General features: G+C 38.7%; 4 protein-coding genes and 2 long non-coding RNA genes across 6 annotated transcripts; 3 read left to right on the plus strand and 3 right to left on the minus strand.

Annotated features, from left to right (window-relative positions):
- Nucleotides 1-22,892: 22,892 nt before the first annotated feature.
- Nucleotides 22,893-26,527, plus strand: LOC147557278 (uncharacterized). The gene is made up of 2 exons (XM_086658794.1): nucleotides 22,893-24,243; nucleotides 24,996-26,527. The coding sequence occupies exons 1-2, from the start codon at nucleotides 22,893-22,895 to the stop codon at nucleotides 26,525-26,527; spliced, it is 2,883 nt and encodes a 960-aa protein (XP_086514920.1).
- Nucleotides 26,528-29,215: 2,688 nt separating this feature from the next.
- On the plus strand, nucleotides 29,216-30,858 carry RLP29 (receptor like protein 29). Its single transcript, XM_086658225.1, has one exon. The coding sequence runs from the start codon at nucleotides 29,348-29,350 to the stop codon at nucleotides 30,740-30,742; it is 1,395 nt and encodes a 464-aa protein (XP_086514351.1). The 5' UTR covers nucleotides 29,216-29,347; the 3' UTR covers nucleotides 30,743-30,858.
- Nucleotides 30,859-31,428: 570 nt separating this feature from the next.
- LOC147557280 (uncharacterized) lies at nucleotides 31,429-32,134 on the plus strand. Its single transcript, XR_015233572.1, has 5 exons — nucleotides 31,429-31,512; nucleotides 31,612-31,673; nucleotides 31,769-31,817; nucleotides 31,902-31,957; nucleotides 32,063-32,134. It is a non-coding gene; the product is annotated as an uncharacterized LOC147557280 (long non-coding RNA).
- A 959-nt stretch (nucleotides 32,135-33,093) lies between these two features.
- LOC147557281 (uncharacterized) lies at nucleotides 33,094-33,561 on the minus strand. The gene has a single exon (XM_086658795.1). The coding sequence runs from the start codon at nucleotides 33,559-33,561 to the stop codon at nucleotides 33,094-33,096; it is 468 nt and encodes a 155-aa protein (XP_086514921.1).
- Nucleotides 33,562-36,504: 2,943 nt separating this feature from the next.
- LOC147557282 (uncharacterized) lies at nucleotides 36,505-37,065 on the minus strand. The gene has a single exon (XM_086658796.1). The coding sequence runs from the start codon at nucleotides 37,063-37,065 to the stop codon at nucleotides 36,505-36,507; it is 561 nt and encodes a 186-aa protein (XP_086514922.1).
- Nucleotides 37,066-62,342: 25,277 nt separating this feature from the next.
- On the minus strand, nucleotides 62,343-66,681 carry LOC147557283 (uncharacterized). Its single transcript, XR_015233908.1, has 2 exons — nucleotides 63,761-66,681; nucleotides 62,343-63,107 (listed from the first exon to the last, which is right to left on the minus strand). It is a non-coding gene; the product is annotated as an uncharacterized LOC147557283 (long non-coding RNA).
- Nucleotides 66,682-72,089: the final 5,408 nt, after the last annotated feature.

The raw sequence follows: 72,089 nt of genomic DNA on the forward strand, positions 1-72,089 counted from the left end.
ATCCGATCATTTGACATTCTTTGGTGTAACCCGATGTAGGATCCGATCGAAGTTAGCTGCGAATCACCTTGTGATTCGACGATCGTAGTTGGTTTCTAGCTAAACACTACGTTTTCTAAATCGTCCGGACTTGATGATCTTCTTCATCAATTGTCCTATCCGATAAATTGCTCGTATTGCATATTTGGTCGAAGGACATCTTCTTCAATGATCGTAAACAACAAAGTAAGGACATACTTGATTTCGAACACCAAGTTGGTGTTGGACATACTCTAGACCTACAACATGAAGCTCAATCCCGGGAAGTGCGCGTTTGGAGCCACGTTAGGCCAATATTTGAGATTCATGGTCACTCATAATGGGGTGGAAGCCAACCCCGCTAAATCACAACATTGATGGATATACCAAGTCCTAGCAAACCAAAAAAGGTACAAAGGCTAACCGAAAGGTTGGCCTCCCTATCGCGCTTCTTGAGTAAGATGGGAGACAAAGCTCTAACTTTGAGAAAATTACACGGTTTGAGTGGACACCAGAAACAGAGTGGGCCTTTCAAGATTTGAAAGCGCACTTCATGACTCTACTTCTGTTGGTTAGTCCTAGCGTTGGGGACGGACTAACCGTATAATTGTCCACATAGAAAGACGAAGTGTCTTTGTTAATGATAAAAATGATAAACAAAGTCATGCATCATGTTTATACTTAGTCAGGATTGTACTCTCAGGAGCCGGATTAAACCATCCAACGGTGGAAAAGCAGGTTTACACACTAGTACTCATGGCTAGGAAATTACGGCCCTATTTCCAGACAGGCACAATAATGGTGCAGACCAATCAACCTCTCAAAAGTGTATTGCAAAAATTCGACGCAGCAAGGAAGCTACTCAAGTGGGCCATAGAGCTTAGCAAATTCGACAAAAAATTTATGCCGCGGAGCGCAATAAAATGGTAGGCTCCGACCAACTTCATGTCAGAATGTTCTCTTAACACAACAAATCTTACACTCGACGTGGTTTGGGCACTCTTCGTAGATGGAGCATCAAACGAGGCTTAAAAGTGGGTCGGGGAAATGCTGATCTATCCAGAAGGAGAGAAAACATATCAAGTGCTGAAATTTAAATTTTCAGTGACCATTAATGAAGCAGAGTACGAAGACTGGCCTTGAAGGCAAAAGTGACAAACATCTAAGTCTACAACGATTCATAACTCGTGGTTAACCAGATGTTGGAAGAATACGAAGTCGAAGGACTTGAGCTCACCATGTATAAAGAAAAGGTAAAATGATTAATCACGTGAAATTCAAAAATACCATAATCTCCCGAGAAGAAAATTCAGTGTCAAATGCGCTATCAAAGATGATAACGGGACAAACGACACTATCAAGGGTATTGTTTGAGACATTAAAAAAGAAGAGCATCGACAGGACAACAGAAGTGTTGGGCATCCCATGAGCTAAAGAGGAGACCTCGATGATCCTTCAAATAAAATATCTAAAACAGAGGAGTTACCCAAAAACCCAAACGAATCGAGAAAGATAAAGAGGAACGCACCAATGTATGTAATGATATGAGAGCTTCTATACTTTAGGTCTTTCTAGTAACCCTGCGAAGGTGCCAAGCAAAAGAACAAACATATATACTGAAGAAAGTGCACAAAGGCTTTGCAAAAAGCTACGTTGGACCAACGTTATTGTAAAGGCAGCTGAAGCTGGCTGGATACTACTAGTTAGGTATGCGCAAAGACTGCATCGAACACACCAAGTATTGTATCCTTTTCCAAAAGTACGCAAAGGAGTATAAGATGGCCAACAACCCTTGGTTTAAGTGGTAAGAGGTTTAGTCTTCCACCTTAGAGGTCAAGGGTTCGAGGCACGCTGACAACTAAAAAAAATAAAAAAGGACTACAAGATGCATCCCCTAGCCTTAACTCCTATCATCAATCCTTGCCCTTTTGCCAAATGACGAGATGACGAAAGAACAACAAACGCTTAAGACGTTCATTCTCCAGAACGCCTCAGGCACGCTTTGTCACGACCATGGAGTGTCGAGCATCTCACAAGGGCATTCGCCAGATGAGATGACCAAAGAACACAAGGTACTCTAAACATGTTTGATATCTTTTAGAAATAAAAATGGGGGCTAGTAGCATATGCATATGTCTGTATATTTTAGAGATTAAGTTTTATCTTAAAAAGCTATTTTACTGTATTCTATATTATGAATAAAATTGGTTACTCTTGGAAATAATCCCGGCCAAAAAACAATTATAAAATTGCCTTAAGGCATCAAATAAAATTCAACCAAGTAAGCGTTGTTTAGTTTGGGTAATGTCATAAGCCTAGCTGGTGAGGCACAATTCTACAAAATAAGCCCTGCGAAAGTGGAACCCCAATGCAAAAAGTCATGGTAGTTTAGCAAGAAAATGTTCTCAATTATTCACGCAGCCCAAAATTTTTAAGCCTAGATAGCCCAAGCGATAACCTGACAGTCAATCAAACAAATCCCTGGTCACCCAAGCTGTAAACGGACACTAAAATAATATAACGCAATCAGTCCTCAAAATAGGTAGCGGTCTTAAGCCTTGTTGGCCAGGTACCTATAAGCCTTGATACCTCAAGTTGTGACTAGGGAATCAAAATTGTAAGCTCGGATAACCCAAGAGACAACCTGACAGTCAATCAAATGAAGCCCAAGTAGCCCAGGCTATGACCATGCACTAAAATAATTTAATGCAATCAGTCCTAAAAATAGGTAGCGTCTTAAGCCCTAATGGACAAACACCTATAATCCTTGATAGCTCAAGTTGTTACTAGGCAATCAGAGTCAATCTTAGGCGAAAGTACTTTAAAAAATAGTAAGTCTCGTTAACTGAGCGTTTTAAAGATCCATAAGCACTGCTTATCAGGCTTCCTGAAGCAAATAGCAAATCCTGGTAGCCTAAGCGATGACCAGGACTTAAAATCAAAAGTAAGCCCTGCTTTCAAGCCATCCAACAAATATCTAGCCAGCTGAAGTGACGACCAAGGCAAACCAAGAATAAAATTTAACAGAACCATAGAGGTCAAGAAAAAAATGTCTTTGTTCAATGAGTAGAGAGTAAACTCGCAAAGCCTGACAACTAAAGCTACGACTAGGCACATAATGATTACATCAAATCAAGCTCTATCTTACATGCACCGTTACAAAACTATACAGGAAATTTCAAGATCGTTATGAATAGACTTACTTATATTTTTGTTTGTGGAAGAACAAGGAATGAGAATTTTTCGTAGTTAGCTTAGGTCATGCCTTATTATACTAACTCGCTAACGTCTTTATTAAATTTTGAGTGTCATGTAGGAAATAAGGTTCAAAATTAGAAATAACATATTGATCATCGGAAAAACGAGTTAGAAGATCACGATTTTCATTCATTCGAAGGAGACTTTACATGTGAGAAGAAGAAGAAGATGGATTATGGAGAGAATATGCCAAAGGGGGCTTCACTACATTTACCGAAGCAGGGGCCACGAGCAATACTTGGTTACCTCCCAGAGGTCGTCTTCCAAAAAGTAGCAAATATCCTTGGACTTTGAACAGGTCATACCTTGAATCGCTAAGAGTCTCTCCAAACCGACTGACGAATAGGACATACAGAGCGAGCATGAAGGATAAATTTCAGATATAAAACTGGATCAAATTCTAAGTCAGAATATCCTGACGAACCTTCCAACACTCTCCAGATTTGGTTGATGACCTTGGACGAAGAGCTCAGGGCTAATAGTCGTATACAAAACTATCCTAGAATTAATCTGAAGAAGAATAACATGAACCGCGAGAGAACAATGGCAGGAGGATGGTATACTTCTCATCGTTCAGAATAATTTATAAAAGGAACAAGGTGGAAAACATGAAAAGATCAAAGGGCTTTTCCTTAAGAATAAAAGCTCATTAAAAGTTGAACGAGCACCAAGCAACGTTGTGTGGAAAAACGAAGAGAGAAACGAAGTGTCATCGATAATCAAAGCTATTAAAGGAAAATTCAACTACTGACCACCAAAGGGGTTTAAAGCGACGAGAATAAAATATTCCATTTTATTCATTTTTAAATATCTATTACTGAAGAAATTATAACTCAATACTGATGATAGATAAAAAGGGCAATCATTTACTGATGTCAAGAAGTCAAGACAAAACCGGAAGCCCAATGCAACAGTATCACTGAGTTCGAAGAGGTCTCCCACCTAAGCCCAGAATCGGGAGGTCCGCTTGATCATATAAGGAGTTCCAGCCTTGCCCTACTTCAAACACAACCCTGTCTACCCTAAGATTCGCAAGAAGTGTAGGGGAGTCCGCGTAAGATAGGCCGATACCTTAAAACCTAAATATAGGGAGGCAGAGAAGCACGTCGTACGCTTACCGACTTAATCCCAGATCTTCCTAAAGATCACAGTCAACTATAATTCTAAGTGTTCGACTAACTTTGGCTTTAAGAGTCTCAAAGGAGGAAACATCTCCTGGAAGACCTATAAACTCGGCGGGAAATCGACGAAGGATCCTTGAACAAAGGAACTTCTAAATATCCGAGATCAGAGATAAACTCAAAAGAAAACCCTAACTATCGCAGACTAGTCCTAATTGCGAACAGTGGATCAAAACTGCTTCATCCACACCGTGTATCACGGTCGGTCCAAAGCAGCCTATAAAAGAGCCTCGCATCACCTTCCACAAGGTATGTTCCCCAAGGATCAATCAATACTTAATCTTTAACTACAAAGGGCAATTTGTCTGTCTTGAGCTTTGGAGAGGTTTCCGAACTCTTTGTAGATTTTCCCCCCAAAATTTTAAGAGTGGGAGCTAAAAGAGTAGTATCACTCAGATTCATCCACTCAGACGCGATTCAGCATCGAGTCTCTTATTCCAAATAATAATCGGGACTGACATTTTTTAACATCAGCAGTTGGCGCTAGAAGGAATGTGGGCTCTAACAATATTATCAATTCGGTAACCCGTAACCCAGCTCAATTCTTTACAGAATTACTTTCCACTGTCATGCACAAAGATATCTTTACAAAAAATGTAAAGGAGAAAGAGCCTGCTGACGACGAAAAAGTTAACAAACTGACAGACACAATAGTATCTCTTCAAACAGGGAAGTCCCCCACGGAGGTCACCTACATCGGCAACACATTGGCCGATGCAGAAAAGGAAGAACTAAGCGTGTTCCAAAGGGCGCGCGTCACATGTTCGCATTTGTTACTGACGAGGTCCAAGGAATCGACCCATCCGTTATCACCCATAGGCTGAACATCAAGGAGGGCAGTAGACTGATCACATAGAAGAAAAGGAATTTCACGCCAGAAAAGCAGGCCAAAATCGCCAAACAAGTTGACAAGCTACTAGACTCAATCGTGATACGAGAAGCACATTATCCCGATTGGCTCGCCAATGTGGTGCTCGTACCCAAGAAAAACACATGGAGGATGTGTGTGGATCAAACTAGCCTAAACAAGGCATGCCCAAAAGTTAGTTTCCCTTTTGTAGTGTTATGGCGTCTTCTAGTGTTCTAAGCGGAATCTCAGACATCTCATGTCTAACACTAGTATTCCCTGGATCTCATGCATAAGCTAATAATGATGAACTAAAAAAATTAGATGTATAAATACTTTTATCGTTAGTTTTCCCTCGAACCTTTCTAATCGCTATTAGGAAGACCAAAAGCTCTAATTGTAGCTCCTCTACTTGGGACACCGAGCGATCACCTTGATCTCGCACCTTGTTGCTAGCTAGAACACCAATGGTGGTTAGATGAAGAACACTTTCTTCTTTGACTAGATAGATGGTTGGGAATTATCTCAATTTCTCTTCTCTACCTAATGTTGTAGAGTAAGAAAGCTTCTTGAGAAAGTCCAAACCTTATTCAAGTCCCTAAGAGACATTATATAGTACCTTAAGTTAGAATCCAACCCTAATTAGATGTCTAAAAGGTCCTTTTGAATAAGATTAAGCAAATAGTCAAAAATAGAAACTACTTTCTATTTTCTCTCTTTCTCTCATTGTGTTGTCCCTTACAAGGGATCCCACACATATCTGGACAGCCCCTTATGGGAAGCCTATTATGTATGGTCGGCCCTCCTCTTGGGCCCAAAATATCTCTTTGGTGCCCCGGCCGAAAATCCCTCTTTTCGGGCCTTTCGTACTATCTTTGCCTAAACTTCTTTTAGGCCTTTGGACATATCTTTATGGGTATCATCCATGTATATATGTCTCATCCATCTAGTCATATCTTTCGATCAAGTTTACACTCTTTGTGTAACCCGTTGTAAGATCCGGGCGAAGTTAGTCGCGAATCGTTTCGCGATTCGACGATCGTAGTTGGTTTCTAGCTAAACATTACGATCCCTAAATCATCCGGACTTGATGATCTTCTCATCAATTGTCCTATACGAAAAATTGCTCGCATTGCATCCTTGGTCGAAGGACATCTCCTTCACTTTTACCATCCATCGACCAGCTAGTGGACTCAACGTGCGGACAAGGAACATACCGCCTTCGAGGAACAGCTCGGAAAAAAGGTGGAGTGCTACGTCGATGACATGATCGTAAAAACCAAAGCCCGAACAGACCTAATACCCAACCTCAAACTGACCATCGACAGGCTCCAGGCTTACAATATGAAGCTTAACCCTAAAATGCACGCGTTCAGAGTGACATCGGGAAAGTTCTTCGTTTCATGGTCAGCCATCAGGGGATAGAAACGAATCCAGCCAAAATCACATCTCTGGTTGACATGCCTAGCCCTAACAACCCGAAGGACGTCCAGAGACTGACGGAAAGATTGGCATCCTTTTCCCGCTTCTTGAGTAAAATGGGAGGCAAAGCATTACCCTTCTTCAAGACCCTCAGAGACGTGTGGCAGTTTGAATGGACGGCTGAAGCAGAGCATGCCTTTCAAGATCTTAAGTCACACTTGATGACTTTACCCCTGCTAGCCAGCCCTAATCCGAGAGATGAGCGGACAGTCTATCTATCTGCATCAAAAGAAGTTGTGTCAGCAGCAGTTATAAAGACGATCAACGAAGTAATGCATCGCGTGTACTTCGTTAGCAAAGTACTATCTGGAGCTGAGCTGGACTACCCTATGGTGGAAAAACTTGCGTACACACTTTTCCTTGCAGTCAGGAAGCTACAGATGTATTTCAAAGCGCATACCATGGTAGTGCAAACAGATCTGCCCCTCAGAAACGTGCTACAAAAAATGGATTTATCCGGTTGCTTGGTGAAGTGGCCAATAGAGCTCAGCGAGTTTAATATAAGGTACATACCAAGGAGCGCCATACAGGGACAGACCCTGGCTGACTTTTCATCTGAGTGCTCTGTGGCGACAGTCCAGCTCGTTTAAGAACTGGTCTGGACATTCTTTGTAGGCGGAGCTTCAAACGAAGCTAAAAAGGGACCGAAAGCTAAAGGAAGTAATATCATGCATCCAGACAGAATATCAACTATTCAGGCATGATCCATCATAAGGTTTCTTTTCCTGACTGATAACCGGGACTGATGTTTTTTGACATCAACAAATATGGACACTAAATATGTATGAGAGACCTTATAGTCTAAACATTTCCTAGACCACTAACTTTAGAGCCAACTATATGCTATCATGTATGATGCGAGTCATCATCAAGAGTCTTCATTTAGTTACACCTGTGAGCTTTATTATGAAGAGACTCTTAAAGATATATCCCAAACAGAGTCCAGGAGTCGTCTTATTGAGATGACACAACAATTTGTAGAGACAGAAAATCAAATGAAGCAAGAGTTACATCAGAAGTTTGAGTCCATAACACATCAAATAAAGATGATAGAGTTACAATGATGGTTGAGTCAAGTTATTTGTTGATTAGGCAGACGTTTCACCACCTTAAACTCAAGAGGACCCGAGAGTGTTTTAGTGTTTGTGTCTTATTATGGGAGTAACCTCTAAGTGAGAAGAACATCTCTATCAGACCAATAGTAGTCATTAGTGAAGCTTTAATCCATGTGAGATTTCAGAGCCTAAATTGTCCTTCGACTGTACTCTTCTACGCTAACTCCGAGTAGAATGAAGAGCTAGTCGGCCTCGTAACTATTAACAGAGCTCATTTGATCTCGTGTGCTCAATTATCTTAGCCACTAGGAGTGACATTAGGATAATGTACTAACCTTACCTTACCCTTGTACTCTGTGAAACACAATAAGAGTGTCAACTAAAGGAAGGTGGATACTTAGCTCCATCCGTCACTATACCCCGAGAAGACATGAAAAGAAATAAATAAACAATGTTTAAAGTAAATATGTAGAAGGAAAGTTGATTTCTAAAATATTATGTGTGAATCGTGTTGTGTTGTTATGAATAAAAAAGGAAAAAAATATGAAAAAGATAAGAAATAAACTTGTTTATGTGTATGGTTGAGCATGTGTTAGCTCATTCGTGTGTATTGTGAATGTATATATGTGCTTGCATTTGTGTTCATTAATAGTATATGAAGCCAAAAATGAGTTGTGATTCTTTAATAGGTTCTACCATAATGAAGAGGTCGACATTCTCTGGAATCCACCGTCATCATCCATTTTTTGTGTCCACTAACCTTTAGATGACATCCTTAGAGGGTTGAATGGGTCAGAAGGGCGAGTGAGCTTCCCCACTCCATTTAGTGGCTAGTTCTCTTTAGGAGATCATTCGTTCCAAAATATGGTCCTCACCCCTTTTTATGTGTTGAGTCCATGTTAGTGATGACACTCACACATTTGAGCAAACCATTCATGAGTTATTGCATACTTGGAGTGTATGTTCGTGATGCCAAAGTCGAGGCCAAATGTACTAAATTAAAAATCAAGGCTTTGTGGCTTCGAAACAAAGATATTGCTCAAAATGGTATGCCACTTATATTGTTAGATAAGACCATTAGTGCAGAGGCCTTTAGTTTCCACATGAACTTATTTACTTTGATTCATTATTTGTTCGCATGCTTAAACCCTTTACTATATGAACCATGCTTATCAATTTGAATGTTGGACCCTTGTGTCGCATAAGACCCGATGATTGTACCTATCATCTATGGAAACCCACGAGACAACAGTCATCCACTAGGGGTGACTTGTGGGTTTAACGGCTTGTGGCATAAGCTAAATGTAACCAGGATTTGTCCGAAAGTGAATTAGGCTGGTACTTTTTTACTTGTTTTCTTTGCTCGAGGACTAGCCAAGCCAATCCGGATGAAAGACTATACCTCTTACCACTCCAACCAAGGGTTGTTGACAACCACCAAATATCTTATCATCATCTTTAGCATGGGTTTCTTTTTTTATTGCGTGCGACAGATTTAAGGTTCATCTTTTAGATGTTTTTTAACTATTTTTTCTGCAACTATTTACATCTATGGTTCATAACTAATTAGGTTTTGGGATGATAGTTAGTTGTTAGGGGTTTCATGAGTTGACTTGCATTAGCAAGCTACATTGAATCACTAATTTGGGTTTACGATGTGAATCTTATAGTAAATGGTATCGTATAGTCTTACGTACCTTGAAGCTTTAAAAAATAGTCGTTATGAGTTAGGGATGAGGAAACTATTTTAGGAATTTGTGTTGTCGAATATTTATAGCAACAACTTGAAACGACACATTTAAGACTCCGATTTGAATGTAAAGTATTGGGATGCCTTGTACATGAATAGTGCAGGTTAGGACTAAACCATATATATCTATGTTTTCAACTAATTTGAATGTAGAGACTCTGATTTGAATGTAGAGTATTGGGATGCTTGTACATGAAAAAGACACGTTTGGACTAAATCATATATATACTTTTTCAACTGATTTCAATGTAGAGTATTGGGATTCTTGTACATGAATAGGGTATGTTAGGACTAAATCATACATATACTTTTTCAACTGGTTAAATATTATTTGTGTTAGTACATAATAGCAAATTCATGTGGTCAGGGTTGAGCATAAAATGGTTGTTGTAGCCAGAGATAGATCATGAACTCAGAGAGTAGCAAAGCTCCAACAACTTGAAGCAAAAAAGGCAACAATTAATGCTTGAACCAAGACTGCTCGAGAAGTATTAGCGTTCATGTATTGTTGTTATTGAATGGGATAGATCATCGACGATACTTGACCGTTTATCAATCAACCTCGACTAAACTATTATGGGTGTCTATTCTTTCCTAAATGTTCAGTAACAAGTAAAATTGATGGGTTTCGGATTCTACTAAGTAATTAATTGTGGTGTCAATAGGACTTTCAAGCTCATTGGTTATAAGAGAGTGATCGAGTAAAATGACATGTGAAGGATGTTCGACCTATTTATTTTATGATTGTACAATATATCAGGCACTAACTTTTTGCTACTTCAATAACACTTGTTTTTGTTATCTCGTTAAGTTGTAAGGTATTATTTTGAATACTAATGATTTGTAAATGAATCTTGGGGTCGAACTTTAAAGAATTTATTATTTTTTGTGGAGTGTAGAATGTACTAGAGTGATGTGGAGTGATTTAGAGTGCAATAGGTTCCTACAAGTTGAGTTCAGTTGCTTCTTGTCGACTCTCTTCTTGAGGAATCGACATGAAGCCACCGAATTCACCTCCAGTGGCTTCCTAAGTTGTTAGAGTTGAGTTCGGTGGCTTTGTGTCGATCCCCTTTTTGAGAAAATGACATGAAGCCACCGAATTTACCTCCAGTGGCTGGCCTAGGCTGCTGAGTCTGATTTGGATGCCTTCATATCGATTCCCTTCTTTATAAATTGACATGAAGCCACGAAGTCATTCTAGTGGCATGCCTAAGTTCTTGGAGCTGAGTTCGGTGGCCTCGTGCCTATTCGCTTCTTGAGAAATCGACATGAAGCCACTGAATTCATCCTAGTGGCATGCCTAAGCTGTTGGAGTTGAGTTCGGTGGGCTCGTGACGATTCACTTCTTGAGAAATCGACATGAAGCCACCGGATTCATCCCAAGTGGCATGCCTAAGTTGTTGGAGTTGAGTTCAGCGGCTTCGTGTCGATTCCCTTCAAAGGTGTTCGACATGTCACCGATTAGGACTGAAAGATATCTGACATTTTAAGGTATTCTAATACTCTTTTAAATTTTCTTATCTCCACATTTGTCCAACTTAAGTTTTTCTTCCTCCTATTTTAATTTCAGAAAAACACATACTTGGGGAATCACAGACAAAAACCTGAGAGAACACTTGAATGAAACAACCGAACAGTGTATAATACAAGCTTAGACTTCTTAGAAGGGTCGAATAGTATCAGAACCCATTATTACCTGAAAACATCATAAATAGGTTTAAAACTTCTTATACAAGAGTCCCATAACAACAATAACGGTAAAATGAACATTGAAATTAGCTTCAAATCTGGTATCTGTAATCGAAGCGTGCTAATCCATATGGATGTCTTCATCCTAATGTTGAGATGAGAAACGCCAAGTTGCATTGTTTAGTTTAATATCCTTCATGATTGGAACAACTAAAATGAAGAAACTACCGAAGTACCTTCCATGTGAAATATTGCTTTCTGAAGGAGATGCCCTTCGACCAAGGATCCAATGCAAGCAATTTGATGGATAGGACAATTGATGAGAAGATCATCAAGTCCGGATGATTTAGGGATCGTAATCTTTAGCTAGAAACCAACTACAACCATCGAATCGCAAAATGACTCGCGGCTAACTTCGTCCAGATCCTACAACGGGTTACACAAACAGTGTCAACTGGATCGGAAGATATGACTAGAGGGATTGAACAAATATACATGGATAATGATAGAATTACAGATAAGAGATAATTCTTATTCCATTACAATTGTTGATTACAACCGAAATATATATAGAGTCTCACAGTCACTCTATTAGGTAAGAAGACTAATTTTTTTTTTTTGTTTCTGCAGGTAAGAAGACTAATTAAGATATCCTCTCAATATTACTATATATCTTTTACAAAATACAATAGAAAACAATATATTTGAAAGATATATAAATAATATCATGTTAAGTCTTCATCATGTAACGGTAGATGTGGTTGATGTCTTCACGATCCAATGGTAGATATTAATCTCATTTACATCCCCCCTCAAGCTAAGCTGGTCGTTAGACTTGTTTAGCTTGCCATCTAAATTATACTTCTTGCAATTTGTCAAGTCTTTTTCAAAGTTTGCTTCTTGTCTTTAAACCTTTTTTTTCGTTTTTTTTTTTAAATAGTGGATGTGGATTTCTTTATATACCCATGAAAGAAGAAGTGGAAAAGCATAGCTAGATCAACATTTTTTTTCTAGCATAATTTCTCCCTTCGTTGTTAGAAAGAAAATCGAGTTAGAAGAAAAAAAATAGAAAATATGAGCTAGGCCTTGATTTCAGAAAATCTTAGTCAAACTCTTTTTTTTGTTGAAAAAAATGAGAGAGGAAGAGGATTTCACCGAGAAAGCAATGAGGTCGTTGAGAACCCCACGAGAGAGATAAAGTTATACGGCTTAGGCAAATTATATTTATTAATTTTTTTAAAAAAATGAGAAAGAAAGAAGATTTCATCGAGAAAGCAGTGAGGTCGTTGAAAACCCCACGAAAGAGATATAGTCATATGGAATAATAAAAGAGAGAATATAAAGATCCAAGAAAATCGTAACCATAAAAAAGAAGCCAGTTACTGTAATGAGATTGAAGAGAAAGAAAAACTTGGAAGAATTTGATTCAATTTACCTCTAGAGAGCAGGAAGATAAAGTAAAAAAGAAAGAGATTTGAGAAAGGAAAGATTAAGGGAGTTAGGAGTAATCAAGGTTTTGATGTTCATAAATCTTGATGAATTTAGTTGACCGACGAGATCAAATTGTTGACACTTGCAAGGAAGGAGTAACTTTCTAATGTAAGACATCCAAAACTCGTTCTCTCTTTATCTCCTTTTTATCTTAAACATTCTTCTACTATGGAAAAGTAGGAACAATTCTAGATCAAGAAGTTTATCATTTTTTTAAATCAAAATGATTGAAAAAAAAAACACAAAACACAAATTTAGAAATCAGTAAAAAAAAAAATAAAAAATTAATAGACAATATACTCTGATGGACGGTAGTCATTGATATTGTCTACCGCCGCCGATTTTGCGGAAGCTCACCAGGATCCAATTCAATACTCATTAGAGTTTTTAGGCTCTAGATACCATGATATAATTAGAGAGAAGAGAGAATTCTTATTCCATTACAATTGTTTATTACAACTGAAATATATATAGAGTCTCATAGTCACTCTATTAGGTAAGAAGACTAATTAAGATATCCTCTCAATATTACTATATATCTTTTATAAATACAATAGAAAACAATATATTTGAAAGATATATAAATAATATCATGTTAAGTCTTGATCATCTAACGGTAGATGTGGTTGATGTCTTCAGATTATACCCATAAAGATATGTCCAAAGGCCTAAAAGAAGTTTAGGCAAATATACTACGAAAAGCCTAAAGAAGGGATTTTGGGCCGGGGTGCCAAAGGGATGTTTTGGGCCCAAGAGGATGGCCGACCATGTGACATAGACTGCCCATAAAGGGGCCGGCCAGATCAGGTCACATTCTCTTGTAAGGGACGGCCACAACAAGGGAAAAAGGAAAAAATAGAAACTAGTTTCTATATTTCACTATTTCCTTAATCTTATTCAAAAGGACTTTTTAGGAATCTAATTAGGGTTTGACCGTAACTTAGAACTTTATATTATGTCTCTTTGGGACTTGAATAAGGTGTGGAATTCCTCAAGAAGCTTTCCTCCTCTACAACATCAAGTAAAGAAGAGAAAGTGAGCTAATTCCCATAACTATCTATCTAGTCAAAGAAGGAGTTCTTCGTCTAAGCATATTAGATGTTCTAGCTAGCAACAAGGTGGAAGATCAAGGTGATTGCTCGGTGTCCCAAGTAGAGAAGCTGCAATTGGAGCTCTTGGTCTTCTCAATAGCGATTGGAAAGGGTCGAGGGAAAACTAACAATAATGGTATTTATGCAACTAGTTTTCTTAGTTCATCATTATTAGCTTATGCATGAGATCCTGGGAATACTAGTGTTAGACATTAGATGTCTGAGATTCCGCTTAGAATACTAGAAGAGATCATAACCCAACAGTGGCTTCAGAGCCTCTTGCACATAGCTAATTTTGGCTAAGTTTCATATCAATCTATGCTAGTTTAGATAGATAGTTATGTCTAAAAGTGTTTTGGGCATGTGAATTTGATTAATTTTGAATGGGATTCAAAGATTATTCAAGTTGTTTTTAAAATTGTTCTTTGGAAAAGTTTTAAAAACATAAATTTTGATCCAAATTGGTTTTGATTAAGAGTTGTTTTTCAAGTTTTAGAAGTTTTGAAAACCAAAATTTGATAAGTTTTAGAAGGAGTTCTAAAAGATGGAAATAACAACTAGAACGTTGCAAAAAGAAAAAAAAGGGAAGGAGAAGCCGATTGGAGTTTTTTAGAAACTCCTAAGACCGGCCAGGAAGCTGTTCGAAGCTTCCTAGCCAGGCCGACCTAGAGGCCAAGAACGCCTAGGTCGCGTCCAGTGAGTCCGGATAGGTCTCGGTCTTAGAGACCGAGACTCCAAAAACCCGGACTCTACAAACGCGTCTAGAACAGGTCCGGTCTTGGCCAGACGCATCTGAGCCATTAGACCCACGTCCTAGCCTAGGGCAAGGACGCATCCTAGCCGTGACTAGCACGGACCAGGACTAACTGCCTATGGCCGTGCCATGTCCGACCCATGCTAGGGGCCATATTTGGGCTTTAGCCGAGACTTGTCCCGGGCCTTTTCGAGCTATTAGTAGGACCTTGATTCGAGTGGGAGTTTTATCCGGTTTTCTCCCGATTCCAACCAAATATTTCCAAAATTTACCCGGGCCATTTATGGGCCCAAACGTAATATCTCTTAAAATTGATTTTAGAAATCATAAAAGTCAAAACCAAGACGCACCATTAGTCTAATTCTTCGAATAAAGACTTAAGGTCCGTATGTGACATAGAGATGTCGACAAAAGTATCTCCCGGATTATCATGCATATAAAATTGTTAGCCTAGAATATTATATGAATGCATGTGATGTGAATGCGGGAACTAGTATGACCATAGAATTTGTTTTGTTCCATTCTTTTTTTGAGCACGACAATAATTTTAATTTCAAGTTTATACGATCTACGTATCGATTGTGTAGGATCCATATGAGTCCATTGAAGATGCTCAAGGAAGGAGTCCTCGTTCGAGTGGGAGAAATCATTCCAAAGATGGTGATCTAGACGAACCAAAAGGAGAAACAAGAACAAGCAAAGGAGATTAGATCTTCTAGGTTAGGAGCCATACTAAGATCCATATGTGCTTGATTTACTTTCTTGCGCGCAGTTACTTATTTATTTATGTTTTATGTCGTCAATGGTTAGGCTAAATAGTTCACTATAATGCATGCTAGACAAAACGTAAAAGTCCTTAAAAGTAACTTTGAGTGTAGTGCATATCCATAACAAGACACTCGTTGACCCCTTGTTCGTGATGGTAGGATTGTTTAGTAGGGTGCCATCTCTACCTTGGGGCAATGTGGGTAGGCCTATAGAAGAGGTCTACACGTCTAATGGTTCCACTCAACGAGATCATTAAAAGAGTTTTGGATACTCGAGGCAAAAGGATGGATTTTACATAAAATATGTAACCCATCAACCGAGAATCATAGGGTATAATAAGTAAAGTAGTTCACTCACCTAAATCGAGAGGGTTAAAGGCAGGGCCTTAGTCCAATTAATCCTCGAGAAATGGGATCTCGGAATCGTATTATTCAACTAGGGACGGTTTTGTTGAATAATATGGCAAAAATTAGAGTCTTTTTGCAAAATATCGAATGTAATACTTAGCGAAATCCTTTTTCTGTTTCATGTAGTTTTACAATATCAAAAGATGGTCTTTTTAACCTATGTTCAATCCTCGATGAGGACAACTTGGACATGAAAAACTTCCACGATTGGGAGAAGAGATTGAGAAGTGTTCCCAGATCTACAAACAAAGAAAGCGTACTAAATACCCCAATTCAAAAGATTACTGCAACCTCAACAGTTGAGGAACAAAAGCAGGCCAAATGGATCCGGATGAAATCGGTTTCAGTAACATACCTTATGTTGGCCACCATGGAACCTAATCTTCAAAAGAGATTCAGGAAAATGGATGCGCACACAATCATCCGACGATTGAGGGACATGTCCCGAAACAGATCGTGGTTGAGGAAGTACGGGACTTCCAAGGAAATTCGGAATGGCATTGGAATGTATGAATGAAAGAAGGAAATTTCATTGGTTCAGAGGAACAAAGGGAAGGTGGAAGGAATTCAAAATTCCAACCTAGGTATCTATGTTATTGAAGTTAACTTAACAAATATAGTTGATTTTCCCTCATGGGTATTTAATACGGGATGTGCTGCTCGTATCATCTCTGATGTGCAGGAGCTTAAGGGAATCAGATATTTGACTAAAAGGGAGTTGGTCCTACGGGTAGCGAATAGAGCAACAGTTGTTGCGAAAGTTGTAGGAACCCATAGTCTACCTTTAGAAACTGGTCTAATTTTAGTACTTCATAATTTTTATTATGTACCTACTATCTCTAGAAACATTATCTCTTTCTCAGTGTTAGACAAAGAGGGATATCACCTTGTTATCAAAAGCTGACGTTGTTCTTTATATAAAGGTGAAATGTTTTATACCAGTGCTAAGTTATACAACGGTCTCTATATGACGGGAATAGAGAACGAACTCTTTAACATAGAAACCAAAAGGCTACGATCAGATGATTCGAACCCAAGTTATCTCTGGCATTGTCGTTTGGATCACATTAATCTGATACGCATCGAGAAGCTTTATGCAAATGGACTTCTAGGATCATATGACTTAGAGTCGTACGACACATGCTAATCATGTTTAGGATCGTATGGCATCTGGAACACCTCAGATGAACGGTGTGTCCGAAATGAGGAATCGAACCTTGTTAGACATGGTCTGATCGATGATGAACTTCGCCGGTCTTCCAACTACTTTCTTTGGATATGCTCTTGAAACGGCTGCTTTCACACTAAACCGAGCTCCGTCTAAAGCTGTGGAAAAGACTCCATATGAGTTATGGTTTGGAAAGCCTCCAAAGTTGTCTTTTCTTAAAGTCTGGGGATGCGATGTTTATGTAAAGCATTTACAAGGAGATAAACTAGCACCCAAATCAGACGAATGGCTCTTTGTGGGGTATCCAAAAGAGACGGGGATATTACTTCTTCAACCCATCAGAAAACAAAGTTCTTGTTGCTCGTGATGGTGTTTTCCTTGAAAAGGAGTTCCTTTCCAAGAAGACAAGTGGGAGAAATATAGAAATCGAAGAAATTCTATATGAGCAACCAACTGACAATGTTGTACCACCAGTGCCAATAGTCGCGATTCCAAACTATTCTGAGCCAATAAAAAGGGAAAAAGAGGGAGCGATGATGGATCTCACAGAGCCTCCCGCGCAAAGCGAATTAGATTTGTAGGAGAACCCTCAAAAAGTTGATAGTGTCCCACCTATTGTTCAAGCCCCGCGTAGGTCACAAAGGCTAATTGAATTATCTCGATGAACAGACATGTTGTTAATTGAAGATAACGAACCTAGCACCTACAAGGAAGCTATGACGAGCCCGGACTCTGAAAAATGGCTAGGAGCCAAGAAATCCGAAATGGAATCCATGTTTGAGAATCAAGTTTGGAACTTGGTTGATTTGCCCTATGGAGTAACACCCATGGGATGCAAATGGATTTTGAAGATGAAAACAGATAAGGATGGAAACGTCAGTGTTTTAAAAGCTAGACTCGTGGCAAAAGGTTACAAGCAGGTTCATGGTATAGACTATGAGGAAACCTTTTCCCCTGTCGTAATGCTTAAATCCATTTGGATTGTTCAAGCAATAGCCGCTCATTACGACTATGAGGTTTGGCAAATGGATGTAAAAACCGCCTTCCTGAATGGGAATCTGGAAGAAGATGTGTATATGACACAACCTTAAGGGTTTGTAGACACCAAACATGCTAGATAGTTTTGCTAGCTTCAGAGATCCATTCATTGATTGAAGCAGGCAAGCAGGAGTTGGAACCTTCGGTTCGACGAGAAGATCAAAGAGTTTGGTTTCCCGAAGAACAAAGAGGAATCTTGTGCATACAAGAAGGTTTGTGGGAGCAACCTAGTTTTCTTGGTTCTGTATGTAGGTGAAATACTGCTCTTTGGAAACAATATTCCGATGCTAGAATCCGTAAAGGAATGACTAAAGAAGTGATTCTCAATGAAAGACCTAGGAGACGCAGAATATACCTTGGGCATCAAGATCTATAGAGATAGATCAAGAAGGAAGAAGGATGATTGGACTCAGTCAAGAAACTTATATAGATAAGATTCTTGGAAGATTCCAGATGAAAGGCTCTAAAAGAGGATTTCTACCCATGACACAATGGTACAGTGCTTAGCAAGACTTAGAGTCCCAAAGACCTAGATGAGCAAGCACACATGACTAAGGTGCCTTATGCCTCGGATATAGGATCTATCATGTACGTCATGGTCTGCACTCGGCCAGACGTCTCATATGCTTTGAGCATGTGCAGTCGTTACCAATCTAATCTAGGTGGAGCACACCAAACCGCAGCCAAGAATATCCTGAAGTACTTGAGAAGAACAAAGGATCACTTCTTGGTGTATGGCGGAAAGGAAGAACTAATTGTGGAAGGCCATGTGGATGCAAGCTTCCAAACGGACAGAGATGACTTCCGATCAAAGTCGGGTTATGTCTATTGTCTAAATTTAGGAGCAGTGAGCTGGAAGAGCTCGAAACAAAGCACTGTAGCAAACTCTACCACAGAAGCAGAATACCTAGCCACTTCGGAAGCAGCCAAGGAAGGAGTTTGGATAAAGAAGTTCATCACGGAACTTGGTGTAATTGCTAGCGTTCAAAACGGAATAGCATTATATTATGACAAAAATGGAGCTATTGCCCAAGCTAAGGAACCAAGATCACACCAGAAATCCAAACATATCTTTCCTGAGGGACTTTTAGGATTCCTTATTTCAGTGAGACTCTACTAAGGTAAGGCATATATAAGGACCATTGAGAAATCAGAAAAGGTGTGAAATTTTCTCAAAGAGAATCATCTCTCTCACACATAAAAGATAGAGAAGATTAAAGAGAAAAAGCTCTCATTCTATCTATCTAGTCAAGATGAAAGGTTCTTCTCAACTTTCCATTAAGTTCTAGCATGCATTAAGGAAGGGAGATCAAGTTAACCTACTCGGTGTCTCAAGTGGAGGAGGGAAAATTGGAGCTTTTGATCTTCACACGCGATTGGAAAGGTTCGAGGGAAAAATTGCGTTTGAGGTTAGTTTTTCCCGATTCTAGTTCTTATTAGTTATTGCATATGATCCTGGATAACTAGTGTTAAGCATTAGATGTTTGAGATTCCGCTTACAACATTAGTTAGTGTGTTAGATACACACAAAACCCTACAGCACACTAGACCGCTACTTAGAATATTCTAAAGTACCTGAGAAGGACTAAGGATCACTTCTTAGTTTACGGCGGGGAATAATCACTCAAGGTTGTAGCCCATGTGGATGCAAGCTTTAAGACGGATAGAGACGATTTTTTATCACAGTCTGGTTACATCTTTTGTCTGAACGGATGAGCAGTAAGCTGGAAGAGTTTCAAACAGAGCACTGTTGCAGACTCTACCACTGAAGCAGAATACCTAGCAGTTTCAAAAGCAGCCAAGGAAGGAGTTTGGATTAAGAATTTCATAATGGAACTTGATGTCATCCCTGGCATTAAGGAAGGAATAACTTTTTATTGTGACGTCAATTGAGCAATCGCCCAAGCCAAGGAAACTATAGCACACTAGAAATCCAAACGTATCCAAAGGAAGTACCACGTGATTAGGGAAATCATAAAAAGAAAAGATGTGGTCATTTGCAAAGTCCATACGGATGACAACATAGCGGATCCGTTTACTAAACCATTACCTCAACCCAAACACAACTCACACATGAGGGGCATTGGTATAAAGCGCATTGGGAAATGGCAACAAATGTAATTGGGATTCATAAAAGAGTTTATGTATCTGATTAGTTACATTCGATATTTAAAATAAAAAGAGTTTTATTTTGTCACTTAAATTTGGTTTAGTATTTAAGAGACAGTCTGTTGATAAAGAAAAATTCGGAATAGGCTTATCAGATACGTGATCTGATGCATGAAACCCTATTAAATGAACTTGGAATTATTTTATTGTCATCTCCCTTGTCCAGGTCATTACATGGACAACAATAACTTATGAAGACTATCACGTGAGGTCGATGAGATAGCGCAGTTTAATGGGCTATAGAATAGTGTATTCGATTCGACTACGTGGGTGTGTAATGGAGATTATACACTGGATAACCCATAAATGAGAGCATATTAAAGTGATGAACATCAAATACCTCTCATTGGCAAGATCGAAGAGATTCCTCAAAACATGAGTGCTCAACTCATCTTATGTAAGGAATGTCTGACTTTGATTTCGTCAAAAGTCGCGCCGTAAAAGAAGGTTATAAAAGCGGATACTGGGAAAGACGGGAGAGACATGAAGTTGAGTGGGAGCACTGGAATGGATTATGTCCTCCTAATTAAATTAAGATAAAGTGTCTCCGGGCAACTTGACGAGTAGCAACTGAAAATGCATGGTCGTGCTGAAATGGATTAAATGTTAACCATTTGTTTTGATAATTGTACTCGGGATCAAGAGAGTCTTAATGACGTGACGTATCAGATGGGATACTAAGTGACATGAGAATCGAGCATTGCACACCCAAGCGGAGGTATCAAGTAGTAATCCGGCAAAGCCGGGATCGATCCAAGGATAGGAAGGTAGTTTGGATACCGAAAGGGTCTCGTACAAAGATTTAAGTATCACAAACTAATTTAGACTAAGGCGGAAAAGAACAAAGATAAATGGGGAGTTTTTATATGAATAAGTAATAAGAGATGAAAACAAGTAAAGCTAATGAGATAATCTAATGCAAATAAGCGAGAGAGATTCGAGAGAAGAGTTGGAGGAACAAGAGTTGGGAGACAACAAGTAAAGAGGTGTCGAAGTCCGAGAATCCGATGTGGTGGACTTACAACTAGGTATAGTCCGATCGAATGGATTGATGTAAATCTAGTCTCGATTCCTAAGGTGGACGTTCATAAGCACTACGTATGTCCAGAGATAATACTTAGTCAAACAAACGTCATAAACGATTAAAATCGAATCATCAAAAATGTCGTCTAGTCGCCTAACTATGTGAAGTGCATGACAAGACACATGAAAATTGAATCTAGACTACGATCGATATCGATCACTTTGCCGAATCGATTAACTATGCGAAGTACTTGATAAGACACATGAAAAACGATTGAAACAAGTAATCAAAATAAGAGAACATCAATTTATTATCAAAACATTAAATCATATTAAACATAATCACGAATTCATCACATTTCATCTCATATAATCGACACACTAAAGTTAGCTAAACATGGTGATTGAATAAGAAATGGAAAGAAAATGATTAGAGAATCCCCCTTTTTCGATGTGGTTCGAGGCTAATCGTCGGAAAATATGAGTAGTTAAGGTGCAGCCGATCTCCCCTTAGCAAATTTATGGGTTCCCCATAGCGACCGTCATCATCTTCTCCCTTTAGAACTCAACCTCCATTAAAGCTAACTGGCCTAGCTTTCTCTCTCTAGAAATCTTAGCCCAAAACAAAAATCAAACACATAGGAAGCAAGCCAATGACATGGGGAACAAAAGCCCTAAGTTTTCCGACCAAGAAGATGGCCCGAAAACCTAGAATAATCCGGCCAAAGAAGCATGTGAAATCCGGGCAAAAGATGAAATCCGGCCAAATAAGCTTATCCCGTGCCCTTGTGAACGGCCCGAGCCACAGCCGCACCATCCACAGCCGTCCGTGCAAGATCGTTGCTGTCCCGTGCTCCCGTATCAAGTTGTTGTGCCGGAACAGCAGCTGTCTAGGTCTCGGTCTAGGTCTAGGTCTCGGTCTAGGTCTTGGTCTAGGTCTAGGTCTAGGTCTAGGTCTCGGTCTCGGTCTTGGTCTTGGTCTACCAGAGAAATGCCCTAATTTTTCTCTGACCTTTTCCTCCCCTACTGGCTAGTGGAAACAGTCCACTACTGGCTAGTTTTCAGACTTTTTCTTCAACTACTGGTTAGTGGAAAGAGTCCACCTCCTTAATTTTCTCAGACCTATTCTTCCTCTACTGGCTACTTTTTCTCCACCGTTGGATCAAAACTACCCAAGGTCTTATAATCTAGTTTCGTACTCTATGAATAGGGATAAACTCCCAGAAGTGAAACACACAGAAAAACTTATTTCGTCTTCTATCTCTCTCTCTCAGTTCTCTGTTTACTTCTCTCTGTTTCGAATTCTGTCAAGATCAGTAGATCAAAATTGAAGTTTGCTTCTTCGATTTTGATAAGGAATAGTTGAATCCTAGGGGACTACGTTCACAGACTGCAAAGCAATACCTAATTCTACGGTAGCAGGGGCGTTTAAAGTCTTCAGGAAAGCGAGTCCAACTTGTGCCTCTGTTCCACCTTTATATTACCACGGTTTATTGCAGGTTCATTCTTTCTGGTTGGTTCGATTAATACTTGATTTCAGCACTGCAAAAAGATAAGTCACTTATTTATTTAATTTACTGTTTATTGCTCATTGAAATTTTCTTTTTACAATTCGACTTTTAATACTATTTTATTAACAATCTGAAGACTTTAAATCATTCCCTTTTCAAAATCGACCAAAACAATTTACTGTTTTACTGAAAATGGAATCTAAGATGAGCAATGAAAAACCAGAGAAATTCGATGGTCAAAATTTCAAAAGATGGCAACAAAAAATGTTATTTTTTCTAACCACTTTGAATATAAACTATGTTTTAACCGAACCAGCTACCACTGTTGTGGGGGAAAATGAACCTGGTAGATCTGGAGCAGTAGAGGCCTGGAATAAGGCTTACTATCTATGCAGAAACTATATTCTGAACTGCTTAGATAACATCTTATATGATATTTACTGCCATACTAAGACTGCCAAAGAATTATGGGATTCTCTACAAGAGAAATATATATCTGAAGATGCAGGTATTAAGAAGTTCGTAGTAAGGCGATTTCTGGATTACAAAATAGAAGATGAAAAATCTGTAGTAAGCCAATTTCAGGAACTAAGGCTCATTCTAAATGAAATCAAAACTGAGGGAATGGTTATAGATGAGGCTTTACAGGTTGCTGCAGTTATCGAAAAGCTACCACCCAGCTGGAATGAGTACAAGAAGAAACTCAGACACAAAAGGAAGGACATTGACATGCAATACTTGATTCTTCAAATCAGGGTTGAAGAAGAACATCTGAAACAGGAGAAAAATGAGGTGGCTGCTTCACTTGTATCTAAAGCTCACATCGTGGAAGAGGTAAAGAAGAAAAAGCTTACCAATTACAAACCTTCTAACCAGCGGAAGAAAGGTAATTCTAAATTCAAAAGGGCGGGTTCTAAGCCTAACCATGGTAATTCTAAACCTTGTTATGTATGTGGTAAGTCTGGTCACCTAGCTAAGGACTGCAGACACAGGAAAGCAAACCCTAACCCTAACCCCCCGACCAAACATCCAAGACCCAATCTTGCTCACGTAGTTGAAACAGAGAACTTTTGTGCAATGGTAACTGAAACCAACTTAGTAACGAACACTAAAGATTGGTGGTTCGATACAGGAGCCACCAAACACATCTGTTCAGAAAGGTCACAATTTTCTTCATATAACCCAGTAAAAACAGGAGAACAACTGTATATGGGTAACAACTCTTCGTCCACAATTGTAGGAAAAGGGAAGATTGTACTAAATATGACTTCTGGAAAAACCATGACTCTGAATGATGTGCTTCACGTTCCTGAAATTAGGAAAAACTTAATCTCTGTTTCGGTACTAAACAAGAAAGGGTTTAAGATTGTGATTGAAAGTGACGAGGTCATTCTGTCCAAAGGGGGGGTCTATGTGGGGAAAGGGTATTGTACTGAGAGCCTATTTAAGTTAAATGTTGTTTCTGATTCTGAATTAAATAAAGTATTTTCTTCTGCTTACTCGATTGTGCATAATCCTAATAATAATTCAGATATTTGGCATGGTAGGCTAGGACACCTTAGTGTCTCCACTTTAGAACGACTTATGAAACAAGGATACATTCCTACAACTAAACAACAAAAAGAAGACAAATGTGAAATTTGTGTAGAGACAAAACTTAAAAAGAAACCATTTAAAACCGTAGATAGAACAACTAATGAACCGCTAAGAATTAATTCACTCTGATCTAGGAGTCCTAAAAGCTACTCCTTCGAGAGGAGGTAAACGCTTCTACATAACATTTATTGACGATCACTCTAGATTTTGTAACATCTACCTTCTAAATAGCAAAGATGAAGCCTTAGAAAGTTTTAAAACCCACAAACTAGAAGTAGAAAATCAACTAAATAAAAAGATAAAAATCCTTAGATCAGATAGAGGGGGAGAATACGTAGGAGATATCTTCACTCAATTCTGTAGGAATCACGGCATAATACATCAAACAACTGCTCCTTACTCACCTCAATCCAATGGGGGTAGCAGAAAGGAAAAACAGAACACTAAAAGAAATGATGAACTCTATGCTAGTAAGCTCAGGGTTACCTTTTAACTTGTAGGGAGAGGCTATTCTGTCTGCCTGTTATGTGCTTAACAGAGTACCCTAAAAAACACAAGATAAAACTCCATATGAACTATGGAAGGGTAGAAAGCCTACCTTTAAACACTTAAAAGTGTGGGGGTGTCTGGCTAAGGTTGCAATACCTTTACCTAAAAGATCTAAGATAGGACCTAAAACTATAGATTGTGTATTCATAGGGTATGCACAGAACAGTAGTGCCTATCGCTTTCTAGTGATAAATTCTTCCGTCGACAGCATAAACTCAAACATGATTCTAGAATCAAGATATGCTGAGTTTTTTGAAAACACTTTCCCTAGAAAGAGTGAGACTCTTAAAAGGAAAGATCCTGAGTCTAGTCGACCTTCCACTAGCTCAGATACTCAACTCTCCGATGATGAACCTAGAAGGAGTAAGAGAGCTAGGACAGAACACAGTTTCGGTCCTGACTTCCTCACTTACCTGACTGAAGATGAACCCCAAACATACAGTCAGGCAATGACTTCTCCAGATGCACCATTCTGGAAAGGAGCGGTAGTAAGTGAGATGGACTCCATAATACAAAACAACACTTGGAAACTCGTTGATTTACCTCCAGGTTCTAAAACCATAGGAAGTAAATGGATCTTTAAGAGGAAACGAAAACCAGATGGCACAGTAGAAAAATACAAAGCTAGGTTAGTAGCCAAAGGGTTCAGACAGAAAGAAGGACGTGACTTTTTTGACACCTATTCTCCTGTCACAAGGATCACTTCGATTAGAATTATAATAGCAATCGCAGCAATTTACAACCTAGAGATACATCAAATGGATGTAAAAACTGCCTTCCTAAATGGTGAATTAGGAGAAGAGATCTACATGGACCAACCAGAGGGGTTTGAGGTCAAGGGGCTAGAGAACAAAGTCTGCAAACTCATTGAATCCCTATATGGTCTTAAACAAGCACCGAAAAAATGGCATGAAAAATTTGATCAAATAGTATTAGAGAATGGGTTCAAGATTAATGAGTCAGATAAATGTGTGTACACTAAATGTGTAAATGGGTGTTATGTGATTATATGTCTATATGTAGATGACATGTTAATCCTAGGCACTTCCTTAGAGATAATAAACCAAACTAAGGAACTTCTGATTAAAAACTTTGAAATGAAAGACCTAGGACAAGCAGATGTAATTCTAGGGATAAAAGTAATAAGAAAACCTGAAGGGATTATCTTGAGTCAAACACACTATATCGAGTCTGTACTAAGGAAGTTTAATCAATTTGACTCCTCACCTGCAAGAGTACCCTTTGACCATTCCTTAGTCTTAAAGAAGAACAAGGGTGAGGCAATATCCCAAATAGAGTACTCTAGGGTGATAGGAAGTCTTATGTACATAATGAACTGCACCAGACCAGACATTGCTTACGCGGTAAGCAGACTGAGCAGGTACACATGTAATCCTGGACAGACCCACTGGGATGCACTAATTAAGGTACTAAGATACCTTAAATACACATTATCACACAGTTTACATTATTCACGGTATCCTGCGGTTCTAGAAGGATACACAGATGCAAACTGGATTTCAGACTCTGAAGAATCCAAATCCACGAGTGGGTTTGTTTTTACATTAGCAGGGGTTGCAGTTGCTTGGAAATCATCCAAGCAAACCTGCATAGCAAGGTCAACTATGGAATCAGAATTCATCGCACTTGATAAAGCCGCTGAAGAAGCTGAATGGATATGAAGCTTCTTGAATGAAATTCCAATTTGGCCTAAACCAATGCCTTCAATTCTGATTCACTGTGACTCTACAGCTGCAATAGCTAAAGCTAAAAACAACATCTACAACGGAAAGTCTAGACATATTCGTCGCAGGCATAACTCGATTAAGCAATTGTTGGCTAATGGAGTAATTTCCATAGATTTTGTGAGATCTAAGGAAAACTTGGCAGATCCTTTGACGAAAGGATTATCAAGAGATGTTGTAAATTTAACGTCGAGGGGGATGGGGCTAAAGCCCATATCAGAGTAAATCATCTATGACGGATACCCAACCTTGGAATTGGAGATCCCATGACCTTGGTTCAATGGGACAACTAAGTTGTAGATGAGAGCTTGTAAACACTCAAGGGAGAAATCTCCTACCCATCCCTATGACAAAGCGAGTGTACCTGTTCAATGTGGGGGATGAGATCTATAGCTTGGGTATACCAAGTGGGGTGGAACAGGACACCCTTGATGGACTCACCTATATGAGTGTGGAAGAGGGGCCGCTTCCTATGAGAATTGGGCTATTCTCTAGAGCGCTCATGAATACTGGGATATGCTCATGGCCGATAACGAGCACAACCGAATGATCTTGACAGAAATCAGAGGAATTGTGTGTGAGGTTTTTTTACCGAGTCTACAAAACAGAAGTTCAGTTCAAGAACATCATGTTCACTGAACGACTGGTAGTCCCAACGAACCATCACAAAGCAAAGGTTCAAGTCATAACGACACCTTCGCTGATACACAAAGCCTCACTCTCTTCTCTTCTAATCAGCTCTTTGAATTTTATTCATGTGGGGGATTGTTAGTAATAGGTTTTGAATAAAATCTATTAAGTACTAAAGAGACTTTCACAACACAATATTACTTTAGTCCCACATCTCTCAAAGAGAAAACCAAGCTTGTGTTTATAAGGATAAAGTTGGGTGTAAAGGGGTGTGGCCCTTGGGGTTACAATAGTGTTCTCCGGAGGAGAGACCCATCACTTTTTAGAGGCACCCTTACCTTAGGCACACTTATATTTATACCTTTCACACCCTCGCGGGTCGGGTCACCGACCCGACCCGGAACCCGGACCCGGACCCGGACTCGGACTCGGTCTAGGTCTAGGTCTAGGTCTCGGTCTCGGTCTTGGTCTACCAGAGAAATGCCCTAATTTTTCTCTGACCTTTTCCTCCCCTACTGGCTAGTGGAAACAGTCCACTACTGGCTAGTTCTCAGACTTTTTCTTCAACTACTGGTTAGTGGAAAAAGTCCACCTCCTTAATTTTCTCAGACCTATTCTTCCTCTACTGGCTACTTTTTCTCCACCGTTGGATCAAAACTACCCAAGGTCTTATGATCTAGTTTCGTACTCTATAAATAGGGATAAACTCCCAGAAGTGAAACACACAGAAAAACTTATTTTGTCTTCTATCTCTCTCTCTCAGTTCTCTGTTTACTTCTCTCTGTTTCGAATTCTGTCAAGATCAGTAGATCAAAATTGAAGTTTGCTTCTTCGATTTTGATAAGGAATAGTTGAATCCTAGGGGACTACGTTCACAGACTGCAAAGCAATACCTAATTCTACGGTAGCAGGGGCGTTTAAAGTCTTCAGGAAAGCGAGTCCAACTTGTGCCTCTGTTCCACCTTTATATTACCACGGTTTATTGCAGGTTCATTCTTTCTGGTTGGTTCGATTAATACTTGATTTCAGCACTGCAAAAAGATAAGTCACTTATTTATTTAATTTACTGTTTATTGCTCATTGAAATTTTCTTTTTACAATTCGACTTTTAATACTATTTTATTAACATCTTGTTTGTGAAGAAATGAACTTGAAGTCACCGAAACCCATGTAATTGTCATGCTTTTGTATCAGCCATTGATGATCTAAAAAGAGAATCTTTTTTTGCTTTATTACTACTAGCTTTTCGGTGTTGCCATTTACATTAGTGATTTTGCTTGGTAGCTTGAAAGAGACAGAGGGAGAGATCGTGGGAGAAGGAAATCAGGAGAGAGAGAAGAAGATGGAAGAGTAAGGCTGGGCTTTGGGTGAAAAAATTGAAAACCTAGAATTTGTTGGACTAGATAGAGTGATTTCGAGCAAGATAAATGAACATTTGGTTGAGGGATTTCCAACTACTATATGGACTCAAAAGAGAGATGAAGAGGAACTCGGTTTACCTCTGATTTGGGAGATTTGGGGGTAAACTTAAGAGGGAAGTTTTATAAGGCCTCCCCAATTTTGTTAAAAGGCCTCCCCATGAACCATTTTACTTGTTAAATTATCACTTAGGGGAGGCCTTTTAACAAAAATGAGGGACCCCTATAAAATCTCCCAACTTAAGATATCTAGAAATTGTAGATATCTCTTTTACACGAAGGATAGAAAACAAAGCAAAATTTTAGAAACCTTAAAAGAGCACATTTTTTAAGAAATTCTTTAGTTGGGGGCAAAATTGCTCAAATGCCCCCAAATCCAGACATTTGAGCAAAAATCCCCCAATGGAATGAACCTTGATTTATGCTAATCAACCATAGTTATACTAGCTTACTCAATTTGTTAAGAAAATACTTTCTTAATATAGTTCCAGCCTTTCTTGAATCTTGACCCTACATAGTACATAGGTTTCAGATTGTCACCCAATATCATGACCCCCCCACCCATCATTTCAATCACATCTTCTCCTATTCCTCTCTCTCTCTCTCTTTCTCTCACACACTTAATTCGCTCACTCCTTAGGTATGAACAACATCCCTAAAACCACCCAAACAATAACCAAAACTAAAACTCACAAAACCTCTCTCCACCATGTGTCAACTCTCTTACTTCTCTCTCAAAATTCTTCTATTTGTTTTTCTGCTATCTTTACCCACCATTAGTAATGCCCATCCAATGAAACCACAAAACCCAAACAACACTTCCCACTCAACAACTACTAACACGGACCCTTTTGAACTAGAAACCTTGTTCAAAATCATGGAGTCTATGTCTTCTGACAGAAATTGGAGAACTTCTTACCCAAATCCATGTAAACCAGGTTCTTCTTGGCTTGGTTTAGAATGCAGAATTAGTGATCAAGGAAGTCGTTTTCATGTTTTTAAGCTTGAATTTGGTTCCCCACCTAATCCAACATGCAAGAAAACTGCAACTTTTCCTTCTGAAATTTTTATTCTTCCTTATCTTCAATCTGCATTCTTCTCTCATTGTTTCACTCACACTAAAACAATAATTACAGTCAACCCAACTTCTACTTCTTCTTCGTCTCAACTTCAACAATTAAGTCTTAGATCAAATCAAGCTCTAATAGGGCCAATTCCACCACAAATTTCTTCACTAAAATCCCTCCAAATCCTCACATTATCACAAAACAGCCTTCATGGAAGAATACCAGTAGAGATTTTCACATTAACATCCCTTAATCATCTTGATTTAAGCTATAATTTCCTCATGGGTACCATCCCAAATAATGTGGGTAATCTGAAAAACCTTGTTGGACTTGATCTAAGCTATAATTCATTATCTGGTTCAATCCCCTCAACAATTGGACAACTAGGTCTACTTCAGAAACTCGATTTAAGCTCAAATTTTCTTTCGGGGAGTGTTCCTAATAGTATACAGAAGCTCAATTTCTTGTTTTTTCTAGCTCTGAGCAAGAACAGAATTAGAGGAGGGTTTCCAAAAGGATTAGAAAAGTTGCAGAATTTACAGTACTTTTATATGGATAATAATCCAATGTTCTTACCATTACCATTTGAGCTTGGAAATTTGGTAAGGTTACAAGAACTTAGCCTTGCAAATTCAGGGTATTCAGGATCAATTCCTGAAAGTTTTTCTCATTTATTCAATCTTAGTACATTATCACTACAAAATAACAGATTAACAGGTGAAATTCCAGTTGGTTTGAGTAATCTTTCCCATATTTATGAGTTGAATTTGAGTAGAAACATGTTGAGAGGTATTGTTCCTTTTAACTCTGGTTTCTTGAAGAGGTTAGGAAGAAACCTTGATTTAAGTGGGAATCCAGATCTTTGTTTAAATAGGTCTAGTGTTCTTGATGGTGTTAAAATTGGTGTCAGTGTTTGTGGAAACAACAGTGGGAGTGTCATTCTGCCGTTGAAGAGATCTGATGCTGCTTCTTCTGTTTCTAATTTCTTCAAGTTTTTCAGTTTTTTGGGTATTTTTTTATGTTTTGGGATTTTATGATGCACTAATTTAGCAGGAGCTTTCTCTTTTTCTATCGAGCATTATTTTTTCTGTACCTCTCTTTCTCTCTCCATGAGATTCTTATTGGATGGTGTGAAAAAAAAAGGAGTTTAATATATGTCTCTCAATGAAGAAGCTTGTTTGCTTCTCCCTAATTTTCACAACTATCAAAGATAGAGAAACTGTTAATAGAGAAACTGTTAATAGAGAAACTATTGAATTTTATTAGAGTTAATTCCTATATGGCCCCCTACTTTGTGACCAGCTTCCTTTATGGTCCCCTTTTTTTCGTAAATTCAAATATGGCCCCCTATTTTCAGATAAATGTCATTACTACCCTTCTTAATTCTAAATTTAAAACAATAAAAAAATTATTTCCACCTCACCCCTCTCTCTCTCTCCACCTCATCTCTCCCTACACCTCACCCCTCTCTCTCTCCAATTCACCCCTCTCTCTCTCCAACTCTCCTCTCTCTCTCTCTTACTCAGCCCTTTCTTCTCCGGCAAGGTGGCCGGCCGGAAAATTTTCTGGCAGGCCACCTTCAAACTTAAAAAAAAAAAAAAATTCTCTCTCCTCTCTCTCTCTAAAATTTTTTTTTTTTAAAAAAATCACTCCACTTTCTCTCTCTTAAACTCCGGCGAAGGGGGTTTCCCTTCGCCGGAGGATCTGTTCACGAACAGCTCTCTGCTTGGAATAACCCTTGGTGTTTCTTTCAGTGTTGTTCTTTCTTACTGGCTTATTACCATTCTCATAATCATTCTCTTCTTGGGTAAATTTCTTCTTCTTCTCATTACTTTACTACTAAATCTACCTATTTTCTCTGTTTCTTTGATTTCTCATAAATACCCATTTTTTGAAATCTAATCAGGAACATCTTCAAGATCTTTCTTCAAAGGAATTGAGATGTGGAAGCAAGAAACCATTTTCAATGTAAGTGTTCATCATGAGATTCAGGTCTGAAACAAAAAACTTAGTAACCATGTTCATGGTCATGGATTAACATCTTTCTTGAAAATATTATGCAGAAAGAAGAAGAAAAGAAACAAAATTCTTTGTTGAATTCTAAAGGCCAAAGTAAGACCCTAATTTTCAATAAATGATCGAATATTTATGTTATATGAGAACAAATTCTATATATATATGGTCTATATTTTGCAGTGTATATTGATTCAGAGTATGTATCTCTGGCTCCCAAAGAAGAAAGAACAACACTTGTAAGCAAAAACAGCAACTTTCTCACTCTCTAATGTCTCTTATTTTATGTATAATATAGTATAAGAAAGTAAACCCATTTGGATTTGAATTCTTCCAATTTTCAGGAAATATTGAGGTTCAATCTTAGATGGAAGAGGACTATGATATTAGTGGCTGTTTGGGTTTCTTTTATATTAGTGGCTGTTTGGGTTTCGTGAACAGATCCTCCGACGAAGGGAAACCCCCTTCGCCGGAGTTTAAGAGAGAGAGAGAGTGGAGAGATTTTCAAAAAAAAAAAAAAAATTTAGAGAGAGAGAGGAGAGAGAAATTTTTTTTTTTTTTTTTAAGTTTGAAGGTGGCCGGCCGGAAAATTTTCCGGCCGGCCACCTTGCCGGAGAAGAAAGGGGTGAGTAGGAGAGAGAGAGAGGAGAGTTGGAGAGAGAGAGAGGTGAATTGGAGAGAGAGAGAGAGGGGTGAGGTGTAGGGAGAGATGAGGTGGAGAGAGAGAGAGGGGTGAGGTGGAAATAAATTTTTTTATTGTTTTAAATTTAGAATTAAGAATGGTAGTAATGACATTTATCTGAAAATAGGGGGCCATATTTGAATTTACGAAAAAAGGGGGCCATAAAGGAAGCTGGTCACAAAGTAGGGGGCCATATAGGAATTAACTCATTTTATTAATTGAATTTAATACCTAAATTTTTCAGAAAAAAAAAAAATTTGAATACCTACACTTGTATAGGAATCTTTTTGTATAAGAGTACTAGGATTTTCTAATCTCAACAATTTCTAATTAAAAGGAATTTTTAAAGAAACGAAATTGTAGAATATTAGAAAAACAAGAAACCAACAAGAAATATAAATTTGGCCTATAAAGTGGTCACACCCAGGCGCAAGCGAGGGCACTAGAGCAGAAAGCCGTTTCACATCCACAGTCTGAATTTAGCGCGATTTTGATATTGGCAAGTGTGATTTTCGCAGTTTTAGCTTTTTTCTCTCATTTTTATTGCATTAATTTCTTCCATAAAGTTATCAGTCAATGCCCCTACATCAGATTTTTTTTTTTTATGAAAGAGCATTGCATTAAAATAACTAGCGTACTACAAACATAGAAGAGAAATAAAACTGCCCCTTACAATCTTAACTACATCTACTACTAAAGTAAAGGCGACACAAAAGACGGTACTGAATTCCACTCTTTCCTTTCTCCAAATCTTCTTCCCCATTTTGCTAACGCATCAGCTGGAGCATTGCCTTCCCTACGAACGTAAGTGAACTTGATTCCTTCGAAATTATTTTTAAAGGATTGAATTTGTTGTATTATCTTCATAGATTGCCAGTGTAGAGCAGTATTATGGCCATTGAGGTGATTGATGATAGCTTGATTGTCGCTTTCTATATGAGCGTGAGAGATATTTAATTGTATCGCCCATTGCATACTAGTAAGTATAGCTAATCCTTCACATTCTTCCGCATGTTGGCTACGAACTGAATTGGCTGCTGCTATAATGAAATTCGAATCTTCATCTCTAATAATGCATCCTATTCCTGCTGGTTCTGCGACTTTCGTGAACGAGGCGTCAACATTAAGCTTTAAATATGTGGTGTCGATGGAGGTCTCCATTTTTGTTTCTTCTTTGTTTTCCTGCATATGTTATTGGTGGCTTTCTCAAACTTGAGAGGCGTTATATTCGCATTATTGATTTGTTCTATGATTTGTGGGGGATTCTTTTTGTTCGTGTTAAAACAATTATCACATCTAGCTTTCCAAATATACCATAGTATTTTGGCATATAGGTTGATAGTATCTTCCTTGAGTGTTTTCCATTGTATGATCCATTGATTAGTCGAGCTAATCTGATCAGTTCTCACGTTATAATTGAACCAAATTGCCTTAGCAAACGTGCAGTGCAGTAGCACATGGTCAAGAGTTTCAATATCATCACAATTAATACAGGAGAATTGATCGCCTATGAATTTGCCAATTTTCTCTTTGACAGGTAGGCTATTCGTACAGCATTTCCAGAGTTTTACTCGTGGTATTGTATTCAAGTTCCATATAAATTTCCATTCAAGATTGTCCTGCATCACATTCATATATTCTGTTCGTAAGTGAAAGTACATAGATTTTATCGTAAAATTACCTGACTTGGTGAGTGTCCATATCGGTTTATCTTCCTGGTTGTCCTGAAGGTTTATGCTGAGGATTGCGCTGCATATATCATCATTAAAGCATTGCTGTATCATCTGCACATTCCAATTATTATTAGTAATAAGTTGGGCCACCCATTTGATATTGGACCCTGTATGGTTGGTTATGGGAGGGGGGTGGTTTGGGATCCAGTAATCACTCCAAACGTTAATGTTGGTCCCTGTATTAATATTCCAGAAAATAAGGCTATTCGTAGTAACATAATGTTTGACTATAGATTTCCAAGGCCAAGAATGTGTGGTTTTGGGGGGAGAGGGCCAATGAGTTTTAGGAAAGTATTTGCTTTTGAGCACTCTGACCCAGATGGCTTTAGGTTTATTAATAATACGCCAAATGATTTTGCTGAGAAGGCCAACTTATCCAGATGAGGTAGGCGTAATCCCAGCCCACCCAGTTTTTTTGGTTTGCAAATAGCCGACCAGTTTATAGTATGGAAAGTTTTGGATTTTCCCCACCAGAAAGTCCTTTGGAGGGACTCAATGCTGTTACATATGCCCTTGGGGATGGCAAAGCACTGCATTTGGTATCGGGGAACGGCCGCTGCGATAGTTGAAATAACTACCGAGCGACCAGCTTGGGAGAGAAGATTGGATTGCCATTTGGCCAGTTTGTTTTTAATTTGATTGAGAAGGGGTTGAAAGATAGATTTTTTGTTTTTACCAATGAATAGATTCGTGCCAAGATATTTGTCACACGTCGAAGATTGATGAACTTTTAGCTCACGGATAATCATCCGCTTGAATTTAGGATGAGAGTTCTTGGAAAAGAAGATGTTGGATTTGGAATAATTAATCATCTGACCAGACGCTTCACTAAAATCACGAAGGATCATCTTGAGGTTATGGATATTATCGAGTGAATTTAGACCGAAAATAATGCAGTCATCGGCAAAGAGGAGATGATTGATAATGAGTTCCGAATTAGCGACCGGGAAGCCGATGAAGCGGTGAGGACCGTTATTTTTGTCGAGAAGTCGGCTTAGCCCTTCCATAGCGATTGCGAAAAGGAAAGGCGACAGCGGATCTCCCTGACGAATCCCCCTGCTAACATTAAAGGTGCTCCCGGGACGCCCATTAATCAGAACTGCCATGGAACTAGAATTGAGACAGGAGCTAACAAGTCTGATCCATCCGGGGGTGAAGCCCATCAGAAGCATAATATGCTCCAGATACTTCCATTCAATCCTATCAAAATCTTTTGACATATCCAGCTTGAGACCAAAATAGCTCTTCGCTCCTTTGATCTTTTTGAAGGAATGGATTAGCTCCTGGCTTATCATGATATTGTCAGTGATTTGCCTTCCCGGGACATAGGCGGCTTGACACGGGGAGATGATATCAGCCAGAGTATGCTTGAGTCTATTAGCAAGGATTTTAGTGATGATTTTGTAAGTTGTGTTCAGTAGACTGATAGGCCTATAATCTGCAGGAGTTTGAGGGGTTTTGGTTTTAGGGATAAGGCAGATGTGAGTGTGATTAGACATCTCAGGGAGGGTAGCTTCTCTAAAGAAAACAGAAACCATCTCATTAAGATCATCCTTAACTGTATCCCAGTTAGCTTGATAGAATAGCGGAGGATATCCGTCTGGCCCAGGAGCCGCTCCAGATTTTAAAGAGAAAGTAGCCTTACGGATTTCATCCAAATTCGGGATCGCAGTGAGGGTTATCATTTTGGTTTTGGGTTATCTGAGGGTTGAAACACTCAATGAGATTATTGGAAATGGAGGAGCCCACCGAAGTCGAAATATTTTGGAGGTGATTCACAAAGACCTTGGCTATATGAGAGTCGTCATACGTCCATGTGTTATCCTCTAGCTTAATGGAGTGAATTTGGTTTTTCCGATTTCTCGTGGTGGCTTTAGCATGAAAGTACTGGGTATTGCGATCGCCAAGGTTGATGTTAGCAACTCTCGATTTTTCTTTCCACATGCTTTCCTATTGAAGAAGAAGTGTCTCAATCTGAGTGAATGTCTCGCTAAATTGATCCGCATTCTGAATGAATTGGAGTTGCTGGGTGAGGTTCTTTATGTTGTTATCAATGTGACCAAAAATCTCTTTGTTCCACTTCGAGAGTTTAATGGCCAGGGAATTAAGTTTGGTTTGAATCTGACTAGGGAGAGAACTCCAGTTGTTTTTGATGAATTGAGCACAATTAGGATGGGACATCTAGGTGCGAATGAATTTGAACGGTTTACGCCCCAGATTGGATTTTGGTTTGGTGGAGAGGAAGATGGGGTTATGATCCGAACCTAAAGTAGGCAGATGAGTGAGTTTAGAGTCAGGATAATGGTTAAGCCAGGAGTAATTCACTAAAGCCCTATCCAGCCTCTCTTGAATAAAGTTGCCATTAAACTGTTTATTGGTCCAGGTAAGGATTTCCCACATAGCCTACATCCTGGAGACCCAAATTATTAATATTCTGCTTATTAAAGTCAATAGAGCTCTGCTGAACTTCTTTCCCACCTAGCTTTTCAGATTGGTCGAAAATACAATTTAAGTCTCCTATAACTAGCCAGGGTTTATGGGTGTCAGGGGCTAACTGGGCTAATGTCTCCCAGGGCTTGGTTTTATCCTTACTGTACGGGCTTCCATAAAAGCCAGTAATGTAAAACATGTTGTCCTTGTCACTCAAAGATCTTTGCACGTGTATCATGTTGTTGTCAGTGTAAAGAACCTGAATATCAAAATGAGGCGACCAATACGTGGCAAGACCACCGGCTTTATTGATCGGGTCAATAACATGCTTGTTATAAATGCTATTTAAATTCAGAAGTTTGTCAAGATTGGTGTTAATACATTTAGTTTCCGACAGGAAAAGAAAATCAGGATTATACTCTTTGATTAGGCCACTAAGATGTTTACGATTGGCAAAGTTCCCGCACCCTCGGACATTCCAAGCAAGAATGGAAGGATCCATTAGGAGGCCAGATCTACCTGCGCCGACCAAGACTGCTCTAACAGGCACACACCTCAAATACGACCTAAGTGTGCTAAGCTGGCCACTCTATACCCGAAACTACACCCTAAACCTACCAAAGAGGTCACCCACAATAAAGCCCAATCTCAGTCAGAACCACAAAAGAGACTACCTCCTAACAGGAAAGGCACCACAAACGGGACTACAAGCACTTAGTCTCGCAGAGGCCCACCCAGCTAAGATAGCGGGAACTATCTAAAGGCACCCTCCGTTAGCTAAGGGACGGGCACCGCACAGGGGACTAACAGCACCTAGTCTCACAGAGGCCCACCCAGCTAAGAAAGAGGGAGCTAACTAGAGGCACCCTCCGCTAGAACTCGCTACAGGAACCTCACAGACCAACCAAAGAGGGCCACTACAAGCCTACCCGAGGCTGAAAAGAACAACAGAAAAGGCGTCCACTTAAACGCGCCTCCACTAAGGAAGGTCTCTCAACTAGCAAATATAACCCTAATCAAAAAACCCAAATCCGCTGCAACTCACAACACCCACAACCCCAGATAAAGTCAAGTAACTAAAGCTTAAATTAAAACACAGAATAAGCCAAATTAAAACCAAAACTAACAGATAAGTTAAACACATATAATATTAAACATCCCACTAAGACCACAAAGATAATACTGCAAAACAAACTGAAAAAAAACCACTACCAACCACCAGCCCAAGCTAACCGAACTCTACTGAGTCTAGAAGTTATCTCTGCTGCAAACACAAGATAGTGTAGGCACAGAAATGCCCAACTCAAAACCAGAGACTCCCAAAACAAAGTCCTAGAAGGACTGCAGCCAAAGAGATACGAGATAGACTCAGAACACACACATCACACCAACTAAACTAACAAGAAACAAATGAAAACAGACCCCAACTAAACTACCAACAACACCACAAGGACAGACTAAGCAGACACAGACCCAACAGAACAAACTAGGAGGATGATCCTGAGAGAGTAGCTTCATCCCTATCTCCTGCATTGGTTAGGATATTTAAGCTGCGACTAAGAACCAACGATTCTTCAAGTAACCTTCTAGCCTCCAGATTGTCGAGCAAAGTCCCCTCCTCTACAGAGTCATCCCTGGACATATTTGAATTACCATAAGATAGAGGCCCTGAGCTGTTTCTGATTCTCTTGCCTGGGACTTGAAAGAGTTGATGTGGTGGAATAATCCCACTAGCAGGAGAGGGAGGAGGGGCAATAATAGGTTGGAGCTCCTGTCTGGATGAGGGTTTGGTAAACCTTAGGGTAAGTTTTCCATGAGAAGAGATGGAGTAATGAGACGCCATGTGCATGCAGGTGGAAGATGGAAGAGATACGTGAAACAGATAGGATGCCAAGAGTACCAACCATGGAGCGTATAAGTACTCCTCTTGAAACTTGAAGAAGACGAACATAACAACCAAAATATCATCATAGTTAAACATGCAGGACCTCGGGAATCCACAACCCCCCAGAATCATCTATTCTTCAGACATGAGATGGACGATAGACAGACTCGAAAGACAGAATGAATGACGGCTACCTAACCGGAAAAAACAAAAGAGACCACAGAGAGACACAAAACCAGCAAAGAGGAGAAGTTAAACCGACGAGCCACCAGACAAGTGTTAAATCTATACCTTTACGTGTTGAATTTGGTAGTCAGCAAATCTTTAGGAGAAGAAATCCGATCCTTGAGCCGCTGAATGAGTATAGGTTCCCCCAATCCCGAAGGTTCCTTGCCTTGGAATTCCCTCTCGCGTGCTTGGAAATGAAGGTGCTGTTGTCTTTAGTTGGATTATCCCCAAGAAGGATTAATTGCTGCTGTTATTGATTGTTCTTCTTGTTGTCAATTTCTTGGATTTAGTTTTAGGGTTAGAAAGGGGATCTGGAGATGGAAAGGAGAAGAACGCGATCGCCTAATGCTGACGTCAGGCCACTCACTCTCTCTCCTCAAAAAATCTCCAGCCATCTATTTGATACCATAGTTGAGCATACAACTCCTCAACCGCCCCTACATCAGTTTCCTCCCTTCAAAAGAATTCGACCTTGAGTTAGCATTAGGACAAAGTGACTCTTCAATCTGAAACTCATATATGTCAGCCACATTAAATGTTTTTGCGATTTTCATGTGTTCCGGAAGATTAACAACATAAGCATGATCATTCATTTTTTTAGGAATCTTGATAGGGAGATTTTATAGGGCCTCCTCATTTTTGTTAAAAGGCCTCCCCTCAGTGATAATTTAGCAAGTAAAATGGTTCATGGGGAGGCCTTTTAACAAAATTGAGGAGGCCTTATAAAACTTCCCATCTTGATATGGGCCATACTTCTTGGGCTTGAGCTTGTAATAAGTATCGACCAAAAGACACTCTTTTCTTAAGAACACAATTACCTGATCACTTTCCTTGTACAAATTTTTTTCGTTGACAGTTATTTGATGTTGCCTTGTTTTAGCATTTGTTTATCTAAGGCGAAGTCGCACTTCTACGTGCACTGTCAAAATTTGCTCTGCTAAATTTTCTGCAACAATACTAACTCATGTCCCTTTAGGTAACCTTTCTAAATAAAGAACGTGCTTAGGAGGCCTCACATAAGAAACATAGAAAGGAGTTGTTTCGATGACACATTGCAGAACATTCTTATTAAAAAATCTTCTTGTGGCAATGCATGACGCCACTACTTTGGTTTGGCTCCACAAATGCCTCAGGGTCATGTTTCCCAAATTTCGATTTGTCACTTTAGTTTGACCATCTGTTTATGGGTGCGGTGTAGTACTAAGATTTATGAAGTGTCAAACATCTTCCACAAGGTTATCCACAAAAGGAGAAGAAACTGTTACACCAGGTGATGATCCAAAAAATGGTCATCCATTGAGTACGGTTAATAAGTCAATAAAGGACCAAAAGACCAAAAGGTCAACCAATATCAAGTCATTAGGGAGGTTGAATCTGGAAGAGGTCTACCACTCAAGTCCAAAACTGGGGGTTGGCACGATCGTCTCAGGCGCTTAAGCCATGCGTCGGCTCAAACACAATCAAGTTTGTCCTTGGATTTAAAAGAAGGCCACGTAAATAGGGCTGCTACCTAAATTCTGAAACATGGAAGGGGGGGGGGGTGTTACCAACTTAATCCAGAAATACTATCAACGATCTAACTTTGGCTTTAAGAGCCCCACAAAGAAAGCTTCACCTTAAGAATCTACAAGATCAGGAACATAATCTATCAAACATCCGTGAACAAGGTAACTTCTATTGACTTGATATAAGCAGAATCCATATCGAGTCAACAGGGAGATTAAATCTGCCAAAGGCCTACCACTCAAGCCCAAAACTAGGGATTGGTATGATCTTCCTCGATGTGTAAGCCTGCCTTGGCTCAAAGACAACCAGGTATGCCCTAGGGTTTAAGAGAATACTAAGGGGATTCAGGTAGGTGGGGCAGAGATCTCAATCCATAGAAGGGGGGGGGGGGGGGGAGGGGGAGAGCGTGTCTGATGCTCTACCGACTTAATTAATCCATAAATCATATCAAAGATCCCAGTCGGTGAGGATTTTAAGTATTTATAAAACTTTGGCTTCAAGAGCCCCACGAGGAGGAAAGTTCTCCAAAGGAATCTACAAGATCGAAAACATAATCTGTCAAACATCCATGAACAAGGTAATTTTTATTGACTTCATATGGTTTGAATCAATATACCTCAATAGGGAGGCTGAATCCGAAAGAGGCCTACCACTCAAGCCTAGCACTAGAGGTTAGTACGATCGTCTTCTGCGCCTTAGCCCTGCCTTGGCTCAAACACAATCAGGTCTGCCCTAGGATTTGACAAAGACAAAGGGGTTTGCGTAAGTCGAGTTGATACCTACATCCCAAGACATGTAAGGGAAGGTAGAAGCGTGCTAATGCTTTACTGACTTAACCAAAAATCCTATCAAAGATCCCAGTCGATGAGGATCTTAAGTATTTAATTATAAAACTTGTGCTTCAAGAGCCTGACAAGAAGGAACTTCTCATTAGGAATCTACAAGATCGGAAACGTAACCTATCAAACATCCATGAACAAGGTAACTTCTATTGACTTGATATGAGTTGAAACCAAATCTAGTCACATGGAAATTGAATCCGAAAGAGGTCTACCACTCAAGCCTAGACTAAGGTTGATGCGATCGTCCTCGGCGCCTAAGCCCTGCCTTGGCTGAAAGACAACCAAGCTTGCCCTGGAACTTTAGAGAATACTAGGGGGTTCACTTAAGTGGGGCCAATACCTCAATCTCGAAACATGGGGGAGGGGTAGAATCGTCTCTGATGCGTTAGAAACTTAATCCCGAAATCTTATCAAAGACCTTGGTCGGTGAGGATCTTAAGTATTTGTTAAAATTGGGCTTCCAGAGTCCCACAAGGAGAAAACTTTTCTTAAGGAATCTACAAGATTGGAAACACATTCTATCAAATCTCCATGAATATGGCAACTTCTATTTATAAAACATACAAGATAATCCCAAAGAGGAATCCTAATATCATCTGATAATGAAATAGTAGCTTCAATCTAATACGATGGATCTCATCTGCCTCATCAACACCTCCTACTCACAGTCGGTCAAAGCAACCAATAAAAAGTAATGAACTAGCCTTGAAAAAGGTACGAAACTAACACCACGATCACAAGCTAAGTCTCAACCTTCACGATAAATTAAAGATCCAATTTCCAAACTCAATATCATTCAATACTCAATTATTTATCTGCAAGGGAAGCTGGTTGTCTTGAGCGTTGGACAAGTATCCAAGTTCTTACAAGTTTCAGCCCCCGGATCGTGAGGAGCAAAGTAGGACTCAATGTAGCCGTGTCAGCATCTTGACTGATTCTGGGAAGATAATTTGGTCATTGGCAAATTGGCGCTAGACAAAAGGCTGACCCAAGCAAAAACCACCATCCTTTGGTAACCCGAACTCACACTTCATTCATAGAGGAATCACATACGACTTTACTTTATTTTTAAATTTTTCTTTGAAATCAATAATGTCTTCTAAAGAAGATCCTACAATAAAAATCAAACAAACAAGAAGGCTAAAACGATATAGAAAACTCACTAGGTAACTACTATAGGGAGAAGCCACCCCAGAATCGCGAGATTAGATGATAAATGAAGCAAATCCAAACCCTGAAAGTGAGCAGACGTAGGGCGACAAAATCATGAACGATGCAGAGTCGATTTTTATTGAGGAGACCGACAGATCTCCCAGTGCATATTGGAAACTCCCTTTCGGAACCCACCTACATCGGCTACACATTATCTAAGGAAGAGAAGAAAGAGCTAAGTCAATTAGTAAGAGATCATCGCCACATCTCTGCCTTAAGTACCAACGAGGTGCCAAGAATCGACCTGTCAGTCATATCTCATATATTGAATCTCACAGAATACCATAAGGCAATCAAGCAAAAGAAAAGAAACTTTATGTCGGGAAAGCAGCCGGAGATAGCGAAACAAGTAGATAAACTACTGGCCTCGGGGGGCTAATACGTGAAATGCACTACCCTCGACTGTCTAGCTAATGTCGTACTTGTCCCTGAAAAGAATAAAACATGGAGGATGTGTGTTGACTACACCGATTGCAATAATCTTTACCAGAAGGACATCTTTCTACTGCCCTCCATCAACCATTGGTGGACTCTACATCCGGCCATGCTCTGCTCAGTTTCATGGATGCGTTCGTCGGGTGTTATCATATAGCAGCGAAGTGGTCAGACCAAGAGCATACCACTTTTGCGAAACCAATCGTGGTATATATTGTTATCAACAGATGCCCTTCAGCTTGAAAAATTCTGGCGCAACCTATCAACGGTTGATTAACAAGATTTTCCAAGAACATATTAGAAAGACAATGAGACTCTATGTGGATGACATAATCGTAAAGAACAAAGGAAGGACAGATCTGATTCCCAACTTTAAACTAGCTTTCGGTAGACTCTAGACTTACAATATAAACTCAACCCACAAAAGTACGCGTTCAGGGTTACATCAAGAAAATTTTTGGGATTCGTGTTACTCACAATGGAATAGAAGTCACCCCCAACAAGATAACTACTTCGACCAACATGCGGAGTCCGAGCAAATAATAAAAGGTACAAAGGCTGACGGGAAGGTTAGCCTCTTTATTGCGGACACGGGTCTTAATTTAGATGGGAGACAAGGCTCTACCATTTTTCAAAACTTCAAGAAAGGTCTAACTGTTGGAATAGACGATAGAAGCAGATCCGGGGTTCCAGGATCTAAAAGCGCATCTGATGACTCTAGCCCTCCTGGTTAATCCTAGTCTCGGGGATAAGTTAACTGTATACTTGTCAACATTAAGAAAGGCAGTCTCGTTGGTAATAACAAAAATCATAAATGACGTCATGCATCCAGTCTACTTTGTTAGCAAGGTAATTTCAGGAGTAGAATTAAACTATCCCAATGTAGAAAAGATAGTCGATGCGCTAGCACTCACAACCAGGAAATTAGACGTCATAGGGAAACTACTGAAAAGGGCTATAGAGCTCAGCGAATTCGACTTACAATTCGTGTCGAGATTCGCAATAAAAGGGTTTCCTTTGGCCAACTTCAGATCTGAGTGCTCTGCTAGCACGGTAAATCTTGGACACAAAGTGGTTTGGAAGTTCTTCGTAAATGGAGCGTCAAACGAGGCCCAAGAGGGGGACATGGTGATTCTAATCTGCCCTGAAGGGAGAAAAACATATAAGGCACTGAAATTCAAATTTGTAGTAAGTAATAATAAAACAGAGTATGAAGTCCTAAACCCAGGGCTGATCGACCCTGAAAGCAAAAACAATGAACGTACAGGTCTATAGTGTTTCACAACTCGTGGTTAACCAGATGCTGGGAGAATACAAAGTTCAGGGGGCTTGTCCACACCAGGTATGTAAAAAAGGTAAAAGAAATAATGAAGCGATTCATGAAATTCAAAATTACTAAGAATCCCCGAGTAGAAAATTATGTGGCAGATGCATTAAAAAAGATGATAAAGGGACAAACGACAATAGCATGGGTGTTGTTTGAGACCTTAGAAAAGAAGAACATCGATAGGGGCAACAGAAGTGTTGGCCCTTCGATCTGTTGAAGAGGAGACTTGGAAACATCCTATAAATTGGTGTACGACATGGAGGATGTACTACCACTTGAAATGTGAAGACCAAGCCTAAGGATGAAATACTTTGACTCAGAAAAGAATGAAAAACTTATAAACGATAAACGAAATCAATCTATTCCCAATTACAGTCAAATGATTCCGAGAAAGATTAATTCAAGAAAAACAAGATTAATGAGAGTGAATTAGAATAAATAGATAGAGATTCAAGAAGTGAGTACGAGGTAGTAAAGCAAATTCACCTCTAAACCTACTGCAAATTTGACCGGGAGAAGAATAGGAAGAAAGAAATGAAACCCTAATCTTGTTGAAATAACTCTTTTAGTTATAAATCTAGGGTTTTGTTTAGAAAGAAAGAAATACAACCCTAATCTTGCTGAAATAAGACTTTTAGTTATGATTCTAGGGTTTTGATTAGAGAATAATGAAGAAAGATGAAGATTTTTCAAGAGACAAAGAGTGAGAGAAAAGCAGATGAGGTGAAAACACGGGATGGGAGATAACATAGAAAGTGAAGAGGGCGGAAAAGCATTTTTCACACCTTTTTGGTAGTAAAAAATTTCAGCCTTTTCTCTGGTAACAAATGAACCCTTGATTCTTCTTGTTTTCTCTTTTGATATATATAGGTTTCTATAGTGAAAAAAGTTTACTCTTTGAGTCTCGAGTTTAGTTTTACTTAACATTGGTCTTGTTTTAGAGAGAGAAAGCTAAGTTAAAGTTTTCATGGAGTTAGTTTTATTTTAACAAAGTATATGAAGATTTTATGGGGCATCCAAGTGTTCTGCTAAGGGACCCTTAAATACTTCCAAGGGGCCCCACATTTCTATTACAGGGAGATTGGTTGCACCTAAATGATTCATCTGTACCTCGAACACTAGGTTGCCCGAATCTGATGCCAAAACTAAAGATAAACTAGAGTTTTAGAGATTTACCTTGAATCGCTTTCCCTGAGACTAAATTGATTATTTTCTCCCGAAGATCTGGAGCTCCACTTGTGTAGCTCCTCTACTTGAGATACCGAGCAATCGACTTTATCTTTTGTCGTTAAAGTAAGCTAGAACTTTTATCTTCTGTAGCTTGAAAGATAAAAAATTTGATGTCAAATTTCCACACCTATTTTTGTTATAATGAGGTCCTTTTATAGATATTTCTAAAGTCAAAGTAGTCCTACTCAAATTAGGCTTCTAAAAGAACCACAAAACAGAAAGACTGATAATCCTTTTCAAAATGGGATTCCCAGATGGGAATTTGTCCCATCTAGGACTCCTTTGTTTTGGCCGGCTAGGAATCTAATCCTTATGGGGACTAGCCTGGATGGCCTATGCTTTTGGCCAGGCCACATAGGGTGGCCGACCTTAGCAGGGCCAAGGAATGTGCCCGACAACCATTTTGGTCGTCCGCTTGGCCCAACCTTTCGCTACGTTTGCTTGGCCCTTAGCCGGTCCCCTTTGGATACTTTTAGGCGGATCTAATCACCTCCTTTTATGCGATTCCGTCTAGTCAAATCTTTCGATCGAGTTGACACTCTTTTGTGTAACCCGTTGTAGGATCTAGTCGTCATTAGCCGCGAGTCATCCGACTGACCCGCAGATTATAGTTAGTTTTTCTCTAAACATTATGATCCCTAAAACGACCAGACTTAATGATCTTCGTCATTTGTCATGTTCGACAAATTGAACACGTCACCTTCTTGTTCGAAGGATATCTCCTTCCGTCTCCCACTTGTCCCAAAAAAAGTGCAATGTTTGATTCCGTAGTCGCTTAGTATCTCATCCGAAATGTCATTCTTTTTTCACTTCCTTGATTCTGAGTTCAACTGAAAAACAAATGATTAACCTTGTAATCATTTGACCGTGACCATGAATTTCTAGTTTTGCTATTTTTTTGAGATATTGATCTTAATTCCTTCGGAGGACATTCTTTACCTAAAATGAGCGGAACATAGGAATCTCTTCAATCTTACCAATGAGAGTTTATGACGTTCAACTTGTTTGTAGAACTCTTACGGTGGGTTATCCGGTACATATTCTCCAATGATGCACCCATGTAGTTGACATAATTACTCTTATTCATATATCCACGAAAATCACTATCAGCCAATCTTGCATGCTAGTCTTCATAGGTCATTACGATTACTGGTTCATTTAATGATGTGGACTAGGGACTTGATAATGAACAATTCTGAGTTCACCCTAGTACGTTTCATTTACCAAATCATGCGTCTGATAAAACTAGTTGGAGTTTTTTGTTATCTTTGTATTGTCGTTAAATACTAAACCAAATTCTTATGATGAAATAAATTTTAGTCTCAACGCGTAAACTCTTTTGCGCACTCGATTAACTAGTCTAAGACATTCTTTGATGGGCTTATGTTCCCCATGACCCTTGCTCGACTTCTCATACTAACACTGTGGTTATAGTTTAGTTAACGGATCCAACCTTTGTAAACTTGGCTGATTATCTCTTTGGCCGAAGCATGATTCCTTCAATCTTTCAGGATAATCTTAAGTATCTCGATATTGTAATTAATGCTTCTAAAGGTTAAATTATTTTTTCTTTTATTCGTAAAGTATGCAATAGTGCCCACCTCGGAACTTTTTCCAGCTTACTATTTTTCCTACTGAAGATGAAAGTCCTAGTTTGAAACTTTGCAACGTAGGCTTTCTACAACCATTTCAGCTCCTAACTTTGTGCCAAAAAGTCATTCTTAATTTTTCCCAAGTACCTTAGGATGTTTTCAATTACGTTCCGGAGTAACATATCTGGATTTGATTGGTAACAATTTCATATACTCCTAGAATATGAGAGTCTCAGAAAATTACTAGTCATGTCGTACATGGTCGATCCTTTAGCTGAAGCATAAGGATCTTTCTCAGTTCTTGCTCATTCACGTACTCTCACCACTAAGCCATGATACTTGGGGAGAAGTTCTATTTCAAAGTCTTTCACATCAGAACTTTCAAAACCTTTTCTTTGTTTAGCCCTATCATCTTCTTGATCTATCCATATAGATTTATAATATCCAAATGTATTTCACCTTCATGCGGTCTTTCATTAAGTCGGTTCTTAACTGTTTTAAACATTGGAATGTTGTTCTCCATTAGCAGTATGTCATTTGTATACAGGATCAAGAAAATTGGGTCACTGCCACTAACCTTTTTGAAAGTCAAGGTTCTTCTTCACTCGTCAGGAAATCAAACGCTTTTGACTAACTTGTCTAATCGAAGATTCCAACTCTTACTTGTTTGCTTTAATCCACAGGTGGATTTCTAGATCCTGCATGTGTGACCAGTTCGTGCAGAGCCCACAGCCCTCCAGCTTGTGTCACACACATATTCCATTAAGGAAGGTTGTTTTGACCTCTATTTTCTAGTGCATTAATCCTTATGGACTTAAGCTTTACGACAGATAAAAAAAAATCTTGTTCATAATCTCTTACTATATAGTTGTTCTGACCTTTGTTCACGATTCTAACTTCGGGAAACGCTAATGTTTCCATCCTTGTCTTTTTCGACTTTGAACAACCACATTTGCATCCAACCGTTGGGAAAATCGACCGAGTTTCAAACTTAATTTCCAAAAATGGATTCCATTTCTGATCTCATGGCTCCTAGCCATTTTTTGGAGTCTGGCTCAGCTTCAGTGTAGGCTCCAGGCACAATATACTCTTCCAGTAAGACTTTAGTCCCCTCAGACAGATTCATGAGCCTCTGAGACGTACGAGGGGTTTATGAACAACTGAGGAATACTTTTTTCTCTTTAGGAGTTTTCTTGCTGATCTATGAGACTTCCTATGTGAATCCAATTTTTCCTATGCGGAAGGCTTCTCGTTTCATCTAACTCTACCTTGGTTCCCATCTCTTGAGAGGCCGAGACCGTCACTACAGACATTGTCAGTTTGTTGCTCATATCGAACCTTTTCGATGTTTATATTTCTCCTACTTCTCTTTTTGGAAATAAATTCCACTATAAGGAAGACAACCATCATAAGCATCAACTACTTTGTTCTCTAGCTAGTTGTATAAGAGATCCCCTAATCTTTTGGATAACCCACAAAAAAACATTTGTCTATTATGCAAGCTTATTTTCCTGTAAACACTTTATATAAGCTTTGTATCCTGAAACGGTGAGAAAAGAAAACTTTAGACCCTTTCCAAAACATAAACCTATGGCTTTTATTTTCTTACAAAATTGATGCTCTACATCAAACGGTTTTGAATTATATTTTATAGATATATGTACTTGTAACTACCGAAGTTGTGGGTGAAGTTTCTGAAGTAGCCGTAGTTTTCTTCGGCCAGTTCACTTATTGGTTTGCATACATTTGTACGAGTCCAAATAGTTCACTAGTCCTTTCTCCTTTTTTTCTGAAAAAAAGGTGACTTTTTCATTTTGCCTTCGGGAAATTATTCACTTGTATTGTATGATTCCAAATCATTGGATCTCAGAAGTCCATCCTTTTGGAGCTTCTGCATGTGCCTTAAGTTAATCTGAATTAAGGGATAATAGGGTTTTGAATCGTTTGATCGTTACCATTAGTATCAATGTTAAAGCATACGGTTCCCCAAAAAGGCCAAAAGTCTAAGAACGTACTAACCAATACTTTATCTATCTCATTTTGTTTGGTTGTTATTCCTTTTATGGATGTCTAAAAATGTTTGTTAACTTTCCTTATATAACATTCATTTAACTACTAATATGATGACATTTCCAAAACTACCCTTTACTTTTAATACAATAAAAGGTTTTAATTGGTTCTACACTTCTATCAGTGTTATTTTCAAAGAATATTATTCATTAAATATAGGTAGTTTGTTAAAGTAACTTTAGTTGTCAACATTTAATAAGTTTTCTTTATAAGTTCAATTTCCCAAACCTACAAACAAAATAGGACGGAGGTAGTATTAAGTTTTAAACTAGATCAGTATCTAAAAAAGATGGGAGGACCTTATATTGATTACGGCAACCTCTACTTTATTTTTTATTCAAAAATCCTGTTCTCCTTTTCTTTTGTCAAGTACCTAATTTGCTTAAACTCCCATTGAGCTTCACATTTGGTCTCAAACACCTGATGAAGGGCGTCTATGGAAATTGCTAAATTAACTTCGATAACAAAGATACTAGAATCATAATTCACATCAAAAACATATACAGATAAGAAAAGCAATCTTGGTCATGGATTCGGCAATTCCCTTGCTTATCTCTATGTCCAACTATTTTGCCTTCCTTTGTAAAGCCTTTGTCCCTATAAATCCTGGCTTCCTTTGCTTCTAATCTGAAGAACTTTTTCTTAGATTCGACGTTCCCAAATGTTATGCTCAGTTGTCTATGACAAGCTAAACGATGACACTTGAAGTTGTCGGTCTCAGAGCTTCGAGAATAGCAACACTTAATGAGGGCGTAGTTATTCTGCCCTTTCTTCGATGTTTTTCTCCTCTTGCATCCTGGTAAGCTCAGATACTTGATGAATAACCAAGTCGCTTCAGTCCTGACTGGTTGAGTGGTTTCTCATTGAAATCTCCTGCTTTGATCTGGCACTATTTCTCCAACGACTTTAACCACAGTCCCTAGGATGCTCTACCCTGGTCGAGGGTAAGCGTGCTGGCTAGAGTTAAGAAAAGTTTCTGAGGCAGAATTCTTATTTTGGTCATCTAGTCTCCCAATTCTGAGATCTTTTTCACAAATTTTGCTTCTCTCTACGCTCTCACGAGATTTTCCTGCAACTTCCATATGTTATCGGTATCTTCTTATTTCGCGGCCTTAAGGCTTTTACCTCAGCGGCCAACTCTTCAGTTATAGGTTGTTTGGTTCCGACTGGTGTGTCCTCTAGAAAATACATCATATCTCTATAAAAAAGTCTTTTGAAACGGGAAATAAATGGTAATTCGGAAGGGAACCGAAGTAAGAGTTCGTGTTCCCAAACATAGTTAATTTTGCTAGAGCAACCCCTCCTTCTATCGCCAATTTGTTGATGTCAAAATTTGTCACCTTGGTATCAGCCAAAATAAAAGAGACTTGATGTTGTATCATGCTTGGTTGATTGATTCTGCTCCGTTGATTCACGCCTTGATAATTCCTGATGCGTTTTTCCGGAAGCGTGAGTACGGAGTGAGTGTAAAATTGTAACAGGTAACTAGGAAGATCCGGATCACCACACTTAGATAAAGTTGCCACCACAAAGTGATAAAGAACCTGGTTGAGCTAACACCACACCTGGATAAAGTTGCGACCACCAGATGATAAAGACGCTCGATTTCCACCACCAATGGGTCTTCCAAAACCATAGGATAAAGGAGTTGATCTAAACAGATCCAAAGTCACAAAGACTCTATAATTTCCATTTCAATATTCTCTAATTTTTCCATTCATAATAAGCCTCATTATATAGAGGAGAATACATTAAATGGGGAAATAAAAGCTAGTCTAAATGCATAGAAACTAGATACATTGGAAACATTTTAGTTTAAATGCATGAATGTAGAAAGACTAGACTAAACTTAATGCTGATTAATAAAACGAAAATGACTCTTCAAGTCTTCGAGAATCTTCTTTAAAGACCATATTTAATCATTGCTTGCTCCAACTCTGATTGTTCCAGACCTATGTCATGATCCAGAGTTGTTTGGGTAAGCTCGGGTTGATCTAGCTCCGATGCTCCCGCATCAGACTCTCCGGGTTGGAAAGGATTTGTCCTCAAATCTTATAGCTCCTCATCTTCAAAATATGGAGAAAGATCACCTACATTGAATGTAGTTGAAACACCATAGACACATGGAAGCTCTAGTTTGTAAGCATTATCACCAATTTTCTCAAGTATCTTAAAAGGACCCTCTGCTCTTAGCATCAGCTTCGACTTGCGTTTGTTTGGAAACCTCTCCTTTCTTAGGTGTAACCAGACCAGATTTCCTGGCTCAAAAGACTTAACACGTCTGTTTTTGTTGGACTTTTTCTTGTACTTCTCATTGGCTCTTTCAATTTCTGCTTGAACATTCTCATGTAGCTTTTTCATTGTAGTTACCCTTTCCTTTGCTTCAAAGTCTGCCTTAAACCCCCAAAGGTATTGAAATCAAATCAGTAAGAGTAAGTGGATTAAGACCATACACAATCTCAAAAAGTGAACGTCTTGTAGTGTAGCTTGTTGACCTATTACAAAAAAACTCAGCCTGAGCTAGCTCCAGATCCCATTCCTTCAAGTTCTTCTTTATCAAGCCCCTCAAAAGAGTAGTTAAGGTTCTGTTTGTCACCTCTGTTTGACCATCAGTTTGTGGATGACAAGAAGTATTAAAAAGGAGCTTAGTACCAAGTAATCTCCACAAAGTCTTCCAGAAATAGCTCAGGAACTTTGAATTACGATCGGAAACAATGGTCTTAGGAATACCATGAAGGCGTACAACCTCCTTCAAATACAAGTCAGCAACCATACTAGCATCATCAGTCTTGTGACAAGGAATAAAATGTGTCATTTTACTGAATCTATCAACTACCACCATGATAGAATCTTTTCCCCTCTGAGTTCTTGGTAGTCCCACAATAAAGTCCATGCTCACATCATCCCAGGGCTGTATTGGAACAGGTAAAGGAGTGTATAGACCTGGTTGGAAATGACTTTTCATTCTTTGACACGTGGCACATCATTCTACGATTAAATGAACATCTCGTACCATCTTAGGCCAGAAGAAATGCTCCTGAAGCATGTCCACTGTTTTGTTGATCCCAAAATGACCAGAAAGACCTCCGCCATGTGCTTCACGAATCAGCAACTCCCGACCAAAACTCCTTGGCACCAGAGCTGGTTTCCTTTAAAAAGAAATCCCTCTTGCAAATGGTACTGATTTGTAACTCCCCTTTTGCACTCATTATAGACTTCAGCAAAGTCTAAGTCTTCATCATATAAAGTCTTCAACAAATTGAATCCCATAATCCGAGAATCCAGAATAGAGATTAAATCATACCTCCTTGAGAGTGCATCAGCAACAATATTAGTTTTTCCAGCCTTGTACTTTGACACAAATGAGAAGGATTGTAGAAATTCTACCCATTTAGCATGTCGATTGTTTAACCTGTGCTAGTTGTTTATAAACTTTAGTGCCTTATGATTAGAATGTAAAACGAACTGACCTGACCTTAAATAATGCCCCCAATGGGTCAAAGCTCTCACAATAGCATAAAACTCCTTATCATAGGTTGAGTAGTTTTTCTGTGCTCCTGTAAGCTTCTCAATGAAATAAGCTATGGGACGTTGTTTCTTTGACAAGAACAGCTCCAATTCCCACTCCACTAGCATCGCATTCAACCTCAAACACTTGATTAAAGTCTGGAAGTGCTAGAATAGGTGCTTCACACAGTTTCTGTTTCACCACTTCAAAATGCCTTTTGTGTAGCACTGCTCCATTCGAACTTGTCCAAGCATTCAGTTATTGGCGCCACGACAGTGCTGAAATTCTTCACAAAGCGTCTATAGAATGATGCAAGTCCATGAAAGCTTCTGACATCAGATTTGGTTGCCAGAACTAGCCAACTCCTTATAGCTTCAACTTTACTTTCATCTACTGAAATGCCCTTATTTGAAACAATATAACCAAGAAACACAATGCTAGAAGTAAAGAACTCACACTTCTCTAGCTTAGCATATAGCTTGTTTCTTCTCAACACCTTGAAAACTTCCCTGAGATGTATAGCATGCTCGGCTTCGTTCTTGCTATAGACAAGAATATCATCAAAATAGACCACAACAAACTTTCCAATTAAACCACGCAGAACCTGATTCATAAGTCTCATGAAAGTGCTGGGTGCATTGGATAATCCAAATGGCATGACTAGCCATTCAAACAAGCCACTCTTTGTTTTAAATGCAGTCTTCCATTCATCACCTTCCTTTATTCTGATCTGGTGATATCCACTCCTTAGATCAATCTTCGAAAATACCTTTGATCCATTCAGCTCATCTAGCATGTCATTCAACCTGGGTATAAGATAACGATACTTGATGGTTGTCTTGTTAATAGCTCGGCTGTTTACACACATCCTCATCGAACCATCCTTCTTTGGTACAAGCAGAGCTGGTAAAGAACATGGACTCATGCTCTCCCTGACATACCCTCGATCAACCAGCTCTTGCGCTTGTTTCTGTAACTCTTTGGCCTCTTCTGGATTACATCTGTAAGTCGGACGATTCGGCAAAGGTCCACCAGGTAGTAAATCAATTTGATGCTCAATACCTCTGCTTGGAGGTAGACCAGGTGGTAACTCTTTAGGAAAAACATCACTGAACTTATTCATCAATTCCAGCATCAATGGATGAGACATCACTTCAGCTCCGTCATTCTTTTCAACCACCAGCAAAGCAAAGACCTCCTTGCCCTTATCCATCTTTTTCATGATTTTGATTTCACCCAAAACACATGTTCTCCTTGCATTTCTCTGCTGCAGACTTAGCACACATGGTAGGTGATAAAGGTGCCAATGTAATATGCTTCTTATCCTTATGAAAAGAATAAGTGTTCTTGTACCCATCATGTACAGCTCTTCTATCAAACTCCCAGGGTCTGCCAAGCAATAGATGACAAGCATCCATTGGAATGACATCACAGATTACCTCATCATGGTAGTTCTTCCCAATAGAAAAGGACATTGCTACCTGTTTAGAAACCTGCAACTTGCTTCCATCAGTCAACCATTTCAGCTTGTAAGGTTGTTGATGCTTTATAGTTGGCAAACTCAGCTTCTCCACAAGTGTACTAGATACCACATTAGTACAACTTCCACTATCAATTATCAAACTGCAGACTTTTCCTTTAATTGTGCACCGGCTCTGGAAAATAGCTTATCCTTGCTCTTCTTCTGTATTAGGAACATAATGCAACACCCTTCGAATCACCAACAATTCTCCTCGATCAGGTTGCTCAATGACTTCATCATCTTCCTCATGAACTTTCTGATCAGCAACTTCTAAATCATGAGATTCCTGCCTTTGCTCTTCCTCAATCTCTTGAGTTGTCATAACTCTTCGATTAGGACATTCAGCTTGGAAATGCCCAAACCCTTGACATTTAAAGCACTTCTTCTTCAAATTCACATCCATAGGCTTTCAGGAATTCTGAATTTCTGTCTTTTTGCTGCTGCAACTAACATCACTCTTCACAGCTTCTTTTGGAGTCAAAGAAGAAACTTGATTATAGGGTTTGTTATATGGCTTCTTGCTTGTTTTGATCTGTTTCTCCACCTTGATAGCAAGCTTCTTGACGTCATCAAGAGTCCAGAAAGGCTGCAGCTCTACCTTGGTTGATATCTCATCACTCAAACCATGTACAAAGTGTATAATAGTCCTCTCTTGTGGTTCTTGAACATCACATCGTAATTGCAGAAGATCAAACTCCCTTGTATATTCTACTACAGTCGTCTTCTCTTGCTGTAAGTGTGTAAGCTTTAGGTACAAGTCTTGCTTGTAATCATCGGGTAAAAATCTTCTCTTCATAAGTCGTTTTAGCTTTTCCCAAGACCTGATTCTGGTGTTGTCTTCTCTTAAACGCTGCGACTTAAGAGTATCCCACCAAAGGCTAGCATACCCCTTTAGCCTTAAAGTTGTTATTTTATACTTCTTCTCATCATCATAAATATTATATTCAAATGCACGTTCCATTGATCTTAACCAATCTAGAAAGTCATCTGGATTTAGATTACCTTCAAAATCAGGAAAATCAACTTTGAATTATTCTTGCCGAGTGTGTTGTTGATGTGGTCGATTATCTCTTCTTCTTCCACGTCCAAAACTAACACTATGATCATCATTAGAACTAAGAGAAACACGTCCGTCTTCATCAGAAGATGAATGGTTATCTCTAACTTTTTGCCTTCTTGGCTGCGCTTGCACATTCATGCCATTAAAAGCCTGAACCATTTGTTGCATTTGCTGCCTCATTTCCTCCATTTCACTACCAATACGTTCAGCGTATGCTTGGTCGAGAGTCAATCCTCTTGGAAATTCCATATTATCAAAACAAGGGATGTATAGTTTCACTTGATACCACTTGAATTATAAGCTTCGAATTATAATTTCACTCCACCAACCTGAATTAGAGCTCTGATACCACTTGATGCGCTTTCCCGGAAGCGTGAGTACGGAGTGAATGTAAAATCCTAACAGGTAACTGGGAAGATCAGGATCACCACACTTTGATAACGTTGCCACCACAAAGTGATAAAGAAACTGGTTGAGCTAACACCACACCTGGATAAAGTTGCCACCACCAGATGATAAAGACGCTCGAAATCCACCACCAATGGCTCTTCCAAACCAGAGGATAAAGGAGTTGATCTAAACAGATCCAAAGTCACAAAGACTCTATAATTTCCAATTCAATATTCTCTGATTTTTCCATTCATAATAAGCCTCATTATATAGAGGAGAATACATTAAATGGGGAAATAAAAGCTAGTCTAAATGCATAGAAACTAGATATATTGAAAACTGCTTAGTTTAAATGCATGAATATAGAAAGACTAGACTAAACTTAATGCTGATTAATAAAACGAAAATGACTCTTAAAGTCTTCGATAATCTTCTTTAAAGACCATATTTAATCATTGCTTAGTTGGTCCAACTTTAGCAAAGAAACGCTCAGCCCGTTGGTAGGCTTGTGTGCGTTTTCCAATGCTGCTTGCTCCAGCTCTGATTGTTCCAGACCTATGTCATGATCCAGAACTGTTTGGGTCAGCTCGGGTTGATCTAGCTCTGATGCTCCCGCATCAATTCCTCTCCCGCTCCAGCTCCTAGAAACCTGGGGGGAAAACCTGCAAGGAGCTCGAAAACCTCTCCAACGCTCAAGACAATCATATTGCCCTTGCAGATGAAAGATTGAGTATTGATTGAACCTTTTGTGAGCGTACCTTCTTCGAGGAGATTTGTGTATTTTTGTATAGGTCGTTTTAGACCTGATGATGCATAAAATGTCCAGACGTTGACTAACGTCTGAAGAGTCAAGATCAGACGTGAAGTCCGTTGGGTAAACCCGGCTTAACGCATCAGGACAGCTGAATCCTTGACTATCCACATATTCCCCTAACTGCGAGGTCGGCTAGAGGAAACCGGCTCTGCTTCGCCCCCGGCATAGACAGGTCAGCCCTGGAATCTCTAAAGGAATGAGGGGGTGTCCGCATAAGCTAAAGCCTCTGTCTCACGCCCTAAACTGGGGAGACATGACAGCGCTGCAGGCTTATCGACTCAATCCCGAAATCTCCCTAAAAGACCCTAAGTGTTTAAGCAAGTTTGGGCTTCAAGAGTCTTAAAGGAGGAAATATCTCCTTAAAGATCTATCACCATGGCAGGATATCTACGAAATTTCCTTAAACTTAAGATATTTCTATTTATTTTGGATACAAGATAACTACGAAGGGAAACCCTAATTCGGCCTATAAAAGGGCCTCATATCATCTTCTTCAAGGTAAGCTGAACAAGTCTAACTGACTCCAACCCCAAAAGGATCATTCAATACTCATTCTTTTACTGTAAAGAGCAATCTGACTGGCTTGAGCGTCGGAGCAGTTTTCTTTCTTTTTGCAGGTTTTCCCCCCAGATTTCTAAGATAAAGAGCGGGAATCAAAGGAATACTGATCATCTAGACGGAATATTCGATCATAACGGAGCCTGTCATGCATCAACTCCCTTTTCATGCTGATATAACGGAAAACCAATTTTTGACATCAGCAAGAGACCGACTGTCAATAAATGGTGATGAGGTGGTTGAAATCCACCGTGTTGTATTAAGACTACTCTTCGGTGGTTAAGGGTTATAGGGGTTCCTTTTGAGTTTATATCGTATCTTTGGTGTTTAGAATTTCCTTTGTTATAGGATCCTCGATAAATACTTTCCGAGTTGATAGATTCTTTAGGAGAACTTTCCTCCTTCGAGACTCTTGAAGTCCAAGTTAAGCAAATACCCAAGATCCTCACCGACTGGGATCTTTCATTAGATTTGGGCTTAAGTTGGTAAGCATTTGACATGCTTCTACCTTCCCATATTTAGGGCTCAAGGTATCTTCCTTGCTTACACCGACTTCCCAAGCCTTCTCGGGAATTCTAGGGCAGACCTGGTTGTATTTGAGTCAATGCAGGGCTTAGGCGCCTAGAAAAATCATGCCCACTCCAAATTTTGGGCTTGAATTTGACAGACCTCCTTCGGATTCGATCCGCTATGCTGATTTAATTGGGTTAACCCACGAGCTTATGATCTTCGCTTGAATCATTGACCTTAGTCAACTAACCACCATTTTTTGTATCATCATATATGAAATTGGGTCTCAAACTAGTAACACAAACATTATTCAGCATTTAAAAAGTTTGAAATCAATAATCCGGACATTGGTGGATATTCGAAATGTCTTAGACTAATAACAAAAACATGGACAAATATTGCCAATGTCGTGCTTCCAAACAAAACCTATTACTTTTAAAATAGAAATGCTAATGTATCTTATTTGTTTTACTATGTTATATTAAAAAAAACACCACCAACCTTAATGTAGATTTATGCTTACCATTTTTGGTCATATATTTGTCTAATCTTGGCTAATACCTCCATCAGGGTAACATTGTAGGTGTTATAAGTGACTCGAATATGGATTGGTATCGAACTCATTTTACGACCCGTCAACCCGCTTACAAATTTTGGACCTGTTAGCGGAGCTGATTATTGAGACAGAGGTGGTATGCAAAGTAGGGCTCCGAGGCAGAGCTGGACTCCGAGACAGAGCTGGAATGCGAAGCTAGGCTTATGTCGGTTATTAGTATTAACGTATCCATATGTAATTCGGATTTAGAAAGAGAGTCGGTGAGGCGGTGGGTTTAGGGTTTAGTGGCTATATAAACTAAACCCTAAGGAGATATCAGTAGCGCAATCTCACGAAATCTCTTGTGTAAACTTGTTTGCTTATCATAGTGGAAATCATCGATCGCGTCGTTGTTGCCGTGGAGTAGGTATCACCAACCGAACCACGTAAATCTCTGTGTTCTGTTCTTGATAATTCTTTATTTCCTATTGCTTCTGCTTGATTACTCGTATTGATCACATTAAACCCATATTGGCATAACAGTAGGGAGCGGCTAAAGGGACTCGTCGGAATTCTTATTTCCACCGAGGCCTATTAGCGCCCAGTACGGACTGGGAGGCAGTGCCTCTTGCCCTTTTTTTTCTTGTTTTTTTTCTTCTCTTCTTCTTCTTCTCTTTTGTATCATTATCATCACGTTATCATGGAAACAACATTGTTTCCAAGCCCATCATCATCGACCTAGAATGATGAGTTAGAGAGGGAAAAAGAGTAAAACCATCATGAAAAAAACCTTGATTCCAAACTAACCTTGATCTATGTTTAGGAGCTAGAGAGAGAAAGAACCTTGGTTCCAAACCCTCGACCTAAAACCACTATTAAAAATACTCTTGAGGACCCTACTCTCGAACTGGTCTCGGACCTGCCCTATACCATGCCTAAGGTTTCGAACTGGTCAGTCCAACTGACCAGTCCAAGACCCAGAACAAAGGCTCGAACTTGTACACGTCTGAATCATGTCTTTAGCTTTTGAACCAGTCGATCCGTGCCTGAGTGCCGATAAATATTTGGTGTCAAAGGAGATTGACCTTAGTCAATCTTCTCCCCTGGTGCTAACAACAATTTTCGGGTGCCTTTAGCTGCCCCCAAACATCTATATGATAAGGGAGGAGGGTATCTTTCCCCCTCCTCCCAATGGCTAGGATCCCCTCTCAAATGTTTATCTCTAATGGTTAGGATTTACTCTGTCAAAGTTCGAGGGTTCAGATTTGATTAAAAATCAACCAAGAGTTGAGATTATAAAAAAGAACATTTTTTCAAAATTCCCGTTATTCTTTTGAAAGACCTAAAGGCACCCATATTGTTATTGTAGGCGCCCCATTAATAAATGGATCCCTTAAAACGTTAGCCTTTGAAGGGCGCCTATGGTTATACCCTATAGATCACCTCACGTGACACATTTGATAGAACTGTCCGTGTCCGGCGGGCACGGGTTATACCCTCGTTATACTATAAAGGGATAATAGAAGAGTTTCAATTGAATAATATGGTATCATTAATGTAGTCTCTGTCCAGTCTGGAGGAAGAAAATGTGACCATTGTCTTTGAAGAAGGTAAAAATATGAGAAATTACTGTTTTGTCTTCCAATTTAACCATCAATTATTTTGGTTCGATAAAGTCATACGGATTGTGATGGACTGGACATAAGTGTACGAGAGGAGGGGACAAAAAAGGACTGTACCAGAACCTGACCTTTCATATTTCAATATTATAAAAGGACATGTCAACAAGAAGAGGAATAATTAACCTATAGTGCATTTAGGTTTTGTTATTTCTAAGTTGCGTGTCATTTTTGGCATAATTTAACCTAATTGAATAGAGGATAGTCAGGTTTTCCTTTAAGATGGAAACCAACCAAGTGGGTGGTTGCACCAGCTTTAGTCTGTGCCTGTCCATGTTGTTTTACCTAACTTTGCTTTTCATATAATTCAACTCTCTTGTTATATTAGTTGTATTAGTTCCCTAGGTGAAATTTGTATATTTACCAACGATTTCACGGGAATAACATTATTCCAACCAACTATCTAAAAGATCTCAAGATTCAAGTATTGCTACTTTATGTTGGAACCGGAGCAGATTTGGATCCATTCAACTCGGAAATGAGATGCTTCATTGTGTTCGCCTCGTTAAGCTTTTAAGTAACAGCTTTATCTCGCGAACGTCATCGATTTGTGTATACAAACCGGACATAAATCGTCTCAACCAGGCCCGTGGATCGGGAGGGGGGGGGGGGGGGGGGGAGGCAGCCGGGCAGGGCGGCTGCACTAGCCCCCCACAACTGGGAGCCTATTTCAATCCAGGATCTGAGTTAAATATCTATCTATTATACAAAACAGATTAATATGACTAGGACAAAATAATTCTCCAGGTGATGATTGGACAGGCACGTGTACATATGACATGGACAACCGTTATCTTTTAATTTTATCGGTTCAAAGGAAACCTCAAAGTTAGTAAGATTTAATTTCGTTTTAATCGGCCCTTCAATCATCTTAACGGGTTTATACCCAAGACTCTTCTTCTACAACCGATGAGTCTTCCTCCTCGTTCCCCTTCAATTTCTTTCCAGCTTCTCAACCTTCCATCGCCCTCTTCCTCTCTCTTTCCCACCACGCTTCTTCATTTTCAATTTTGGAACTCTTTTGGTTTGGCATCAAAACAACATCCTCCAAGATGTACCTGGGAGTAGTGTTCTTTCAAATCATCTACCCTAAAAAGAAATGATCCACAACAAACCCAACCGAAATCATCCACTTCTTGATTTAACGCGAAGGATTTTTTTTTTTGTTTTTATTTGTGTTCTCTGACTACCAAGAGACTTAGTAATTCCATTGAAGACTAATGAAAGAAGAGAGAAGATGAATTACCATTACTAAATACCTTGCTAATAAAGTCAGTAACAGGAAATTTATAAAATCAAGCCAAGTAAGTTTCTCTAGATCATTGTTATGGCAGTTTTGTGATTCCTGCTTCAAATATGTTCTTGCTTGATTGTTCATGGTTAATTTTAAGTGTCTTAGATACAATGTTCCTTTTAATCTTGGTCAATTTTGGTGAATTATTTTCTTTTTATGTTAGGAACAATGTTATGAAATTGTTCATATTTACATACAAATTCAACCTTTGATATTTATACATCTTCTGGTAAGTATATACCAAAAGGTATTTGATGAAATGCCTTTGTAGATTTATGGCCATTGTTAATTGATTGGTAATAATATAAAGTTGCCAATTTGATGGAGATCTGTTTTTTGTTGAACATAACTAATTCAAGGGTTGAACTGTTGAACCTAACCAATCAACAACTTTATTTAGGTTTATCTCATTTTGGGCATTTTCGTATTTATGGTTGTTCAAATTAGCTTGGGCACATATCATCCTGTTTCCTAACATTAACGTGTTGGGTGGATTAATAGGACCTGAAACACCAACAATCAGTTTTACAACTCAATCCCGTAACATCTTGCGGTTAGCTCAATCTCTTATGGTTGAATACTTATTTATCTTCCTCTTTTAGATGTGAAACTGCACAAGTAATATTTCAATATAGGGATACTTTGTCTATCTATATACATAACATGAACATTCATGAAAAAATATCAAACAATATTTGGAAAAGGGTAAAAAGAAAATACTACGACTGGCAGTCATCCTTGTAGGGGTTCAAGTGCATAGAAAGCAACTTCTAATCTTTTTAGCTCGTAGGATTCTAACACATGAACATTAACGAGACCCATCTTTCTCAAATTCTTATTTTCCTTCCTATTTTGAACAGAAGTTTAATGCTCGCACAGTTATAGATATTTATGATTGTTTTAGATGCATGAATTCCATTATAACCAGGACGTGAAGGATGAAATCATAGTTACCAGAAACGGGATACGCTCCGGTACGAATACGGGGTACGCTAATTAGACGTTTCTGATTCGCTAGGGGGTATAATTATTCGCAAAAATTTATGCAATATATATATATATATATATATATATATATATATATAACTTAAAACCGATGAAAGCAATATTCACACTTTGTAAACCCTAAATGTAGTAATAACTGCAGAACCTAAAGTTAAAGCAATATTCACACTTTGTAAACCCTAAATATCATGTTTTCATCTTTTTTTCTTCTTGCAAATGGGTACGCCAGATTTAGCGATGTGATTCGCATACCCACTCTAAAAGGGTAAGATCGAACCAGATCGGAGTTCGCTCTCCAAATGACCGAATCTGGTAACTATGGATGAAATAGTTTTCATTTCTTTAGTCCAATGTCGTACATGATCCTTCAAACATGATAGATCTGGACATTTTCCTTGCATCGGTAGTTTTCTCCAATATTGTCTCCTACATATCAGGCTAAAATTGAAATTAATATTTTATTCTTTTAGTACTATTTGAAAATCAATGGGAAAAACAATCTTCTCTACTGCCAACCACTTTTAAAGCAACTGTTTTTGTTACAACATGTGAAATTACAAGTCCATGCGTAGCAATATTTTTTGCTTTAAGAACACTACTGGTTTATTTTCAGCATTTAACGATTACAAATAACTTTACATTCTATTGAAAAATGAACCAATATTCATGCTTCATACATTATTAAAAATTATTTTCGCCTTAAATTTCCTCCTTTGCTTTGCATGTTTGTAGAATTGCATTAGACCAACCCTAATCAAGCTAGGTGTGTGTCAATTCATTTATAATTTTTATTACAGTTATTTTTCATTCCCTTTCTTTATTTCTAACCACTTCATTAGACCCTTCACCAATTATTACTTATTATTCCACCAGTTATTTCTTATTCATTCACCATTTCATCTATAGAGTTGTATATAGGATATTTTCTTCCCAAATTATCATCACAAAAAGGTAAAAATAAGCTTTTCAGGGTTTGCCATCTCTTCTTTTTATGGGCTCCTATAAAAACTTAGTAATATTTTTACCCCATCGGATCTGCTTACTTCCCATTCTACTTTTAGGGTTCTTTCACCTGTGATCTCTGTATTCATGGGTAATAGGCATCGCGGATTGATGGTGACGATTTTTTCAAAATTGTAAAAGGGGAGAAGAAGCCACACTGACTGCAACATTACTCTGTTTCATCTTGCGAAACTATCTTCCAAGTAAGAATTTTTCATTAGGGTTTAGTTGTTGTCCTTGATCGTACTAGTAAGCCACAATTTACCACAATTTGACTAGCCACTAATTGCATCATTTGAACCGCCACTGCATTATAAGTACCAACTACAAAAAATTGTAGCTGCATTGTGTGTTTTAAAATAAATTAAACAAGCATACGAACACGCAATATAACAATCAATACCCACTGGTAGAACTATTTGAAATACAATTCAAAATATAGAATGACACTTGTGGACTATTTGGAAAACAAGAAATACTTATTACTATTGAAATTAACAAGCACATGGATACACTTTATATAGCACCATGTAAACAATAAGACATATACAACTTACACCGTGATACAACCAGTGTGGTATCTCACTTATGTGATAGCCTATGCAGTTATATGACGCATGAAAAGCTTCACTTGAAACTCAAAGTACTAATATATAGTAGTATAGTACATATGTTAGAAAAACAAGGGCATACACTCGACCTCAAACACAACGTTGGGTGTGAAACCATTTCTAAATAATAAGAAACCATTTTTCCCCAACCAAAAGTAAAATAAAGGAACTTAATACCTCTTTAAGACTGTCTAGTGAATGTCTTCTGCAGACTTTCAATTAATCAATATGAATTTTTCGAGACTCACCTACAAGTTTCTTAAAGTTGTACAAAAAGAACTCTTGTTAACCCCGTGATCGAGAGAGATGCATTCGTGACCAAGAGGTTTTTACAAATTAAAATCGTGAAATAAATCAAGCAATCTAGACAAAGTTAACTAACCTTTGTTTCGATTATCTCTTGCCATCAAAAATGACTTTTGCTTGAGTACCTGTAAGCAGAATCCACCTACACCTTAAGTTATTTGTTTGGTCCCTCTCAAAACACTCAAGAGCATTGAAACCAATCATATAAAAGTTACCAATTAAGCCTTTTATAGTCATTATATTTTCCGTCATAGGAGAGAACTGCACCTTGAAAATCAATAAACTGAAGTCCCACTTTTGTTTATACTTGATTCCTGGTTACTTCTGGAGACGTGAAAGCAAATACCTGGATAAGCTATGAATCCTAGGTGTCGCCGTACCAGAAGAGATATTTGCCAATAAACTTGTGTTGGTCTTAAGGGACGATTATAAACGTTGCAGTATGTGGGTGAATAAAATATTCAGCTACCATTGTTCGGAGCCAGGTATATTAATGCAAATTCTGAGCATTCTTCAACAATAAGATCAACTATAAGTGAACTATAAACAGCATCAGTAGAATGAGTCAGCTACCACATTAAAGTTCCATTTGTATGGGAACACAACCAACAAATAAATGACCCTTTCCTCGATTAATCACCGAAATATTTAGTATACCACGTTAAAGTTCCATTTCTCAAGCATGACAAGCAATAAATGTATAATCCTTCTTCAAAATATTGATGGAAATTTATTGTATACCACATTAACGTTCCATTTTTCAAGCATCACAACCGACAAATGTATAATACTTCCTGAAAATATTGATAGAACAATGTGGGCAAGTTCCATTTCTTAGGCATCACAACCGACAAATGTATAATCTTTTTTGAAATTATTCATGAAACAATGTGGTATACCGCATTAAAGTTTCATTTTTTAAGCATCATAACCGACAAATGTATAGTCCTTCCCTCGAATATCGATGGAACAATGGGTATGCAACATTAAAGTTCCATTTCTTACGCATCACAGTTGACAAAAGTACAAGTATTCCCAAAAATATTTATGGAACAATCTGGTATATACCACAATAAAGTTCCATTTTCTTAGACATCACAAACGACAAATATATAATCCTTCCCAAAAATATTATGGAAAAATGTAGTATACCACATTAAAGTTTCATTTCTTAGGTATCAAAACCCACAAATGTTTCCTTCCCAAAAATACAGATGGAACAATGTGGTATACCACATTAAAGTTCCACATCTAGGCATCACCACTGAAAAATGTATAATCCTTCCCGAAAATATCGATAGAACAATGTGGTATACCAGATTAAGGTTCTATTTCTGAAGCATCACAACCGACAAATGTATAATCTTTCTCTCGAATGTTGAAGGAACAATGTGGTTTACCACATTAAAGTTTCAATTCTTAAGCATCAAAACGAACAAATGTATAATTCTCCCTCGAATATTGATGGAAAAATATACTAAATAGCACATAAAAGTTTCTTAAGCATCACTACTTTCTTAAGCACCATTGACGATAAAAGTATAATCCTTCCCACTATTATGAAGTAGGTGCAGTACTGTAAATAAGAAAAAAATATCAATTATTGGGTAAAACAAGACATATACACCATGTCTTGAGCATCAATACCAAAGATTGTGGAATCGTTCCCTTAATTATTGGTGGACAAATAGAATATATGTACTTGCATAAGGTAATACCGAAAGCTTCTATAATATAATGATATAACTAGGAAGTGATAGGACAACAAATTAACATGTCTTCAAGTAATGATAGATGCGCTTAATTAGTTGCAAGAGAGGAAGATAACAACAACTTCGTATAGAAAAAGTGATAGTCAAGACTTTGAATTCATTGGTACTATCAAGAAAATCTTGTTCCTCCAAGTAAAAGAAACTATGATGGTCAATCTTTAGGTTTCGATGCGATTTAGATAAAACAAATCAATGTAAAAGACCTGAGATTCAAGAATTGAACAGGCAATTCCAGAAATGATTCGGTTATGATCCGTGAAATAAACGAAAGAGAAACAAAGCGATTGAGTTAGAAGGAAGATAAAAGCAGAAATTAATAACCCCTATCATGATGGAAAGTTTCATTGATTAATAAAAATAAACAAACAGATAATAATAAAAGATCAAGATAGACAACCAAAATCTGTAATTTAGACTATAACAAGATGCAGATCGGCAAAGATTTGAGCGTATAGGAAAATAAAGATTATACTCATAAAGATACAAAAGAATTCTTACTTCAACATGCAAGAATTATACTTTCCAACCTAAAGTAGAGATGGACATGGTACTGCCACAACAGATAATGGAAGAACACGAAATATGTTACAGGAAACAAGATTTACCTAAAGAAGAAAACAGTAGGTCAATAAAAGCCCTAAATATACTAAGACCTAAATCCAAGAGAGGATATGATAAGCACAATAAAGGAAGACAATAAAAAAAAAGATTTGAATATTTTGGATTAGAGTACTTCCCTGGCTTGCACAAATCCTATGCTTGTCGCAATACTCTCCTCACGGTTGATGCTTGCTACAAGTTGTTCCAAGTTGAATGCCTTAGCATGTTGAAGACTGATTACACCTTTAGATTAGATATTTTCCCAATCTAAAGAGGATTATTTAACTAAATGTGATGAAACCTAGATCAAGGGTTTGGGAGTTTATTACTATGAACAATAATTGGAGTTAGGAGATGGAATTGCTGGAGTCTACCAGTAAGGTTTAGAGATTTTTATTACTATGAAGATTGGTGTTCACTGTAATGGATTTTTGGGTGGATTAAGATGGAAACCTAGGGTTACGGTAGGAAGGAAAGAGGGGAAAGTCCCATTGAGTTGTTCTTCAATTTTTAGACTTCTTGGTCGAAAGATCTTTTTTTTTTATGAAATTGGTCGAAAGATCTAGTTCGTCAAGATTAAGCGTGCATACGGAATAAACAGTTTAGCCCTTTTTTTGTTCTTGCCCTTATTGAAACAAAAGGTTCAAAGGCGCCTCTTATGTAAAAGAAATTTGTAATGGAAACAAGTGTCTTTAATATTTGTAGAGGTGTCTTTAAAAGTTAAAAACAGATACTAACGGATCTGATTATTTAACTTGACTAGGTATATCCAGTGCCTCCGGCACAGCGGCACTTGTTAGATGCATTATGTAGGTAGCAAGTACTAAGTACGAAATTCTAGTACGTTATGTTGGTATTGGTATAAAACACTTGTTCATGATGGGGCTGCCCATACCCGGCTCTGCCATTGTTCTACGTTCTTGAAATTTTTTTTAAATAACAAAATTATTTTCAATTATACGGCGCTTGATTATTTTTACTTGGTTTATTCATTACAAAATTTGAAACAGATCATCAACTGGTATTATCATTATCTTCAATTTAGTTACATAGTTACATTAAAATTTCTCAATGTAAGTTTTGCATTCCCTATATTATGTGCATTTCGTGTTGTTTTCTAATTTATGTCTTACCCACAACCATACCAATATGATACATTAAAATCCTAAATATTCGGAATGGTAAATTTTCGTTCTGAAAGAGGGGATAAAAAATGTCAATATAAATCATCTAACACAGATTTTTCACATGTAAAGTTGAGACTCTTTGTTTTTTTTTTGTTGAAATTTAAATGCATTAAACTTCAACACAGTTTACAATACAAAATATAGAAATAAAAATTACAAAAATGAGGAATTGCGTGATACATCTTCAATCCGTAAAACATTCATCATTTTGTAGCTTGCAAGTCCGACAACATATCTTGAAAATGGTATGCAATTTAATCTTAGGACTTCGTCTGGTTGAATGAGAGATGAAACTTGCACCTAGCATCCTGTAACACTGAAGATGGATTAAACAAACACCCAAAGTTCCAAAAATAAACGAGGATGTCTGCAAAAAGGAACCAAAAAATGATTCCGAGTTATCCCGCCAGTATTCTCTAAACAAAGAGACCATACCCGTTCAAGTCCTAGTGAAAAGAAACAAATCAGACACCTGATAATTGGGGTCGTTGTCATAGCATTAGTATAAATACTGAATTAAGCCAACAAATGATGACAAATGAATTGCGAATAAGGGTGGAAGTGAAAATGTTAAGGAATTTGGATAAAAATGAGATCTATACGATAACCAAAGGCAAAAGTAATCGACAGAAAGTAAGATATGAGATAAGAAACAAAAAGTACGAGACAAAGGTGGAAACTAATATTTGAAATATAGTGCCCTCAAGGGTCGAAGTGTAAGTTCAAATGAATGCTTTGAATGACTGTTCTCATCGAGAGGATGCTTTGAATGACTGTTCTGATCGAGAGGCAAAAGTAGCTAGCAACTAGTCGATTAATGTTCTTAAACTGATTTCGGTTAAAGAGAGGTGAGACTGAAAAGGATAGCCGATCAAATTAAGTGGAAGTAAGCCTATGGTATGGTAGCGCTTTATAACGATGAAAAAACATTAGTCCAAATAGGTGTAAAGGGTAAACATGACTAGTCGACGGAGAAAATTGAGATTGGGATGTAAAAATATAGACACTTGACTGAAGTATATATTCCCTCGGTCCGAAGGAATGGTATCCTTCTAAGGGATGTCCTTCGATCAAGATGACAATGCGTACGATTTGACGAATAAGATCATAATGACCTTATTTGGAAGATCATTAGTCCGGTCGAATTAGGGGTCGTAATGCTTAGCTAGAAACCAACTACGATCGTCGGATAACTTCGGTAATCCGCGGCTAACATAGACCAGATCCTACAAGGGTTACACATAAGAGTGATGGTTTGAACGGAGAGATATTGACTAGATATAAAGTGGCGAATAAGTGGATTGGATCCATTATTTGAGGCCAAAAAGAGTTCGGAAGAGTCTGGACAAATGTACAAAACCCCGGGCTAAAAAGAGAGCCCGGGGGTGCCCATAAAGGGGTCGGCCATGTGATGGCCGACCTTAGGAAGGGGCCGGCCAGCACATGGCCGGTTAGACCCCTTGTGTGGGGTGGCCATAAAGCCCATAGAGGCTTATATTGGCCGGCCACACATAAACCCTTTTAGGGTTTCATATGGGACACAAAAAGATGTCTTGAAGGAGATATTTTAGGAATCATAGTTTGGGTCAAATACCTTCTCTATGGTCCCTATAAATAGACCTTCTTAAGACATAATCATGAATGGAAATCAAGAGATAATTCAAGAGAGCTTTTAGAGAGATCAAGAGAGCTTTTAGAGAGAAAAGCCAAAAGAGAGAAAAGGAGTTTTCTCGATTATCTAGTCTAGAAGAAGGTGTTCTTCATCTCAACCTTCAAGAGAGTTCTAGCTAACTCGATGAAGGGAGTTCAAGTCATACACTCGGTGTCTCGAGTAGAGGAACTACAATTGGAGTTCTTGATCTTCCGAATCTTGTCGAAATTTTGTTCCTGGGAAAGCGATTAAAGGTAATCATCTTTCCATATCTAGTTCATTGATTAGTTCATGTATAATTAGATCCTGGGAGTCTAGTGTTAACATTAGATGTTTGAGATTCCGCAATAAACGCTAGAAAAGGTGTGTTAGACACATACGTAACCCAATAGTGGCATCACGAGCCGGTTACATGAAACTATCTTTGACTAGACGAATAAGATTCGAGCTTGAATGACTAGAAAACACCATTGTTTAATAAAGATTTGAACATAAAAATCAGGATTTTTGATGTAGATTCAATAGCTTAATACACTTAAACTTTAGTTTTTTTGAAAAAAGTTTTCGAAAACTAGTTTTAGGGTTTTGAAATTTAGGAAAAAAGGGGTCAAAACCCACTGTTTTAATGATGAAAATCATCAAAAACAGTGAAAAACAGCCGCTGAACCATGAAGGAACAGCAGAAAAATCGAGGGACAACAAAAAAATAGGAGGAAGATGAAGTCTGTCCCGGGCCGGATTGGCCTGGACGCGTCCCTGGACGCGTCTGGCCAGTCGCGTGCGCCAGGACGCGTCCCAGTCCGTCTCGGACTAGGACTCTGAGATTGTCTCGGACGCATCCCAGTCCGACACGGACTGGGATATCCGAGTATATCTCGTAAGGGTCGCGCCTTCCAAACGCGACCTGCGATATCTTCGGACGCGTCTCGGATTAGACCGAGACGCGATTTTCTTGCCCGATTCCAGAAGCGTCTACAAGACGCGTCTGGATAAGTCCTAGGCCGTCTCGGACTAGGAGTCCGAGACGGGCCAGGACGCGTCAGACGCATCCCTAGCATCTCGGATGCGATCCGAGATGCTACGAACTCGGACAGACGCGTCCAGACGGGTCTGTGGTCCATGGGACGCGTTTGGCCTAGGGCCAAGACGCGTCCACCCGAGGGACACGGCACGGCTCGGAACGTGCCGAGCCGGGTCTGGACCTTGACTTTGACAGACCTTGGTTCATCCTTGACTGGTCAAAGGTCCCTTGACCGAGTTTGACTAAGGGTTTGACAAGGAATTTTACCAGGGTTTGACAGGGGTCTGTCCAGGGTTTTACCAAAGTTGACTTGGGTCCTTTTTTGAGTTTGACTCGAAGATTTTGGATCTTGACCCGAGTGAGAGTTATTCAAACTTTTTCTCCGAATTTCAAACTTATTTTTCCGAAATTGACCCGGACCATCGAATGACCGAAACAGAGTTTTTCCTAGAATCAAAGGAGTATGATCAGTAAAGAGTTACTCACCCAAGACGTTAGATTAAGGGCAGTGCCTTAGTACGCTTAATTCCGGAGGAATGGGATCTTGGAATTATATTATTCTTAGGGGACAACAAATATAGAATAATATAGGCATACCGGAATTATGCCAGGATAACAAGTTTAAATCACTTCGCGTTTCTTACATGTAGTTTAATTATGACAACTAAAGAATCCTTCAACATTCTTTGGCTACTGGAGATAACTTCATTGTATGGGAAAGGAATCTGGAACTCGTTCTCAGATCCGAATACAAGGCAAGTATTCTAGACACACCACTTCCGATAATCACTGAAGATTCGACTGATGAGGAGATAGATTCGGAAAGAAGTCTCCGAAAGAAGGCTGAACCCATAACATGCCTTATGTTAGCAACCATGGAACCTAATCTTCAGGATAAGTTCATCCACATGGACGCTTACACCATGATTCGACAACTTAGGAATTTGTTCCAAAAGAAGTCAAGGATGGAAACGTATGTGACTTCAAAGGCAATATTGGATATGCGCCTTGAGAAGGGAAAGCCTGTAAGGCCACATGTTTTCAAAATGATTAGTCATTTTGAGAAACTAGCTCGACTTGGGGTCGACCATGGCATAGATTTTGCCACAGATATTATCCTGCATTCACTTCATGATGGGTTCAGTCAGTTTAGAATGCACTACAACATGAATGGATGGGATAAATCTCTGGAAGAACTACACGCTATGCTCCAGACAACCGAAGAGAATATCGCAGTGGTGGAACCTAAGAAAGAAATTCTGATGGTTCAAAAGGAAAAGGGATTTAAAAAGGAAGGAAAGCAGAGATTCAAGAAGAAGAAGATGGGCAAATGGAAAGGCAAACAAGTTACCAAAAACAGAAGTGCCCAATCTAATTCCAACTGTTTCTACTGCAATGACATAGGCCATTGGAAGAGAAACTGTCCCAAATTCCTGGAAGACAAAAGGAACGGAAAGGTGGTTTCCGGTCAAGGTAAAATATATTAAAAGTTGAAATAAAATACAATTCCACAAAAGGTATTGGATACCTGAAATTGTTCTTTTAATTATGAATGACAGGAACAAGTGGAAGCTGAGTATTTAATAAGTAAGGAGATGAACCTGTCAAAAGCTAAAAGGAGCAATAGTTGCTGCATAAAGCTGGAGAAGGATCATGGACTCCATAGGGATAACTCTAAATTAGTTTTAGTTTTCCTTTTTCTTTTTCGAACATTGACTCTGTAATGAGATCATGGAGATAAATAAAATATTCAGTATTTTATAATGTTCTTAAAAGATGCCCACTCAACTTTTAAAGAATTATGCCAAAGAATCCAATTTAGTTATTCTAATCTAGTCAGACAAATTTGAAAGAACATGGATGAAGCTAAAAGTTGAGTGATCTCGTATCCCTCAACGATAGTTAATCATAGTTCAAACAAATGTACTTGACAAGATCTCAAGAGTCAATTACTCACTAAAAGCTTATGTTAGACATAAGAAAGTGATTAATGTGACTGGAATATACTAAATACTATATTTAAGGAAGTCTTGGAGACTAAACCTGAATCAAGTAAGGATCAAATCTGACTAAAAGATTATGATAAGATCATAAGTCTAAAAGTCATAAAGTCTTCCGAAAGCAAAAGTCTAAATGCACAAAAGCCATACCACTAAGATCTAGAAAGCTATAGT

Source organism: Eschscholzia californica, unplaced genomic scaffold (assembly GCF_041429995.1).
Source record: "Eschscholzia californica isolate CP2 unplaced genomic scaffold, dmEscCali1.0.p SCAF_2, whole genome shotgun sequence".
NCBI lineage: Eukaryota > Viridiplantae > Streptophyta > Magnoliopsida > Ranunculales > Papaveraceae > Eschscholzia > Eschscholzia californica.

Excerpts from the sequence above, each read along its gene's own strand:
- LOC147557278 (XM_086658794.1), top strand. The coding sequence starts at position 22,893 with ATGGAATCTAAGATGAGCAATGAAAAACCAGAGAAATTCGATGGTCAA. Across the intron at positions 24,244-24,995 it reads TAATTCAGATATTTGGCATG|GGTATGCACAGAACAGTAGT; the intron begins GTAGGCTAGGAC and ends GTGTATTCATAG.
- RLP29 (XM_086658225.1), top strand. The coding sequence starts at position 29,348 with ATGTGTCAACTCTCTTACTTCTCTCTCAAAATTCTTCTATTTGTTTTT.
- LOC147557281 (XM_086658795.1), bottom strand. The coding sequence starts at position 33,561 with ATGGAGACCTCCATCGACACCACATATTTAAAGCTTAATGTTGACGCC.
- LOC147557282 (XM_086658796.1), bottom strand. The coding sequence starts at position 37,065 with ATGGATCCTTCCATTCTTGCTTGGAATGTCCGAGGGTGCGGGAACTTT.